We start from the raw sequence: 70,118 nt of genomic DNA, 5'->3' as shown, positions 1-70,118 counted from the left end.
ACAGAACAGTTATGAATTATCAGAACATTAACAATCAAGTGATCTTATTAACTTTTAAAGAATGGAAATGTTTCAAAATATTTTAAATGATGTAAAATAAGAAAGTCAGGAGGGAAAATACATTAAAGTATTACTCTACTTTCTTAATAAAAAATCTGGATAATTTACTCACCCACATGTCATCCAAAATGTTGATGTCTTTTTTTGTTAAGTCAATAAGAAATTAAGTTTTTTAGGGAAAACACTCCATGCTTTTTCTCAATTTTAAAGACTTTACTGGACCTCAATAGTTTACAGATTAAATGCAGTTTAAAATTTGCTATTTTGATGCAGCTTTAAAGGGCTCTAAATGATCCCAACCAAGGCATAAGGATCTTATCTAGCAAACCATCATAATTTTTATTGAGAAAAATAAAAAATAAGTACTATAAATCCATAACTTCTCATCTTGCACTAGCCTTGTGTCCCACCAGCGCAATCTGGCGTAATGCTTAAGCATGTTGAAAGGTCACACGTGATGCATGCAAAACTACCGCCACAGTGTTTACAAGCGTGGAGACCCTTATGCAACAAACATATATTTCTCAATATATTACATGACAATATATTTAATGTGTCTCCATATATTGTGAAATTTACAAAGTAATATATATCATGATATATTATATAAAAATATATTATATATATGTAAGTGATATATTGCAATATATTATACAATACTGCAATTATTGCCGTTTTCATATATTGATTAAATACATCTCATTATACTATTTAATATATCCCATAATATATTGGAAATATATGAAGTAATATATTGATGCATATATTCTAAATGCATGTAATATATTGAAGTATATATTGGCAATATATGTAGTAATATGTTGATAAATATACTCTTAATGCATGTAATATATTGCAGTATATATTGGCAATATATGGAGTAATATGTTGATAAATATACTCTTAATGCATGTAATATATTGCAGTATATATTGGCAATATATGGAGTAATATGTTGATAAATATACTCTTAATGCATGTAATATATTGCAGTATATATTGGCAATATATGGAGTAATATGTTGATAAATATACTCTTAATGCATGTAATATATTGCAGTATATATTGGCAATATATGGAGTAATATGTTGATAAATATACTCTTAATGCATGTAATATATTGCAGTATATATTGGCAATATATGGAGTAATATGTTGATAAATATACTCTTAATGCATGTAATATATTGCAGTATATATTGGCAATATATGGAGTAATATGTTGATAAATATACTCTTAATGCATGTAATATATTGCAGTATATATTGGCAATATATGGAGTAATATGTTGATAAATATACTCTTAATGCATGTAATATATTGCAGTATATATTGGCAATATATGGAGTAATATGTTGATAAATATACTCTTAATGCATGTAATATATTGCAGTATATATTGGCAATATATGGAGTAATATGTTGATAAATATACTCTTAATGCATGTAATATATTGCAGTATATATTGGCAATATATGGAGTAATATGTTGATAAATATAATCTTAATGCATGTAATATATTGCAGTATATATTGGCAATATATGGAGTAATATGTTGATAAATATACTCTTAATGTATGTAATATATTGCAGTATATATTGGCAATATATGGAGTAATATGTTGATAAATATAATCTTAATGTATGTAATATATTGCAGTATATATTGGCAATATATGGAGTAATATGTTGATAAATATAATCTTAATGTATGTAATATATTGCAGTATATATTGGCAATATATGGAGTAATATGTTGATAAATATACTCTTAATGCATGTAATATATTGCAGTATATATTGGCAATATATGGAGTAATATGTTGATAAATATACTCTTAATGCATGTAATATATTGCAGTATATATTGGCAATATATGGAGTAATATGTTGATAAATATACTCTTAATGCATGTAATATATTGCAGTATATATTGGCAATATATGGAGTAATATGTTGATAAATATACTCTTAATGCATGTAATATATTGCAGTATATATTGGCAATATATGGAGTAATATGTTGATAAATATACTCTTAATGCATGTAATATATTGCAGTATATATTGGCAATATATGGAGTAATATGTTGATAAATATACTCTTAATGCATGTAATATATTGCAGTATATATTGGCAATATATGGAGTAATATGTTGATGCATATATTCTTTATGTATGCAATATATTGCAGTATATTGTAAAATACATGAGTAATATGTTGATACATATACTCTTAATGTATGTAATATATTGCAGTATATATTGGCAATATATGGAGTAATATGTTGATAAATATACTCTTAATGTATGTAATATATTGCAGTATATATTGGCAATATATGGAGTAATATGTTGACAAATATACTCTTAATGTATGTAATATATTGCAGTATATATTGGCAATATATGGAGTAATATGTTGATAAATATAATCTTAATGTATGTAATATATTGCAGTATATATTGGCAATATATGGAGTAATATGTTGATAAATATACTCTTAATGTATGTAATATATTGCAGTATATATTGGCAATATATGGAGTAATATGTTGATAAATATAATCTTAATGTATGTAATATATTGCAGTATATATTGGCAATATATGGAGTAATATGTTAATAAATATAATCTTAATGTATGTAATATATTGCAGTATATATTGGCAATATATGGAGTAATATGTTGATAAATATACTCTTAATGCATGTAATATATTGCAGTATATATTGGCAATATATGGAGTAATATGTTGATAAATATACTCTTAATGCATGTAATATATTGCAGTATATATTGGCAATATATGGAGTAATATGTTGATAAATATACTCTTAATGCATGTAATATATTGCAGTATATATTGGCAATATATGGAGTAATATGTTGATAAATATACTCTTAATGCATGTAATATATTGCAGTATATATTGGCAATATATGGAGTAATATGTTGATAAATATACTCTTAATGCATGTAATATATTGCAGTATATATTGGCAATATATGGAGTAATATGTTGATGCATATATTCTTTATGTATGCAATATATTGCAGTATATTGTAAAATACATGAGTAATATGTTGATACATATATTCTATATATATGTAATTTATTGCAGTATATTGATAAATATAAATAATTGTCGCTTTTAATATATTGCACGTGAATATAATATATGTGTTTATATATCTCAAAATATGCAATATTATATTTACAAATATCCACCATATTGTATTCCGATTGATATGCAAAAATGTATTAACAATATATGTACAGATATAGTGTCACATGTATGTTTACTATATTGTAGAATATATTTTAAATAATATGTAAAATTATATAGAAATATATACATAAAAATATGTACACACATTTATACCACATATTAACACAGACTAATGGATAATCTATCAAAAGCCACCTTTATTTTCTTTTAATCAGGCACACATACTAAAACTAATTTGAGGTAGAGAGCTAAACAGACCTATTACAACCACAAGAGATTTTGCACATGGTCAGACAATGTGGTTTGCTTTACATTACATAAATGTCTTGCATTACATTAACATAAATTACATTTTAAAAGAGTGACATAAAACAGAAAATATACAAAATATAAATGAAAGCAATTTAAATTACAAAGGTCTATTTATTTCAAACTTTCAGCAGTGCCGTTATACAGTTAAAAATACAATATAAACAAAATGCACAGACAATAATAGATATAAACAAACTTTCAAGGAGCTTTGGCAATGTGAAAAAGCAAAGACATAAATTACCAAAAGAACAGGCCTTTATCCTGGCTAGGAGTCCATCTTGGCTCTTCACTGGTTTAAATTACTTATATACCCATGCTTTTGCACTTCACCTGGTGTCTTAGCTCGCATATTCTACTGTTGATGGATTTTCTAACATCAGCTTTGGCCGTGGAAACTGGTTTAAAACAGCATCTGTGGAACAAAACAACAACGATTACTCTCTCCCTTCTCACTCCTTCCCCTCTGGTTCACAAAAATCTCTCCTGGAAGAGATGCAATCAAAACTGGAAAGCACCACCTCTGAAAACTATGTACCTTGTAAAGCTTGAAGTTTTTCCTGGGTTGAGAGCATGCCAACGATCAGTCTCCTTCTCAAGTTTTACTGGTGGTTAGCAAACAACTTTTAGGTGCATTACCGCCACCTACTGATTAGGAGTATGAGTTAGGACTATAGGTCAGGACCAGAGATGTATAAAGTACTAGGGACCCAGACTTGAGTAAAAGTACAAGTGCTCTATCAAAAAAGTGACTTGAGTAGAAGTTGAAGTGCTCTTTAAGCACAGCACTTAAGTGGAAGTACTAAAGTATTAAACATGTTTTGTACTTAAGTATTGCAAGTAGTTTATTTTAAAATATACTACTCAAGTACTGAAAGTAAAAGTACAAGTATTGTGTAATGTAGTTATTAAAGAAAACAGTCAAAAGTTTGAATATAATATTGTTTATATTATTTCAAATGTTTTAGCTAAAGGACACTCACAATTCCTTTGGCTGTAGCAGGAGTACAAAGACAGGACTGTTCAGATAATTTAGATTAATTTAACCAAATAATTAAATATTAGTCGATATAATGGTAATAGGTACAGTAAAGGTACAAGGTGTTTCAATGAACTTAAGTTTCCTTCTTTCACGCACACTCGCCCTTTCTCACGCATTCTCTCTCTCTCTGTCTTTCTCGCGCACTTTGGTTCTCTATTTGCTTCACTTTGTCCACAACCCCGGCTCATATTTGGGAGTGAGAGGGAGGGAGGGGTCCGCCCTTCACTATCTCCGATTGGTTTAGAACACGATCTGTGTGTGTTTCTAATGTGTATCACCGCTCTGGCAGTGATAATGTGGGTTTGGAATGATTCGTAACATTTGAGTGTAACGAGTAACTATGCAGCACATAAAAAATGTATCGGAGTAAAAGTATTAAACTCATCGAAAATATGTACTGAAGTAAAAGTGGAAGTAGGAGAAAAAATATATACTTCAGTAGAGTACAGATACTGTCTTTTAGTACTTAAGTACAGTAGTGAAGTAGTTCTACTTCGTTACTATACATCTCTGGTCAGGACCTATCAGCCTCATTGTTGCTAGTCACAGGTATGTGTCCTTGTCCTCTCCTCGCGCCTGAATCTCAGCTTCCTACTCAAGCATTATGCTCCATCGCCTTTGGCACGCATTCTGGTTGAAGCAGTCGGTGCTGAGTAGAGTACTGACAAATGTAGAAAATGAAAGAAAGGTCTCTGCTGTTTCAATAAAACTGTTATTTGTGTAATGCAGATTTTTGTCTTTAATATTTTCTTTAGGCTATATGCCATGCATATTCATGAATATGCTGTAGTTGTTTATTTGGAAAGAAAAAAAAATGTTAAATCATATATACATACATACATACATACATACATACATACATACATACATACATAGCACATCCATATATTCATGGGCATTGCTAGATATAAAGCTCTACTGGGGCACAGGCCCCCCATTTTTTGCTGACTTTTTTGAAAGCCTGCTGTGTGCAAGAAGTGTGCAACACTTCTATACAATGTCCTTTGCTCAACCCACTATTCTACAGTTCAACAGTTACTGCAAAAGATACATATATACAAGTATAATCTTCGTTATACCTAACATTATTACACATTTCTTGAAACTATGCCTCATATTCTCAAAACAGTAAAGACAATTCCATAAAGTCTCACACAATACTCCAAACATCATATTTTCAGGTCAAAATGAAGCTCTACACTCAAAACCATTCACTCTTACTGAAATACCAAACTTTTCCCTCAGACAACACACACAAGCTTTCAAAAACACACACACTACAATATAGTATTACACACTTGTGCAATCAATTCAAAACAATATATCCAAAACTGGTAAGTTGCTTGTGGTTCTCCCCCTCAAAAACCTTTTCACATGACCAAAAAGACACAATCAATGTATGCATTTTTATTCATTCATGTGCTATACACAGCACAACTGTAAATTGTAATATTTCGCCTCAACATCCCGTCTTAGTTCTGGGTCAGGCCAGAGAATCTCATCCACATCACAGGCTATATTGGTCCTAGCCAAACAGCAAGGGTAAAATCCTCTTGCCTGATCCACCCCTTGCATTCATCTGCTGATATGTCTATCTGTATGGAAGGCAATTTGATGCATTTCTTTATTCCAGTAGCATAGTCCAACAGTGTATGCACACTAAAGTTACTGTATAGAGCAGTCTTACTGTAAGTACACCTATCTGTTTTCCTCCCTGAAGGCTCTGAAGATGGAGGCATAAGTAAAGCGACTCAAATTAGGCTTTACTCGTTGCTCAGCCTCCCTCATAGTCATACCATGGACCAGGACATGGTCAACTAGAGTGGCTTGTATTTCACCTTGAAATTGCTTGTCACCTTGCCCTTCATCTCCTTCCTCCTCTTTCACCACGTCCTCCTCCTCTTCCTCCTCCTCCACTATGTCCTCTTCCTCCTCCTTCACCACGTCCTCCTCCTTTCCCTCCTCCTCTCCCTCCTCCTATTCCTCTCCCTCCTCCTCCTCGACCTATTTCTTCATCATGTCCCCTCCCTCCTCCTTTACCATGTCCTCTTCCTCCTCCTTCACCACGTCCTCCTTCTTTCCCTACTCTTCTGCCTCTTCCTCTCCCTCCTCCTCTTCCTACTCCTCCTCGACCTATTTCTTCATCATGTCCTCTCCCTCCTCCTTTACCATGTCCTCTTTCTCCTCCTTCACCATGTCCTTCTTCTTTCCCTCCTCCTCTTCCTCCTCCTCTTCCTCGACCTATTCCTTCATTTCTCTGTGGATCCATTGTTTCAAAGCTCAATGAACAGATTCAGGCCCTTTTATGTATCTATTGAAGGATCTGATTGCTGTGTGTTCAATTTTGACTTTTAGTGTTTCCAGCTTGGTAATTGTTTGCTAAGCTGTGCTGACTTGAGTGAACAGTATTGAATGCTAGTGCTTTCCATATGACCAGATGGTGTAAGCACTGAGAAATGTAAGGATTTGTGTGTAGAGTTTTGAAGTAACAGTTCACCAAAACTGACTCATGTGTTAACCAAGGTGAAAAAGTAGTACACTTCCATAGTGTATTTTAAGTGCTTTATTTTCGCACACTAATTTTGTACTTAAGAAGTACTAAAGACAAATTTTTAGTATATTAAGATGTTCTTAAGATCATCTTAGTGTACTTCACTGTGCTATTTTGAGACACCATAAATATGAACTAAAATGTGCTAAAAATGTATTTAAAAAATGTATTTATGTACCACTTGTAGTAAACTTGAACCCATCTTTGTATAAAAGTTGTGTTCAAGATTAATACAAGTGTTAACTAAATAAGTTTTTTTATACAGAGATAGTATGTTAAAAGTGCATGTTAGTTCATATTCATGGTGCCTCAAAATAGCACAGTGAAGTACACTTAGATAATCTTAAGAACATCTTACATCTGTCTCAGCAACAATTCAATTCTACAGACTTGACGAGGTTTTCCTGAGATTTTTCCTCTAATGTTTCAGACCTGATCGGGTGAGGATGTAGTTTGTCTTACCTCCTTAAAACTCATCATCTCTCTTGTCTGCTTCGCTTTCCCTGCTTTGCACAAAACATGTTCATCTAAAGAAGCCAATAATGATCGAGTCAAAATAAGATTATTATTATTATTTAGAAACTTACTTTAGTTTGGTCATGTTTTCATAAGCTAAGTCACTCGCGTGGCATCACCTTTTGAATGCGGTTGTGTGCAATGCGGATGAGCGCAAGACGTGCGCGGACATGGATACGTGCGTGCACGAGTCAATGCGACTGCTTCGTTACAAGCGTAAATTGGGTAACTACATTGCATATAGATCCGTTTTTGCCGCGATTATCTTTGTAAAGGAATACACTATTTAACTGCTAAAATTTAAACTTGAGATTTACACCGGGGCACAAAAGATTTACACTGGGGCATGTGTCCTGGTTAAAGGGGTCTAGCGATGCCCCTGCATATATTGCAGTATATTAAATCATATAAAGACAAACTATTACATGGAAAAACATAGTGCCCTTTTTGGTCTTGGTTACAATATATTTTGTATCAATATATACATGTATGGTCTATTCATATACTGCAATATAATGGAAAATATACATATTAAATCCTATATATGGGAATATACTGCCTAATATATTACATGATATTTTCTATGCATATATTACAATATATTGGGAAATATAAATATTAAATCCGATATATGGTAATATATTGCCTAATATATTACATGATATTTTCCAATATACTGCAGTATATGTTTGTTGCATAAGGGGAAAGAGGAACGTTCAGACGTTGTTGTATGTGGAATGATAACAATTAATGTCTTTATGTTAGTTTGTTGTTTAAAATGGTCTGCAAGTGTGTGTTTCACATTTGTGATGCATGACCTTTCGACATGCCTATGCATTACATGACGTCAAGTTGTCGCATCACACGGCTAGTGCAAGATGAGAAGTTGTGGATTAAAAGTGCATTTTTTTTCCTTGCCGAAAGTTGTGATTTTTGCTGGTTAAGACCCTTATGCATCAGTTTGGATAGTTTAGAGAAGGGCTGCACGATAAATCACATGCGATAGTCATGCGCATCTCATCACCTGCTTTCAGATGGAGCAGCTTTTACTAGACAGAGACGTAGTTCACTGACAAGCAGGGCCATATCGCATACATATTATTAATGCAAATTTTGCCATGATTGTCAGTGATCTATGGCTTTGTGTAGTACATGCTGCTTTACTTACAAGATGCGAAATGACAATCACATGCGATTTATCATGCAGCCCTAGTTTAGAGCCCTTTGAAGCTGTATGCACCCTTTTAAACTGCATTTACACTGTAAACTGTTGAGGTCCATTAAAGTCCACTATATGGAGAAACATTCTGGAATGTGTTACTCAAAAAAACAAAAAAAATGAATTTCTTCTTGACTGAACAAAGAAACACATAAACGTTTTGGATGACTTAGGGGTAAGTAAATTATCAGGATTTTGTATTAAAGGAGTAGTCCACTTTAAAGATGGGGCCCATTGACTTACTTTTTTTTCCTATTATGAAAAGTCAATGGACCCCATCTTTAAAGTGGACTACTCCTTTAAGAAAGTGGACTAATCCTTTACTGTATTTTCCCTCCTGACTTTCTTTTTTTGCATCATTTTAAAAGTGGATTAATTCTTTAACATAAGCATATTGGATGAAATGCCAGCTGTACGTTTGTATTTCAATTAACAGCACATCATTAACAATGTAGGAAACTTTAATTCCTTTTAATTCAACTACACTGGATAGTGGAAGTGTCTAAACAAAATTCCATTTAAAGTCCGTAAGTTTTCTAAGAAGAGTGGAAACCTGTGGATTCACTGTAGTGTTCTTTTTCCCTTTCTTCATCTTTGATCCATGTTCCAGGTTGATGTAGAGAAATCATCTGCAAAGCAGAACACAAACAAGAACAATTATTATTATGTTGATAAAACATTTTTAATAAGTCTTCTTATTTTACACAGTAATTAAAAAACAACAAATAAATCTGTATTAATAATTGTGCAATTTAATTGAATTATTTGGTTTAAACAGAAGTAATGGGGGAAGATCAATGTTCTGTTAAAAACAACAAATCACTGGTCAAAATGGAAATGTGACATTGCAAGCATAAAGGTGACATTGTTTTGTAAAGGTGTAAAATCAAGTTGCAGGCATAAGAAAAAGGTTTGGCAACATTGAACTGTTAATCTTAAGCGTAATTCATGTCTTGTAAAACTTTATATTTAGGCTAAATAAATATGAACTGTATTCATCTGACCTCAGTTTTTCTGCATTTACACGTTTGGCATGGATTTTTGGGCTGAAATACTGCAAAAAGCATTGCAAGTGTGCAAACAGTGGCATTCTTTCAAAAATACAGTTTTATGAACGGTAAACACAAATGAATCACACAGAATCTGTCTTAGTGTGTAAAATAAACCAGTTTTCATAAAACAATTTCCTGAAATACCTCAATATCTACTGGGCTACCGAATACTGAGACAACTACTGCCGTTATTCAACCAATCATAAAAGAGAAAACAACGAGTCACACCTTTCCACACGCGCTAGCAAGCTCAAATGAGTGAGAGAATTATGACAAAACTGTTAATGTCAGGTTATTTCAGGAAATAGTTTTACCCTCTGTTAGGGTGGCCATTCGTGCTAGTTCCGCCGGACACGTCCCGAACATGTTTTCGGGTTCGTTCTCCGTAAGTCGTGTTGGTCGACCGCATACGTCATCAAGGTTTAATATTTTGGGTTTAATTTCAGAAAAGCAATCTTAAAAGAAATAAATCTTAATTTTCTAATGTATTTTAACTGAAATGTGAGGACCTTTGTGACGTATGCATTCGAGCAACGCGACTTCCGGAGAAAGCACCCAAAAACATGTTCGGGACGTGTCCGGCGGAACTTTCACAAATGGCCACCCTACCCTCTGTATGCAACAAGTCATTTACACATTTAAAAGTGGTTTATTTTACACACCGAGACAGATTCTGTGCAATTAATTTGTATTTGTCGTTCATAAAATTGTGTTTGCAAACTTGCAATGCTTTTGGCAGTATTTCAGCACAAAAACCATGCCAAAAGTGTAAGCGGAGAAAAACTGAGGTCAGATGAATACAGTTCATACTTACTTATTTAATGTAAATATGAAGTTTCAGTTTTACGCTTTGCATCTTGATGCAGACCTTCACAATATGTAAAAAAAAAGTAATTTTAACATATGAATGGGAAATGTGTATCTAACCTCTGAACAAACCCAAGGGTGCATGCCACCGCTTCCAGATCCGGGAGGTTAAAATTGTAGAATGAGGCAATCAGCGTTGCAAGACCAGAGACAAATGGCGCTTTTCCATTGCATAGTACCCCACGGTTTAGTTTAGTTTGGGTCGGGTCAGTTTACTTTTGGGAGCTTTTCCATTGGGTGCAGTACGTAGTACCCGATACTTTTTTTTGTACCACCTCGGTTGGGGTTCCAAGCGACCCGAGCTGATACCAAACGTGACGCGAAAACACTGTAGATCACTGATTGGTCTGAGAGAATCGTCACGTCATCGCTATAATGTAAATATTAGCTTTAGCTTACTGCTAGCTTGCGCTGTCTCAAGCAAACATGTTGTTATCTGTGTTCTGCTATAAGTTTCCAAACACCCTTTTAGCGATGAAAAACATCCGCAGGTTGAGAATCCAGGACACCATAACAGTTTTTTCCAGACTTGCAGTTTGTGGCGGCACATTCGCGACGTGCACGTCCGCATTATATATGCTTATGCAACTTGAATGAGGCTCAGCGGAGCGCTGTCGACTGACGCCACGGGTCGGGTGTTTGAACAGAAACTGTCATATGAGATAGAGGTAGTTATAAACGCGATGTGCAAACATCTATTTGTGGTGGCCAATTTTAATTTTGTGGCAGACTGAGAAATAAATGAATGTATGGGAATGTACAACAACGCTCTCACGTGTATGATGTCACAGCAGTACGCAGCGTAAATATAACGACACGCCTATAATCCCTCCCACTCCGAAGTGATACTAAACTCGATGGAAAAGCTAACCACGCCAAAGTGAGGTGAGCTGACCCGACCCAAACTAAACTAAACCGTGGGGTACTATGCAATGGAAAAGCGCCAAAAGTTGCGCTGCTCTCCTTCACACACAACCTGACCGTCCATGCTCAACATCCAGCGCTGGTTGCTTAGAGATGGACCTGAAATCGACCAAAACAAAACAGATAAAATATTTAAAATAAAATTTGTTTCTATTTTTGTGATGTTATTTAGCCATTTACAAATATAACTATTAAACATAACTTGAGCTCAACCGATGCAAATACAGATATTAGGTTAAAATGTGTATATTACAGGACAATACAAATATGCTACAGTATATTGTACTGGTACTGTATACAGTACCAGGCCAAAGTTTGGACATGGGAAGTAAGTTCAAACTTTTGAGTGGTACTGTATATAGAAGTATATTACATACATATACTATACATCACCAAATTTGAGTGATAATTGCAAAAATATGTTAATCAAACACTTTTAAATGACGTGACAAAGAAGTAATGGAGGTGGGGGTTACAATTTAACTCAACTTTAATATCTGAGATAAGTCTGACATCATTTCACTTATAATAACTTTAAAATACAAATAAAACTATATTTGTGATGAATCCAGGCTACAACCACAACGTTTTCATATCAAAGTAACTTAACTTGGTGTATATTTGAGAACAAGCTGAAATGTTTAGTTCTTTACGTGTATTACAAGCTAACTTAAGCTAAATCACAACGCACCGACAGACAGCAACATTGTGTTGTTTTAGGGCAATTCACATTATCATGTTTAGTCGTCTAAAACGAAAGAATTAACAGACAGATAAGTTACAAAAACATCTTTATCAACGTGTCGTGTGCTGTCTGTTAAGAGTCTAGCAAGTTAGCGTAACTTAACGCAGCTCCTAAAAATAGCCCACTCGTGCAAACCGTTCAGAAATGCAATCGAATAAAACAACAGTGTCTTACCGTGTCAATGCACATTCAGTCAATCTTCGTTTATCTTCATCACAGACACATTGTATTCTCTCCGTCTTCTTGTTGCATGCACAATCCTCTCATGTCTGCCGCTTCGTCGAGTAACTTTTAAATGTTCCGTGTACGTTTTCACATCACAGGCAGCTATAGATTAAAAGTTGAACGCGTTGTCTTCATATCGTCGTTGTTTATATGAATAACCAATCCTAACAAATAAAGGGCGTCCGAACTTCCGAAGCAATAGCTCTGCTTACATTCAAATATTGAGCGCGAAGGAAATCAATCCCACAATGCAATGCTTTTACAGTATTATTCTGTATTACGAATTTTGCATGCTGAAAACAGGACAATTCAGTACATTTACAGACATTCTGTAAATATTTTGTAAATATACAGTCTAACACTGTTTTTTGAAAATACAGTACAATACTGTTAGAAATTCGCTGTAAATTTACAGAAAAGTTTTACAGTGTAGGAAATGTTCAAGTCCATCACATCAGGACATCCCCCAGGATATGGGCTGCAGGGTGTCGCTGAGCCTGTAGAGGGCGCTGTGTTTAAACTGAACACACTGCTCATGTGAATCCGGAGCCTGTGGTGTTAATGCAGCCAGTTGCCTGGTGACGCTGAAGCTGTGCTTGGCTTTTTCCTGTGTAGTGTCAACCCAAAACAAGTTGGAAACAGATCAATCTTCGTCTGTGCATTGAAGATAACTCGCGTGCAGGTGTTTTTAACATCTGTAGACGGCTTGAAAGCGTTCGCGATGTGACACAGAGATCTTTCTCGGAGGATTATGGAAAATTATTTGTTCGTGAGAGTTGTGGGAAAGGGAAGCTATGGGGAGGTGAACCTGGTCAGACACAAATCAGACCGTAAACAGGTAAAGTGGTGCATGCATCTGTTCTCCACGCTGCAAACGCGTGCTTCTGCGAATCAGTAACGTTGGTTTATATATTTAACTATTTAACAGGCAAGCTGAACTAATGCCTTGTGTTTGCATCTTTAGTTAATAATAAATCTTTATTTGTTTGAGGTTTGCTTTTGTGCATTCACTTAGCAAGTTTGTTTTAGGGAGACCTTAAGTGGTTTTATGACCTGTGTAATGCGTATTATTGTTGTTATTAGGCCGGTATAACAATGTATTATGTATAATAGTTTTGAAATTAATTGCAGATTTTAAAGTTTTTCTTTCATTTCTAATTATAGACATGTCATACATCAAGCAGCACTGTAGAGCAGTCTGACATACTGTAATTCATCTACAATTTTAACCCATTAACTGCCACACCCCCTTTTGGAGTGGTGATGTGCATCAACGCCTATTATTGGTCTATTTTTTAAGGAGACACTGTTTAAAGTTTTTCAATGAAGTAATTATAAATAAAAAATTACTTATAGCTGTTTAAATGAATTTTAATAAATAAAAATAATGCAATAAAGCCAGACTATATTTTATATTAAAATAAAACTATAAAAAAATCTGCCCTAAATGCAAAAAAATAAAAATAAAGGCATTAGTCTAAACAAGTTTAATCCAAATTTTAAAGTTAAAATCACAAAAAAATATTTTTTTGTTAGTGGTTTTACCAACAAAGGCCACTAGGTGTCATTGGTTTGCTGCATCTTATTGTCACAAATTAATAAATAACAGTCATTGCATTATTATTATTATTGCAAAAAGATTTTGAAATATGACAATTACATTCTTTGAGGTTTTCAGTGATATAAATGCACATAACTTAGCACTTTGTGATTTTTTTCAACTCTTGAACATGATCCTAAACTGTAGATGAGCAGTTTTCGCTATATTTTGCTTTCATGCAAAGACAATTTATCTTATGTGGTGGTTGTGTGTTATCAGTATGTGATCAAGAAGCTGAACCTGAGAACATCATCCAGGCGTGAACGGCGAGCTGCAGAGCAGGAAGCCAAGCTCCTTTCACAGCTCAAACATCCCAACATCGTCAACTACCGGGAATCATGGGAAGGTGAGGACTGTCAGCTCTACATTGTGATGGGTTTCTGTGAAGGAGGAGATCTGTACCACAGACTCAAACAGCAGAAGGGAGAACTTCTGCCCGAAAGACAGGTGGTGGAGTGGTTCGTCCAAATTGCAATGGCCCTTCAGGTACGCCATTGATTTATCCGTCCACACATCCATCTATTTATCTACTCATCTATCCATGCATGCATTAATTTATGCATCCACACTTGCATGTATCCTCCATACATGCATCCATCCATGCATGCATCCATCCATCCAAGCTAGTTTCAGCCTCAGGCGTCTCGCCCACAGACCGTTGGCTGAACGTCTGATGCCAATGGGACACTTTTCTGGAAACACTTCAGCAGATTTCAAAGTCATCTTCTGATTGGTTGAATTATACAGGATTTCCGGGAGATGTGTGTAAACATAACACAAAACTAAACGTGCTTGGCCAATTTACGTTGCTTTACATGTTTGTCATATACCTTCTTGTGCCATTCAAAGCTGCTATTCTACGCAATCCATCCTAGCACTTATACTTGCATCCATCCACACATGCTTCCACGCACCCATTACTCTATCCACACATCCATCTATGCATTGATTCATTCATCCATCTATTTATCTATGCATCTATCAATCAATTCTATCCATTTATCCATGCATTGATCTATTATATTAGGAATGTTTTTTTACTGTCGACTGCTTTCAAGATTGAAAGTGATCGACAACTGATCAAGGTTTACATTTAAGTCTTTCAGCTAAATGTTGAAGCCCCATACAAACAGTTTCTTTTCTGTGATCTGTAGTATTTGCATGAAAAGCACATCCTGCATCGAGACCTAAAAACTCAGAATATCTTCTTGACCAAGACCAACATCATCAAAGTGGGTGATCTGGGCATTGCACGGGTTTTGGAGAGTCAGAATGATATGGCCAGCACTTTGATCGGCACACCTTACTACATGAGTCCAGAGCTTTTCTCCAACAAACCCTACAACTACAAGGTACGGTACAAACTTGTACGAACCCTGGTGAACTGCATTCGGCACAGAAATACTCTGTCATATCTCCAACTGCTTTATCGACACTTTTCCTATGTTTAGCTGATATCAGCTGAATCAATTTTGCATGTTAATTTGATTGTTGTGTGTTTGCAGTCAGATGTGTGGGCATTAGGTTGTTGTGTGTATGAGATGGCCACGCTAAAACACGCCTTCAACGCAAAGGACATGAACTCTCTAGCATATCGGATCGTAGAAGGGAAGGTACTGGATCATATTTATCCTTTTTTTTACTTACTAAATACATCATCTGTAAATATTTACCTACATAAGATCTAACGTTTTATACAATGCATACAACCTTGGTGCTCCTTACACATTGGTCAACCACAACCAATAAAGCTGTAGGAACACAAATGTTTATATTAATTTTCAGTTACCCCAGATGCCGGGTAAGTACGACCCACAGCTGGGAGAGTTGATCAAGCGCATGCTGTGCAAGAAACCAGAAGACAGGCCGGATGTCAAACATATCCTGAGACAGCCATACATCAAACATCAGATCTCCATGTTTCTAGAGGCCACAAAAGAGTATGTGCTTTTATACCGTACCTAAATGTGCATGTGTCCTAACTTATACAATTAAACTGCAGTAGATGAAAAAAAATCTTGTTACGTTTCCGATAGGAAAACTGCCAAATCACGGAAGAATGCTGTAAACAGCAAAGCAAACAACATGGGTTCGGATGCATCAGCCCAACCACACCATGAGCTACAGCTGCAATGTCTTAACTCTGAATCAAAGAGCCGAGATAAAAAGGTAATGTATAAAAATCCCATAATTCTGTGTTTGCAAGAGATTTTAAATGTCATGTTATTGCATTATGGATGTACTTGTATAAGATGCACAGGGGTCAAGCAAACTAAACCTCATTAATAACAATGACTTTCAAAAATTCATATTTCCCAGATTGAAGAAAACCACATGAACCGACAAAAACCCTGCAACGGTGCACCAGAAAATGCCTCTTCTAACACAGATTTGCCCCCCAAATCACCTAATCGGGACGTTTTTAACTCGACAGCTCAATCTATGGCGTCTATAAGCAACATAGACATAGATGTCCAAGAGCAAAAGAAGAGAAAAGCCAAATCGCCCAGCAGCCATAACATCAACAAACCTCCATCAATACACAAGAAAAGAGAGGAGAAACAAGATCCTGTTCTTCCTCGGACACAGCCTCCAAAACAAGTGTTGGGTATCGGAAAAGCAGGGGTGAAGACGACACCGAACGGATCGATATCACAAAGCTCTACCGCACCCAAACCTGCAGACCGAGCCAAGAGTCTAAAGGAGAGTCAAACTTCTGATGTTAACATGGACCTCAAGGAAGACACTATGAAACTACTGCAAGAGGCAGCGATACCTCACGAGCCATTCGAGCTGCATGGTGAAAAGATAAATGTGGAGAGTCGGAGAGCTTCGACGGCTGGTGATGGTCATCATAGGATGTGTGTTGTAAAGGAAGCTCCTGCTAGAAGCTCAACAGAGGAGAGTGAGGTACGTCTCTATCAGGAAACCTATCAAATGCTTCATTAACCTTGAACTCTTAGATCTAGGTTTGTGGACTTTAGTGTGTATAATGTCTGTGTAATGACTTAACAGGTGCTAAAAGAATTGTTCATAAGGTTCAATGTGCTTTTTTGTATCTCTTTGTATTTTACTTGTCTTTAAAGTCCTCATAAAATCAAAACTGATCATTTATATTTTATGGAATATTACAGTTTTTGTTATGAAAATTTTTCCCGTGTGGAATATTATTTAATAAAAAGTCTTGTGCCCTCATAAACTTTAATCAAATTCTGAAAATGTACTGGCGCTCTCTTGTGGCGATCATTCCCTGATGATGTCAGCTAGACGCCTTAGGCGGAGCATGAGTTAACTCCGCCCTCTCTAAATGTCAGTATAGACGTTTCAGCAGTAACAACATAAACAAGCGGCTGTCGCGGTCCGCACGTAACTTCCGGTAAACTCCGCTAAGAATAAATATCAACAAAGTTCTTTAAAAAGTAGTTTATTTATATAACAAGCAAAAAAACAACACATTGATTACCTAGGAAACCAAAACATTTGTTATTTTTGACGTGGCATTTGTTCAAGAGTTCAGTTTAGCAACTAGTCAGACCATTAAAAAAACGAAACCAGAAGTAAGGTTCGGATCCAGACGTGTATCATGTGCGTACGATGAAACCGTCTGTACTGTGAGTTCTATTTCTGGTTGAAACGGCTACTTTTCTATATCCAATCTATATGGACTACGGGCTCATCTGGGAACTAGACTGTCAATTTCGTCAACATTTCGTTTTCCCTTTTTAAGGAGAAATAAACTAGGCTTCCCATAGACTTCCATACAAAATAGCGGAACAAAGCAACGTTTGTTCACAGCCGGCAGGTGTAAATAACTTAAAAAATCACATGTTTAGTCTGCGTGATTTCTTAAGTTATTTACTTCTGCCGGCTGTGTATTAACGTTGCTTTGTTCCGTTATTTTGTATGGAAATCTATGGGAAGTCTAGTTTGTTTTCCCCTAAAAGTGGGCGTGAACCTCTATGACGTTGCACCGGTTGTGCGTATTCACAATGGAATACACAAACCATGCCCACTATCTTTCGTTTCACTCGGAATTACCCCACAATACGGAAGTAAAGACAATCGCAACTTCGTATTCACGAGGACTTTAAAGACAATAGTTAATATTCACTAATAAAAACAAATTTTAATTATCTAATAACTGATTTTTATTATCAAATAAAAAAAATATACCTATAGACATATAGGCACACACACAAATATTAAGATTAGGGGTGGGAAAAGATTAATCGTGATTAATCACATACAAAATAAAAGTTATTTTTTGCATTATATATGTGTGTGTACTGTGTGTAATTATTGTGTATATTTAACCACACACACATACATATATTCATGTCAGATTTTTTCATTTATATATCAATTTTTTAAATTTATATATATATAATTTTTTAAGTTTCATATATATATATATATATATATATATATATATATATATATATATATATACATACATACATACATACATACATACATACATACATACATACATACATACATACATACATACATACATACATACATACATATAGAATATATAAAAATATATATAAATAAATATATATCCAAACATAAATGTTTCTTAAATACAGACATACATGTGTGTGTATTTATATGTACATAATAATTACACACAGCACACACTCACAAATCACTTTTATTTTGAATACGATTAATCGCGATTAATCTTTTCCCAGCCCTAAAAGGCCAGTGGGAATCTAACTTTATGTGGTATTTAGTTTGTTTAAGAAGTTTAAGTACAAACTTGCTGTTGAGTAATTTCTGTGTGCATTGTGCACATTGCATACACATAGTTAGTAAATAAGACCAAGTGTGTTTACTATTAATTTTGACAGTTAGTATCGGTAATATACATATTTGACTATGCACATTTGCTTAATAGCATTATGAAATTAGCATTAGAATTATAGTGTTGCTAAAGAATTATACAAAGACTTGTTTAATGGCACTATAAATTTAACAGTGCAATTGCAAACCTACAGAGGTTTTTTTTTTTGAGTTGGTATAGCTTATGTAATCATTTAATAAAATATAAGAACATACAGTATGTATAACAACATAGGAAAAATGTGAAAAGCACTATAGAAATAAATCTGAATTGAATGTCTTTGAATATGCAGGGAAGTCTAGACTCCACAGAGAAATTACTCAAGCCTGTTCCTGTGATCTCATTGGTAAAACACTGCTTTTATTAATACACAAGCATATTATTTTGGTTTCTTCCTTAAACTTGTTATAAACCTATTGATGCTTTTCCCTAATAACTTTAAGGGGTGTTCCGATTCTGAGCCCACCTCACTTCTGTCAGATGAAAGCAAACCTGTTCTCCAGCCCTCTTCTTCTGAGCCGTCCATGTCACGACAGCGCAGACATAAGAAAATCAAGACCTCTGATGAGATTGTGAGTAATGTAAATGATAAATGAATGGTGCACTGTACTTTAAAATTATAAAAAATATCATCATATATGACAGTTTTAAAGGCTGTTTACACCTGCTATTAAGATTTGGCATTTGGTCGATCAGATCACAAGTGGACAATGCTAAAGACAGGTGTACACGGGTGTAAAACATTTTGAGCTTGTCCACTTTGACACTTTTGATCTAATGTGATGCACAAGCACAATGTTTTTCCATTGGACAAGACTTCTAGCGCTAACCTATGGTATTCATCTTTTATTGATCAAACTAAAGCGCCTGCTGTCCTCATCCTTTATTAGTTTCATTTTGTTTCATCAATTGCTCTGAAAAATCAGAGGAAGCTCTTACGTACAAAACACGTTTACTAACAACACAAGCAGCGGACTCTGAAATAATATAAGTTTGCGTCCATTTAAACCCATCATTTCTCAACATTTTTAGATGTGATTTAGGTGTCCACATATAGGAATATTCTCCTGATATTATTGCTATGTCTCTTTAGGTAAAAGCGGTACCCAGACCTTTGCCACTTCTTCCTGAAGTTGTACCATCAGTCAGCAGTCAACAGAAGAGTAACTCAGAAAAAAACAAACCTACTGGTCTCTCATCTTCCAGCAAGAACCCCCCAGAGGAACAGGTGACACGGGATGCAGCATTAGAAAGAATGTATATGTAGAGATCTGATGACATCACAATTCATCTCATTTCTGTGTTTTCACAATGTTGTGTCAAATAAAGCTTCACGTGTGAGTTTTAACACTACAGGTGTTAACACATATCATTTTCTTTTCAGAATCGTCCATTGTCCGCCAGAGAAAGAAGACGACTGAAGCAGCTGCAGGAGAACTCGAGACAACAAGGTTGGATATAAACAAATACTTTTTAAAGGTGCATTTAGGTAGAGAAGTATATTTATAAAACAATAAGAAAGATCATTCATATCATAATTAAGCAAACCAAATGATCTGGGTTTGTGATCTTTGGTTTTAAAAATCCACTTAAATGATGTCTGAGGCTGCGTCCAAAATCAGGGGTAGCATTAGAAGCATCAAGGCACATCCGAATCCAGTATTTGGTTTACTTCCACTCCTGAGATACCTTCATCCCACAATTCGGGGAATGTGATTGGTCGAGCCTGGCCGAGTTTCGAAAAAATGAAATGGCTGCCAAGAAAGCAACTTTTTACACCTTTTGATTGTGTTTCTAGCAAGAAATTAGTGTTGTCGTTTTTCAAATATGGGATTGTTTGGAAATACTTTGAACTTAATTCCGTTAGGCTGCCTATGAAGGCTGTCCGAATGCATTTCCTGGAGATGCCTTCATGCCGCCGAAGTCATTGCCTCATAAGGCAGCTGCCTTATGGTGCTTTTTCATTGCATAGTACCCCACGGTTTGGTTTGGGTCAGCTTGCTTTTGGGGTCTTTTTAACTGGGTGCAGTACATAGTACCCAATACTTCGGGTTGCAAGCGACCCAAACCAAAACATGATGAGAAAACACTGAAGATCACTGATTGGTCTGAGAGAATCGTCACTACCAGCGTCATCCCTATAATGTAAAATTAGCTTTACCTTCATTCTAGCTTGCGCTGTCTCGAGTAAACCTGTTATCATTTGTGCTTTGCCTTAAGTTCCCAAACTCCCTTTTAGTGATGAAAAACATTCACAGGATCAGAATCAGGAACATCATACCAGTTTTTTGCAGTTTGTGGCGGCACATTCGTGACACGCACGTCCGCATATATGCTTAAATGTAGCATTCCAACAATGCTCTCACTTGTATGATGTCACAACATTAGGCAGTGCAAATATAACGACACGCCTATAATCCCTCCCACTCCTAAACTCGATGGAAAAGCTAACCAAGCCAAACTGAGGTGAGCTGACCTGACCTATACCACGGTGTCCTATGCAATGGAAAAGGGCCATTAGATATTGGACGCAACCTGATTTTGGTTCTGTAGTGTTTAGGTCCAACTTGCCTCTGCACACCTGCTTGGACGTTTCTAGTATGCTTAGTAAGATCTTAATTGGTCTAAACACCCTTAACCTTTAAGAAGTATTCTGTCGGATCAAAGCAAGACATTTCTGCACGTGTCCATTAGAATGCATAAGGGGCTCTAGAGCTTCAAAGCAAGCAGATGAATTCTGCATACATGAATTCAGATGAAAGGAGATTTTGTACGGTCTCATTGTATATGACTCTTAGCTTGTATGCTTTCCTTTGAAGCAGCGTCTGCCGTCACAACAACACCCTGTGATGTCCCCTCATTAGACTGTGGGCAGACAGACCAACAGGACTGCCCAAGACCTGCCAGCACCAGGGAAACAAAAAAGGTGTGGGTATCATATACTACACACCTAAAACTGACATACTGTTAAAAGCAAGCACTTTGTTACATTATATTAATATGAAAAATGAGTTCTACCTGACCTGTAGTGGTTGTCTATGTGTATCAGGAGAGGAAGACCTCATGTAGACAATCTGATGAAGATGAGTGTAGTTCCTCCACCAGCTCCACAGAACGTTCAGAAGGAGACTACAGAGAACGGTAAAACTATATTAACCTAGTCATTTCGAGTATGCTAATTGTTTAATTTGAATGTATGAAGTGTTTTTTATGAATGTGTATTTCACAGAAAGTGTGAGACCAGTGAGATGCAAGACTTAGTCCAAATGATGACCCAGACATTACACATGGATATCAGAGATGGATCATTTGAGTCAAATGGGCCGAGATGCAACTCTACACAAATGCCTGAGTTCAGACTCAACAGGAAGTACAGGGACACACTGATGCTTCATGGGAGGGCCAAAGATGGACGAGGAGATTACCAGATTGGTGACTTTCCGTTAGGTAGTAACTAACCTCACATTTATGCACTATTTAATGTGCATTCAGTAACCTTGAGTTACTATTAAAAGTCCACCGTGTAGATTTTTAGCGGCATTTAGTGGTGAGATTGTAAATTGCAACCAATGGCTCAGTCCACAGCTCACCACTCCCTTTCGAAACGCATAGAGAAGCTACGGTAGCCAATAGTGATGCGCGGGTCAGTGGGTTTTCCAACGCGTGGTCCCGCTTTTATGAAATTATTTTGCCCGTACCACTGTATCTATTTTTACAACTCGCGACCATTAACTCTTTCCCCGCCATTGATGAGTTATCTCATCAATTAAGAGAAAACATTTGCATGAAAAAAACGTGTTATTAATGAGTTTTTATGGATATCTGTAATACCGCGATTATCCACTAGATAGCCAATTACTCAATTTATAAAAAACTGAAGTCAAAAATTATTTACTAATTTTAAACTCTGTGTATGTTTTGAAAATCATTCTGAATTTGATCTCTAACAAAAATGCAATTATTTCAGCTTTTTGCTAAAAAAATATTTTTGAAGAAAAATACCCATATTTAAGAGTTTATAAGCAGAGAAAACAATACAGATAGGATGAAACCTTTTTTTCCTGTTTTGTTTGTTTGTTTGTTTATTGTTTGTTTGAAAGCAGAGGGTCTGTTCTTTCATTTTGGTGGGCAACTTTTCAAAAAAGGCTGGTGAGGAATGAGTTAAATAGACAATAGACATTAAATATTTAAGCCTAAAAAGGCTGGGAAACAGCCATTAGATTACATTGCCATGTAAACTGGCAACAGCATAAGCTTATGAACCATAGTAACCAGCATGGTCATATTAAAAACAAGATTTTAACCTTCAAGAGGTTAAAGATAAACATTTTTAACATTTACAAAGCAGCATTTGTATTAATCTCTATAAAAGAACTATAAATACCTCTACATTAGATTTAGCAGCTTGAATTTCTTTTTTTATAATAATGTAAATTCCCGACCTTAATTTCCCCACACCTAAACTTCAATCTATACTTTTATTTCTCTGTTTGTTTGTTTGGTTGTTGTGCCTGACAGCAGGAGCTTGGCGCTTTAGTGACATGAGCCCAAAGGTTTGGGGACATCACACAAGTTACGTTGCTATGTAGGCACATGTATTGTATTATATATATATATTCCCAAATATTTTATATAGGCTATAGGGAATTGCATCCATACATGTTTTTTGATTTCATTTTTATTGACCCGCCCCGCAAATAAAGTGAGAATTTCTTTACCCGCCCCGCGGGTTACCTGTGCATCACTAGTAGCCACCATAGGACAAACACGTCATTGTCTGAGACAACGAAGCGACAAAATGCGCACTGTAGTGCAGTTTATCCATGTTGGGCTACTGTAGAAAAATTGTAGGGCAAAATGGCGAATTTTCATGTAAGAGAACCCGTGGTGTATGTAGAATAAACAGATCATTTTAAGGTAATAAAAACAACACAGTTCATTATATAAGTTCTTTATACACCACTGATAATAATATAGTTATCACTAATTCTTGAAACTTTGGCAAAAACATGTCCCACTAAGAAAAGTGCTAATTCTGTTGGAAATTAATAACATTTTCATGAAGAAAAAGAATCAATTTTATAATCAGGGGTCCTTTGCACATATGTAAGGTTCCTTTTATAGGTTTATTTTTTTTATTAATTTAATGATTATATGCTGGCCCATTGCCTACAAAATCAGCTGTCCTCGGATAAGAGATAATATTTTCAACTTGATTAAAAAAGCCAAAAGTATAATTGAATTGAATAATATAATTACCACATGAAAGAGTACATTGTAATATGTATTAAAAACTACAAACAGTGAGTTTTGAACAATATTTACTATTATTTTGTGATTGCTCAAAATGTGTCCCACATATTCGTCACCACCATCAGATATTTATAAAAAAACAATAAAATCAGACAACTACAGGGTCAACTGCATTCCTGAGGACCCCATTTTCAAACCTTCAGCTCTACTGCATGCTTCAAGATCACTCAAGCTCCTGTATGTTTGCCATTTTCTCTTAAACTTGTTCATATTTTTGAACACTGCTACTGTGACAACCATAACATGTCAACACCGTCATGTTTGTAAAAAAATATTAGATTAGATTATGAAATAAATTTATCATTTTTAAGAAGAGGTCTGAAGTTGCTAGCAACAGAGGGGAAACAAGATGGCTAATGTGAACAACTCATCTATTTTTTTATCTATATTAGGTTTTTGTTACCACCGTCAGATTTTCTGTCTTTTCTGTCAGGTTTGATGTATTTTAGGAAGTTATGATTTGATATTTGTTCATCACAGTGCTCAGGATTGTTATTTTTTGGACCAAATATTTACATAAAGTTTAAGCAAGAAGCCATTGACTTGAGGGGTATACATTTTGGAATAATGAGGCCAAAGTCACCACCATCAGATTATTGTCACCACCGTCAGACGGAGTTTTATTTGTTATAAATGAATATGCTTACAATATGTTTCTTCAGTGCTGTTGAGTACAAAAATATGTTTATTAAATAAAAAAATAATTACTTTTTCTATTTAGGGTCAAAGTAAATGTTGTATGAGTAATAACTGGAAAAACGCCTATTTTATGAAAAAAATACGAACAGGGGAGGTTGCACCAGTAAATTGCTGAACAGCCAAGACCTTGGTCTATAATGATATACCTTCAGATTTTGTAATTTAACTAACTTTTGTTTTCAAAATTTAAACCTGTTTTATCCAAATTCCCAAGAATCACTGTTATGTATATTTTATTGTATTTCTGTCAAGAGAATAGATCCTTCTAAAAGTTACACAGTGAACTTTTAAGTCATTTATCTCTGATCTGTATTGTTTTTTACTGACTAAGACATATCTGCACTTTCCCCAATTTTCTCTTTTTAGATGACAGCACAGGTCCAGCGAAGGTCAGGAGAGTGATTGAGGACTTGCGTACAGATGTGGTGAAAGGTCTCGGTGTGAAGTTGTTGGACAGACTCTTGGACATAATGCAGGAGGAAGATGAAGATAAGAGAGAGGCAAGTCTGACAGTAACTGTGCGGTTAGGGAGCAAGCGTTGTTTCATTCTCACTGATGTTGAAAAAAAAAATTTGTTTGGTGAAGTCTTTATGAGAATCAACATTTATTTTTGCATGACCATTTTCCTATCTCTCTCTGTAATTCATAACATTAAACCGACTGTGCATTAGCATAGTCCAGTTTATAAGGGAGGGCTTATTGGGTTTGATAATTATGACAATGTTTGCATGTTATACTGAGGTAAACATGTTTATGTTTAAAAACTGAAAAGCTTATGAATAATTGTATGCTAAAAAGTATTTTTCTATTTAGCATCTAATGCTGCAACAAATGGGTGAAGAGAAATACAAGATGTATGCGGTGAAAGTGCGTCAGCTGCAGTTCTTCGAGGACGTCGCATTTAAAGATTGAGCCAGATGCCGAGAGGAATCCTCTATTAAACACTGATATGCCAATAATGCTGGTGGACAGCAGACCGATTTGTGCTCTTACCAGAAAAACTCTGATGTCAACAATCACTGTTATTAATGTATTTGTTATACTTCGACACTAGTTATGCAATAAATCCGACATGTTATTATGCACCTTTCAAGTTCACAAAAGTATAAACTATTTAGGAAATATACGGTTTTCTATTGTAAATGTGAATCTATGCTGTGTAGATAGCAAAACTGATCTTAACGCAAAACAGTTTATGTTTATAGTTTTGTTTTCTATTTTCTGGACAAACTCTGTATATTTATATTATGAATAATGTGGATCAATAAGGAATGATTTATAATAAATGACATTTTTAGGAACTGCGTACTTTTCTTTTGCACCAACAAGGTTTCGGCCAAACAAAACAGATGCACCACTAAACAAATGTACCAAACACAAGCTGGGTGTTTTATTACATATTAAACATGTTCAAACAGTACATCAAATGAATGGGGTTTTATTTAGTTTAGGGGTGATCATATAATTGCAAGTACATTTAATGTCCAAAGTCATTTTTTTCTGTCTCTTATATAGAGTTACTTAGTAACAGAATTGACACTGACTAATTCAGTTACGACAGGAAATCATGACTTCTTTTAAACCATATAAGACACTTGACAGAAAATATGATATTGCTGTGGCCTGTAACATCTTGTGATCCATGACAATGAGTGCAAAATAATTAAAAACATAACCATTTGAAAAAAGCTGGAAAAAAATGCAGGAATTTCTATAATCGCCCATACGTTTTTGTATATTTTTTACCATATCTGAACTAAACTACATCTTTAAATCACTTATGTTTCTTCTTCTTAAGGTTCTCTTGAGGTTTCTCACGAATCTCTCCTGATGTCTCGGGAACAGCAGGCTGCCAGCTGAGAGGATTTCTCCTGTACATCGGCCAGGGAGGCAGTGTGAGCTGAAAAACAGATATGACATTATTACTCGACGTATATAAGAAATTGTGTTGATCAAGTTTAGGTCAAGTTTAAGTATGACATACCAAACAGGATACTGTAAATCCAGCCAACATAATGTAAACAGTCCACCCGAACTGCTGAAAGAGGTAGCCATAGATGAAACCGATCACCTGAAGGAAGAACAGATGGGTCAGGTCTGGTGTGGTAATGTGTGGTAATTTAATGACTGTGGTAGTTAAGGTGTTGCTTGCATTACTCACCGCTGACACCAGAATTACTCCTTGGAAAATCTGCTCTGCAAGTTTCTGTCCTTTATAGTCCTACAAATGATGAATGAGTAAATGCATAAAGATTTTTTGCACCCTGAAGACGACCATAAGTATTTATTCTGACACAAATAAGATCAAATGTACAATATGCGATGAATACTACAGTTACTGCAAAAATGTATGTAATACTTTATTATAAATGTGGTAAGGAAGAACGTTATACAAATTATTAAATTAATCATTGATTTAACGTGATTTGCCTTATTTGCTGTGTGCATTCTAAATGTATGTAAAATGTAAATCGCACGATTATACTGATGACGTAAACAAAATATTTATCTGTACTTTCTGTTATTTTATATTTGCAGGTCCATTGCTAATGCGTTAGCTGCTAACATATGTCAATTTCCGTTATGTCCCTAAAAACACCAAACTCAAAATATAATCACATGCATGCAATTTTTTAAACAACGTAAACCTTACCATGTGAGTCGGAATGGACTTAAACATTGAAAGCATCTTGAAATCGTATAACAAATCTCCTGGATGTTGCTTTCCAGTGGAAAGATGATTTCCTGTTTGAAATGTGTACGTAGAGATCCGCAGGACCCTTTTTTGGCTAGAGGGTATACAGCTACGACCAAATCCCGCAAGATGTTGGGTTTAGAGTTAGATTGGGGTTACAATTATGAAAAACAAGGTTCCTGGTTAGATATGATACAGCTACGGCTTTAATCCCGTGAACTGTTGGGTTTGGGTTATGCTTGGAGTACGATTAGCATAAAAACAGTGCAAGATTTACGAGATATTGGGCTTAGCTGTATCCCTTCTAGCCACAATCGCAGGACCATTCAGTAAATACTTCAAACTGACTAAAATGCGCCAAAAATGCGCAGAGCAGCGTTCTGTTGGAAAAAATCTAAAGTGATTAAATGTCATGTGTCAGCGCAAAGATGTGTTAAATGTCACGGTAACATATTAAATACTCCGCAAACTTTAAATACAATAATTAGGAAAAAAGAAATGAATCATTTTAGTCAGGCAGTGAGCTAGACGAATTTTCATGCCATTTATGGTCATGAGCGTGTTAAATGACGTCAACATCTGGCGCATTAATCAGATCTGTAACACATCTGAACAGATAAAGCTAAAGTGGATCATGCAGCTGTGTACCGTGCTTATAATATGTAGATCAGTGAATGCGTGTGTGTGCTGTGGCGTGTTTAGTCCAACAAGTAGAGCCACACTGAAGGCTAACTCGACTTGTTGATGTTGAGTTGGCGTTTTGGATGAGGAGCCAAAAGGAATCAAAGCGTTGTAAGGTATGCAAACTGCAAAATTTTGAGGCTTTCTCTCTGAATTTTTTTTTTTAAGCTAGCGTTAATGTAGCACTTATTCGTGGACTTTTTACTTGTGATTTATGTTTTAACAGTACCAGTATATTCGCGTGCATTTCATCGTGCATTTAAATACAATTTCTGAACGTTTTCTTGCACTTCAAAAATGTTGCTCGTTTTGTTTTCTTGTTTTCATTCAGAATTGCACAGTTCGTATTGAGATTCGGACCAAGTGCCATGACTGTACGGAGAGGTGAATATATAAGTTACCAGCATTACATCGGCTTATTACCTTTCGTTTATATAATGTATTAAAGTAATAGTATTTTAATGATAAATTGTCAATATTAAATTAATAATTACATTATAATTTGTTATCAAGCAGTATAGTATTATTACATTTATTGTATAATATATAATTTTATTTATTTATTATAATTAATTAAATATTTAAATTTGAAAACACATTTGTTTCTTTTAGCTTTTAATATGTGACATAAACCTTTTTATTTTTTATCATTAGTTGCAATTTTTGCAGATATGTATGTGTGCTGTTCTTTTAGTATGTGTTTTTAATGTGTTTATATTTTTTAGTATGTGGTTTTTATTTTATTGTAAAGCACATATTTAAGCACATTGTGTTGTTTTAATTGTGCTGTATAAATACAATTGCCATTGCCATATAAAAATATTATATAATAATTGTGTAATGATAATTAATATTGTAGTGCTGCCTCACGATTATTCGCGATAAAAGTTTTTGTTTACATAATATATGTGTGTGTACTGTGTATAATAATAACGTATATACAAATACACACACACACATGTATAATTTTAAGAAAAATATATTTATATAATAAATATTTTATATTATAATATACACATTCAAAAGTTTCTTAATTATGTACATGTGTGTATGTGTTTGTATTTATACATAATTAATATACACAGTACACCCACATAAATTATGTAAACAAAAACTTTTATTCTGCAAATGATTAGTCGCGACTAATCGTGAGGCAGCATTATATTAGTGTCATATTTGGTAATTACTGCTAGCATGTGTTGTTTATAATAATAAAATACTAATACAAATAACATTAGGTCAAGTTTTTAGCATATATTTATTTAAAATAATCAATAATAATTACAATAAAATAATATAATTTCATATTTCTCCTCTTCTTCAGTGAACGTGGTTATTCTGGTTCTGCTTGCCATCGCCTTTTTAATCATTGTGCATCGCAATCTGCTTAATCTCAATGATTTCCTCAAGCAGGAGAATCCAGGTACAAATATATTGATGTTGAAGGTTTTATTTGGATTCATATGATGTTCCTCTATGATTTCTGATATATTTCTGTGTGTACAGATACAGTGCCTGTGCCCTTTGAGGCTGATTTCCTATCTGATCATAAGGTCATGAGGACAGGAGATGAGATCCCGGTACTCATAACTGCTCCTGAAGAAAGATTGGGTGCTGCTATCACTGCAATGAACAGCATCCACCAAAACAGCAAAGCCAATGTAGTATTCAACATTGTGACACTAAATGAGTCTGTTGATCATCTCAGGTACACCTTACATATGATAATATAGGTAATGTGATATATTTTAAATGATTATTTATTGAATGTGTTAATTTTTTTTAGGACATGGCTCAGTAAGACTGATATAAAACACAAAATTATAGGATTTGATCCCAAGATCCTTGCGGAAAAGATATCTATTGACCCTCAGAGAGCGGAGGCAGTGAAACCGGTACACATTAATGCTCGCGTTTACTTAACTGCAATGCATCTTGTAAATAATGTATCGTAATAAAGATGAGTGTTTTTATTTAACTTCTTTTGTTGAAGTTGAACTTTGCCAGATTTTACATGCCATTGTTCTTGCCTAATGCCGAGAAGGCGATTTACCTGGATGATGACGTAATTGTACAAGGTGAAGAGTCAAGTATTGTCATTTTTGTTTAAAGTTTCTAAAGTTTTAAACAGGCTATGGCTAAAGCAGTTGTGTCCAGCTAAACCATTGGAAAATAATTCATGTTTTTTTATATTTGCAAGTAAGTGATTAACATCTCTTCTCTGTCTATGGTTCAGGGGATATTCAAGACCTTTTTGACACCAACATTAAGTCTGGACATGCGGCAGCTTTTTCTGAAGATTGTGATTCTGCATCGTCCAAGAGCCTCATCCGAGGAGCCGGAAATCAGGTGTGGATTGATTCACCGAATGCATTTCAGTTTTTATACTAGTTCGTATTTAAAGACATGCATTACATATCTTTACATATTTCTCTCAATGCAGAACAGCTATATTGGCTTTTTGGACTTTAAAAAAGAGGCGATCAGAAAGCTTGGAATGAGAGCGGGCACCTGCTCTTTTAATCCTGGTGTCATTGTGGCCAATTTAACCGAGTGGAAAGTGCAAAATATCACCAGTCAGCTTGAGTTCTGGATGGAGCGCAATGCTAAGTTAGTTATGCTTATACTTATGTTATGCAAAACCTTTGATAAATCTCCGTTTAAATCCTCTTTGGTTGGTTTAACTGTTGATTTGCTTTAGGGAGGATCTTTACAGCAAGACTCTGGCAGACAGCATCACGACCCCACCTATGCTCATTGTCTTCTACAAGCATCATTCAAGCATCGATCCCTTGTGGCACGTCCGACACCTTGGTAAGCTGTTGATGCTTGTAGTCTTCATTAAAGGCGGGGTGCATGATGCAAGCCAGTGTTGACATTTGAAATCATCTAAACAAACACGGCCCTACCCCAAGAGAATCTGGACCTTCTTTTGATAGACCCGCACCACACATACACAACCCAGGCAACGATGTTGTTTAGTAGACACGCCCCTTACTGCTGATTGGCTACAAATGTGTTTTGGTACTCGGCTCCCTTTTCCAAAGTGTTTTTCAAAAATTATGCACCACAGGAGAACTGGCTATGCGATTATTCAATGTCTCAGAGACCAGTAAGATTTATTTTTTGTTTTCAGGGGCGACCGGAGCAGGAAACCGATATTCTCTTAAGTTCGTGAAAAGTGCTAAACTTCTCCACTGGAACGGACATTTTAAACCATGGGGCAGGACCTCTTCTTTCTCTGAGATTTGGGAAAAATGGTACATTCCAGATCCCACAGGTAAATTTCACCCAATCCGGAGACACACTGAGGAGAAATAGCCTCAGAATTTGGACTTCATGAAAACTTGCCAAAATGTTTTAGAGATGAGATTTGTACGAGACATTTTTATAGGGTTTACAAGAAGAATCCCATTTTATGTTCTTTAGGTGTTGATCAAAGCTGGGACATAAATTAAAACAACAGTCAAGAGGCATCATTCAATATTAATACACTACCTCAATGCCTTTTTAAAACACTAATACATTCACTTTTTACATCATTTTGTCTGTCACATTCACAATTGTGATTTTAAAATGTGTGGTATCTTCCCAAATGTTTTTGGGTAAAATTGTGTATCATCACTTGCGCATTTTATTGTGCATTTCCATTATATTCGCAAGTATTTCAGAGAGGCCTTGAGACATTATTTGTACACCCCTCTGCGTCCGCACCACCTCCCCCTTGTTATACGTGGAGTTGTGTTTACATTTGTGCATGTTTTTTTATGAAGAGCTATGTAACTTCAGCATACTCTGTTGTCCAGTAGCTGAGGGCAAACGGTGCCAATTTGTACATAAAATGTTGTAACTATTCAATAAAGTTCAATACAGGTTTTTATACGCAATGGTAGAGTTTAAACTCTTTATTTTGTCAAAAAAAAAAAAATCTTGAGCATAATTGATTATGTATTAATACATATACACAAAAAGACCATTACACAGATATACAGATCCCAGGAAGCTGTCAAACAAAGTGTTGTTGTGGAATATCATTTCTCTTCAGTCCACGTTAATTTGTCAACACATGATGCCACTTTATACAAAGTCTGTGTTGAAATCATAGGCATCCTCTGTGCTGTTCAGTTGGATTGAAGTCAGGTCAGTGTTGATGGTGACAATCTTCACTGCTTTTTCAACAGGTTTTTTGCCTGCAAAAGATAAGAAATAAATCATTATGATTACCTTAGACAATTGTTAAAGAGATAATAAAGTTCAGTATTCTCAAAATGACAAACCTTTGCCTTTCTGTGTTGGTTTCTGGGTCTGTGTCTCTGGTGTTAAAGCAGGGGTTTCAACATCAGGCTAAAAGACAAAGTGTGAACTTCCAGTCAATATTTAAACATCAGTCATTTACTACATTGTGAAACATTACAGGAATGTTCTAGGTTCAAAACATGTATGCACATCTGTTATATGCAATTGTGTATGGTCATTCAATGTCTATTGAAAAAACTGCATTTAAACTTGTTAATCTGTTATTATAAGTGTATTGCTGTAAACATGTTTGTTTTTAATAAACTGAACTATTTTTATTCTTACTTCTAAGACTTGATTTATGTTATCAAAAAGTTTAACTTTAGCTAATGGACGGCTGTTGGATATCACATGCTATCGAAATTATCACGACTACAAGTTTCCAAGGTAAAAGTCGGTGTGTTTATGACGTCAGGTGCTTTCAAGTCACTTTTGTTGGTGCAAAAATGGCAATGTGCCTTCTTTTAATGAATTATGGGGACGGTTACACTACACTTTTTATTCCACAGAATTCTATTCATAGGCATGTGAATGCATCAGACCGGAAACGCAAGCTTGCGCAAAGACATTTTCGCTGCATATCAAGGTTCAAGTCTGATGAACTGTGACCTGCGAATTCTATGGCGTTTAATCAGACCCAAAAGTCGCGCGCACAACACTATTCGCGTGCGGACAAGCGTCCTCGCAACTGCGCAGAACACTATCCGCGCGCGGAAAAGCGTCCCCGCGAGCGTGCAGAATACAGTTCGCGCGCGGAAAAGCGTCCTTCTCGTATCTCGCGCTCGCGCGTGGTTTTTGTGCGCGCGACTTTTGGGTCTGATTAAACGCCATAGAATTCATATCACGTGGAGACATGTGACCAGTTGAAAACTGGTACGTTACAGCATGATCTTTTTCTCTACTGAAAAGCAAAGTTGGACAAAGTGCTCCTCCCCGCAACGTCCAAAAAATATTTGCATGCTCAAAGTTTTTTAGACGAAAACAAAGCAAGGTATATTAACTTTCTTATAGAAAATGAATGACAAAGAATGTGCATCAAAAGTGTGTTGCTTTATGTTTTTTATGAAACTTAACGTATTAACTTCTATATTGCAATGGTATCATATTTTGTGCAGACAATTGAATTAGTTGTACATAAATAAAGCTTGACAAGCATCAACAACAGACTTTGTATCCATTGATTCGGTCACATTCTCACTGACACGCCCCCAACTTGTAAACTCAGGGCAAGAAAACAAAGTTTCCCACTTGTATTTACGACTTTGTGGTGCCGTTCATGCACGTTTATCTATATGATTTTTTTTATTTCTAACAGAACATGTGCTAGTGATATGAAATACCTCCGTGTTGCTGACCGCATCCATCTCCTCCACATCTGTTGTTGTCGTCGTCACCGCTGCCGTCTGCTTCTCTGTAGGCATCTCACTGACTTTCAGCACACCAGCAGTTGGGCCTTTGGAGTTAAAACTTATACTGCTGGCTAAATTAGGGAATCGTACACCTGAGAACATATAGATTGTGTTTAACATCCACCACATTGAATATAAATCCCTTATTTCTGATATGTTTAATAAAAACAACCCTTTAAAGCCAAGCGCATACTACAGGACTCAAGCTGGTCATCTTTGATATACAGTCACAGACAGTATACTAGCATACACACTTTTAGTTGAGACACAGACTGCGATCAGTAGTAAATCTGACTTTAACATAATCCAATTGATACTCAAGTGTGTTGAGTACCATAGAGGAAGAGATATATGTATAAACAATGTAGAAAGGAAGTTGCATACATCTGGGATAGCAGGGAGTGAGCAAATTTCATTTTTTGGGTGAACTATGTTAAGTGATTCCTTAAGGGTAAGTAATGGGTTAAAACGGCATTTCCTGAATAGGATTGTTGACCCAAGAACATGCCTTGCTAAGTTAAATCAGGATTTGCGCACTTCCCCTCGACTAAAAACAGGAGGAGCTGTTGCGAGCCCGAGTCGTGCAGTGTGAGCTTGGCCTGAGACGATCCAACCCAAGACGTACTTTTGATAACATCTTCATTGCCTCTTCTCACTTTGTCCATATTTAGACCCGATTGCAGGTCTGTCACAATGGCATCAGAGAGGTACGAAGGGAGACCCTGTCGCTCTGGTACTCTGCAGTGATAACTCAGTTTAGCCCTAAAGGAAAAACATCACACGTGAACTTAGTAAGAGATACCATACAGGTCAAAACTTGAATCTAAATTTATGATAAATATCATCTTACCCCGTCCAGTCACCGAGGAACGTCGTTGCTGCCAGCTCTGTGTTTGGTATGCCACCTTTCTGCAGGAAGCCTCGTTTTTTGGCAAAGGTGGTTAGGAACTCCAATGAGTTTCGGTAGTCTGGGACGTTATACTGCAACATTATCTAAAAAAAAAAAAAAAAAAAAATCAAGCTTGGCGTGTCAACACAAATCACACAACACGAGGTCAACGATGCTGAATCTTAAAGTCGCCATGAAACGGAAGTAGCGATTGCCTTATTTTCCCCGTGGTGACGTATATCCGAATGAAACGGCTTTTGAGATGAAATAAGGCAGGGCTGGATTTGAATTTGTCCATCGAGATCTGATTGGATCGTTTGAAGTTGGGTCGTGTTGCTAATTGCTAATCACTGCGATCTTCTCCCGGACCCCGCCCACCTGCCATACTTTTGACCGGAAGTGAAGAGAGATCGTTTTGAGGAGGGGAGGAGATTTGCATTTTTGATTAAAGATTATGAGCACACACGAATTTTTAAAAAATAATGAAGCTCACAGATAAGTCATTTGTTAATAATACCACACTATTAAAAATACATATATAGTTTTTCATTTCAATTTCATTGCGACTTTAAGTCATGTTGGAATATGCAGAATTGCAAATGAGATTTGAGAGCCGCAGGCCAGAATTCATAACTATGACGATGCATGTTTTAATATTACATAATGTTAATTTCAATATTACATGTTGCTGATTGCACTGTTTGAGTAAAGTGTTGACTGCATCCAGTGGACTCTTCTCATTCTCTTCCACCTCCAGGCTCCTGAGGGCCATCACATCTCCAGGGTTAGATGGGGCCGCCACTATCCCCGGGCTGTCAATCATCTTCACTTTCTTTGAAATATGCACTTCCTGCATACATCTGTAAGGATGAGAGTGCAGTTTAGGGTGGTGCTATGGTGCCTCTGCAGTAGTAATGCATTGTGGGATTTGAAGTTCAGTGTTGGATTGATTGAAGACTTCATATTGTGGTCAGATCAATACGGTTCATCATGCTTCAAAGTATTTTTTAGATTTGGAAATATTAAAGCAAAAAAAAATTACCTAGTCAATCCTCTTTGTACGCCAACATTACACGCTCTGATTTCTTTTAAACTGTTAATAATGCTGCTTTTTCCTACATTAGGAAAACCTGGAGAGGATGGAGGGCAGATAGTTCAGTTCGAATGTTTCCTCACAAAAAACACAAGTGTGGGAAAAATTATAATAAATGATATCAGAGTTGGATTATTTTGTGTCATCAAGGATTTATGTTGTCATCAAGTCTCATCATTTCTCATTTATCACAAAATGGTGACTGTGGTTCACATGTAAATTTCTTACCGACAACACCAACTTTGAGCATTTTCTCCTCATCTTTTATAGCAGCCATATCACCAAGTGTCTGAAGAAGAGAACTGCTTCCGAAACAAACGGCTGCTCGGCTGTGATCCACACTAATAGCCACACTTTGTTTTTTCTGTTGCTGGAAAATGGTACACAAGATAAAAATATTCAAAATATTGAGCTTAAAAACAAGCAGTGTTAATGTTCAACCATTCCCCATCAAATTTCACAGACAGGATCACACATGAGAAGTTTAAGGTGAAAGTCGCACAAGTGGTTTTATGTTAAAGAGATCCTCTATCAAAATAACCCTGTGATTTACTGACCCTTAAGCAATCCGAGATACATATGTCCAGATAAACACATTTGAAATTATTTTAGTAAATGTCACTAATTTACTCCAAGCTTTATAGTTGTAGAAAACAGAGGCCAGGGAACAACTAACTTTGAAGCCAAAAAGTTTTTTTGATCCTTCACAGAAGTAATCCACATGACTCCAATGGGTTAATAAAGGTCTTCTGCGGGTAATCATTGCGATTTTGTAAGAAAATTTTTTTTCAAACTTTGTTAACTGTATATTAACTAGCTTCTGGTAACGACCCATCTTGGTGTCACGCGATTCACACGTTTTAGCATAGTGAGCGCTGGTTGCCATGGGTAAGGGTTGTGCCGATAGACGATAGTATTGTGTATCAATATTGCCGATAGCGGGCTTTTATGTCGATAGTTGGCAATAGTTATTTTTATTATCATCATAGTTTCACATTAACATGCGTATTGTGTGGTTTTTACTCACATGAGAGGGTTTGTGGGCTTCACTTTAAAGGGATAGTTCAGACAAAAATTATATTAAACCCATGATTAACTCACCTCCAACCTGTCAGAGTTGCATATGTCCATTTTTCAGACAAACACATTTTAGGATATTTTAGAAAATGTTTTAGATCTTTCAGTTGATTAAATGTAATTTTACGGGGTCCACCCATAGTCCACGACCTTCAAGTCCAAAAAAAGTGCGTCCATCCTTCATAAATTAAATCCAAACGGCTCCAGGATGATAAACAAAGGTCTTCTGAGGGTAATCCGCGCTGTGTTTTTGTAGAAATATCCATATTTAAAACTTTTTTAACGAAAATAAATACCTTCCGGTAGCGCCGCCATCTTAGTCGCGTCCGCATTCAGGATGAGAGCTTACGCAGCTTACGGAGGTTACTCTGCTGCTGCTCTGTGCCCCCGCCCTCCGAATTTGTCATACGTCACTAAGAAAAGTGCGTACACTACGCTAATACTCTCTCCTGAATACGGAGGAGTCTAAGATGGCGGCGCTACCGGAAGGTATTTATTTTCGTTAATAAAGTTTTAAATATGGATATTTCTACAACAACACCGAGCGAATTACCCTCAGAAGACGTTTGTTTATCATCCTGGAGCCGTTTGGATTTAATCTATTAAAACCTTGGAGCTGTGTGGATTACTTCTATGAAGGATGAATGCACATTATGGGCTTCAAAGTCAGAAGTTGTTCCCTGATTCCCCTTTTCTACCATTATAAAACTTGAAAAAGCAAGGACATTTAGTAAAATAATGTTTTTCGTTTGAAAGGAGTATCCCTTTAACTGTGATAAAAGTATTTAGTTGAGAAGGCCACACACAACATACCACAGTTCTGTCCTGCACTTGTGTTGCTGCCTTAAAGACAAATGTTGGACATTCGGCTTCAAGATATCGGAGCCATTTCTCCAGGTTCTCTTTAGGAACAAGATCTACAAAGGAAAAGCGTTTGTTTAGTAACTAGTGACCACAATAGCCGTGTTTACATGGAACCAAAACTGTTTGTAATCGGATTGATGGCTCAATAAGACTGAAACACCATAAACAATCTGACAAAAACTGAAATTTGAATCGTATTGAAAGGGGTTTTCTGATCAACAGGGGGAAATTAAGCATGTACACCTGATAATCGTACTATTTTCTCAATCAGATCAAAAAAAAAACTTTGGGCACATGCACAGTGGAATTGTGCTTATGTTCACGTTACCCCTTTTTTACGCATCACACAATACTCGTTGCAAAACCATGCAATAGAAAATCATTGGTAATTTGGGGCACATGCTGTAAATTCTGTTCGTGTTATGAAGTTTATAAACTAAGTTCAGGAGCAGCATGGTCATGTGATCCCGGTGCGAAGAGGTGCCTATAAATAGCAGTCCCTCATCTCTGTCCTGTGACAGTTTTTGCAGCATCCCTCCTCTACCCCATCACCTCACTCTCATCTAGTTTCATTTCCCAGTTAAAGGGGGGGGGGTTCTTGGTTTGGACTAAAATTCAGAGCCCTCCCTCGGACAGCGCGGCAAAATGTTTTCTCTCATTCCCTATTGATTACATGTTAATGCAAACTCGTGAACTTTACAAAAAGCAATAAAATAGCATTGTGCTTTTTGAAAATGATCACTGATAATCACATGACTGAAGCTCAAAGGCAACACTGAAAGGTCCGCACCTATTTTGTTCAATATGAACAAGAGCTTTTTCTTTCCCTCGTGTTTTAAGATGGCTTCCTCCAGCTGAGGGCAACGGCAACCCAGAGGATCCCTGGCATCCAAAACCTCCACAATCACATCTGAAGCTTCAATCACCTATGGAGCATTTCAATGTAATATATGATCATCCTTTCAGGTGTTATGCTTTAGATTATCACAGTAAACATGTAAAAACTATTTATTTTATACAATATGGAAGTGCTTGAAATATTAATCCATCTCCTACTAAATGTAAATCTGTTGGCTTGCCTTGTTCAGCTCACTGCATCTGAAAGTTTTGCTGTTTTTCTCTTTAGCTGCTGCGGCTTTTGCTACTTTAGCCTTCTCCACCTACAATACAAACGTAAAACAAACAAGTTATATGCGATACAGAGGTCAATGAGTTACTTTTATACTAATATATTGCCACCTTTCTTACCTTCTTAGCTTTCTTGGCTGCAGGTCCGTCTTCAGCACTGGCTGCTTCTTTGTCCTTTTTTCTCTTTCTTTCTTCTTGTTTAATGACCTTGTTTTGCTGTTTCTGTGCTTCAAGCTAAAAAAAAATAATAAAACAAATGTAATCATTAGGCATCAGTTTATTGTCTCTAAAAGGATAGTGTCAGGGACATTAAAAAACCGATGATAGCCTGCATTATAATATCATTTTAATAGCAAAGATAGTTTGGTTTTATTACGGTGTATGGTGCTGCACTACAGTACAAAATCATACCTCCTGTTTTCTCTGTTCAGCTTCTCGAAGCACCTCTTCTTTAAAAGGAGCACTGTTGGGTACTCCAACATCCTTTTTAGGCTTTCGGCTAATCCCTTTCTTCTTTGCTTCTTTCCGTAACTTGCGGTTATGCTCCCGAACCTTGACATGAAAAAAAAACGTACACACTGCCAATCTAATCTAAAACAACTTTATACAGCACTTGATGCGAAAGCAGAACTTTTAAACGACAGTACAAGTCAAACTAAGCACAACATTATTCAGTAAACTATTTTATTTTACATCACATCCTCTGCTGGCTGCTTTATGATCAAAAAATATTGGTTTCAGCCCAAAGTTATTTGATAAAATCACTGCCAGCCAATGGTTGTTTGTTAAAATCTGTATTGGACAAACGTTGTTTGTTAAAATTGGTATCGCATCAGCCAAAAGATGCTTGTTAAAATCGGTATCGGCCTAAAGTTACTTGTTAAAATCGGTATCGGCTAGTGGTAGACCGATATATCAGGACGATATTTGCGGGTTTTATGCGTATCGGCCGATATGTGGCTGCCAGTTCGCCAATTTTTTCCGCCATTATTTACAGACAGAGTGCTGGAAGCCGCAAGCGATTGCAAGTCATGTAACTAAAAACAACCAACCTTTCCATGACAACATCAAAAAATGGTTCCATAGCACCCTCACCTGTTTGTTAAATATAGTTTTTTTAAGTTCTATACATGTTACTTTTTTAAAATTGAGACTTGTAACATTTGGCATCATCATTGTGTCATTTTTATGATGTTAATTGAGTGAGCAAAAGCAGTATCGGCTCCAAATATCGGCTCAAGAAAATCGGCATCGGATGTATCGGTCATCGGCTAAGGCTGATGAAACAAAAATCGGTATCGGCACTGAAAAATCCATATCGGTCGATCCCTTAGTATTGGCCCCAAAACTGTTTTAAATCACTTCCAGCCACTAAATGTATGTTACAATAGTTATAAGCCAATGTCTTGGTAATATTGGTATGAGCCAAATGTTGTTTGTTAAACTGGTATCGACAAAAAAAAAAAATATATATGTTGGTTAAAATTATCGGTTGTTTGTAAAAAAAAAAAAAAAAGTATCGACCAAAACCAAAAACTGTTTTAAATCACTTCCAGCCACTTAATGTATGTTGCAATAGTTATTAGCCAATATTTTGGTAATATTTGTATGAGTCAAATGTTGTTTGTTAAATTGGTATTGACAAAAAAAAACATGTTGGTTTAAATTATCGGACAAGCGTTGCTGGTTTAAATCGGTATTATCAGACAAACGTTGCTGGTTAAAATCTGTATTTTGGACAAGCGTTACTGGTTAAAATCGTATTATCGGACAACCGTTGCTGGTTAAATTGGGAGGAAAAACATGTTTGTTAAAATCGGTATTGGCCAAAACTCGTTTGTTAAAATCGGCATCGGGCTAAAATTGTTTGTTAAAATCGGTATTGGCCAAAACTTGCTTGTTAAAATCAATACTGGCCAACACTTGCTTGTTAAAATCGGTATTGGGCAAAACTTGTTTGTTAAAATCGGCATCGGGCTAAAATTGTTTGTTAAAATTGGTACTGGCTAAAACTTTGTTGAAATTGGTTAAAAAAATTACTACCAGCCAAGAAATCTATGTTAAAATTGCTAGTTGTTTGGTAATATCGGAATTGGCCAATAGTTGTTCAGTGATATTGCTATCGGCCAATAGTTGTCCGGTAAATAAAATTACATTAGCACATCCCCAATATGAAAAAACAAATTACATAAAACAGACAAATTTGAAGATCATGTATTTGTTTAAAAGTCATTAGTATTATGGTAGGCTGTTAACGTATAGTGAGTAACGTTACTTAATAGAGAATGCTAAACAGGCACATTCATACATGTCAAGTGTAAAAAATGCCAGCTTTCTTCTAACTCATAAATTGAAATTAACATGTTACATGCATAAACATTTATAATCTCTTACCTTCTTCTGTATTTTGAAGCGTTTGGCGCATGACACGCGTTTGCTCGCCTTCTTCAACTCTACACAACAGACACGTGTGACGCAGGTTATAGTCTTTACCCATATTTACTGAAATATTTTAGTTTATCTTGACGTTATAACAAAAAGACGCACAAATGTGTACACCTTCTTCATATTACGATGATTAAAATATAATTTAGCTATCATATACTCACTCGGTCTCTTCATGTCTGTGCAGCACGCGCTCTTCCCTCAGTCACCCAGTGCGGCACGTGGGTCTCCTCCTCACTTCCGCTTCCGTTTTCGCGCCGCAAAGGGTTAATTTTTTCCTCAATACAATCAATCAGCCCCTGTGCTGAATGTGTGTCAGTCCTCAGACAGTTCAGCTGATCGGACACTGACGGTAAGGACCGCCGCGTGTCGTTACCGCTCGCCGTTCAGGCTATAATAAAGCCCGTGCATCATCACGCGGGGCGTTGCATGGCCCATTTCGAGCCGGTGTGTGCGTACGTGCGTGTCTTTGTTTTTATGTGCTGATGCATGTGTCATCAGATTTCACCGTGCAGACACATAACTGTCCCATCACAGTCTTCGTCACCATCATCATCATCATGAAGTAAAACTGCACTGGCATACACAGGAAATCATAACAGTACTGTCTGACTGGCTATATATTGATTATCAGACATGATAACACAAACATCTGATTATATCATACATCATTTTCTGCATATCGTTCATGTAAGCTGGATGCTACTGTAATTACAACGTTTCAAAGCTCACGTGTATGCAGGATAAAGAGGATTTCTATTGATATGTTCAATATCTCTTGATCACCATGTTTCTGGTGTTTTCTTCTTTCTGTACATTAAGAAATTTTACCTTTCTCCCATCAATGGTACGTGAATGTCCCATGTATCCACTAGTTCTGTCAGTAAACAAGTATTATAGTGCTGTACTGTAAGATTAACTATATAGATGCTTCCATAGGATTGTCACGGTAACGAGTCTGGACAGAACTTAACTTCTGGTCTCTGTTTGTTTAATGGTCTAGCTAGAGGTTAAACTGAACAAATATAACTTAGTTTTGGTAAACTATTCTCTGCAAGCATGTGAAAAATAAGTCATGAAATTTGGCTCCCTTTGTGATGTCAGAAGGGGATAATACCGCCCCCTATTCGGCACTATCCAACCATGGCACTGCTATTTAGTGCAGAGATCAACTTATTTCCATTTTAAAGGACACAACCAAAAGCAGCACATTTTTGCTCACACCCACAAAGTGGCAATTTTAACATGCTATAATAAATAATCTATATGATATTTTGAACTAGAACTTCACATATGTACTCTGGGGACACCAAAGATTTATTTGACATCTTTAAAAAATCTTACGAAATGTCCCCTTTAAATTAAACCATTTAGATGTTACAACGCAAAGCACATTTTAGGTTAAATAAAAATAAACTTTTTACAGTTTATTGTAATTTTATCTCCTGTACGCAGCTTTATCGGCGTGATGGCTTATGCCAAGTTTTTACAATTAGTCATAATTATTGTAGTACCTTGTGGGTAAAATTGTGATAATTTTTATAAAGTGTTGTAAATATTTCTACAACAGCATGTTTAATGTTTCCCCAGAAAGTATCTATTGGTTTACTGAATATTAACCCTTTGGTCAGTCATCCAATCCTCTTGATTATTTGTGTAAAGGGCTTTTGCGATGGGCTCGAAGCGACGGAGAGCCACGTCTCCGTCCAGCAGTGTGAGTGGAGGAGATTTTGAGGACAGCCAAAGCACATCCATACCTTCAACTAGCAGGAAGAGAAGAAGAATCACAAATATTCCCACCGTTGACCCCGTGAGTTCAGTGTGGGATCCACATCCGCATTCAATTTCACAGCAGTTGTGCTGTATGCAGTTAAACTACATTTACTTGCATGCATTTGACAGCTTTATAAAACTTTTAGTTGTTAGTATAAAATCCAATGTGTGCGTATTTTGTTTCCTCGCAGATTGCTGTGTGTCACGAGTTGTACAACACTATCAGAGACTATAAGGATGATCAGGGCAGAATGCTTTGTGAACTTTTTATCAGAGCACCAAAAAGAAGGTAAATGTTTTTTTTCTTGTGCATTATTATTGCAGACTTAACATACCTCATAACGGTTTACTATTGTTGTGTAACACATGAACAGGAACCAGCCAGATTACTATGATGTGGTGTCTCAGCCCATAGACATGATGAAGATCCAGCAGAAGCTGAAGATGGAGGAGTATGATGATGTTGAACAGCTCACGGCCGATTTCCAGCTCCTTTTCAACAATGCCAAGAGTTATTACAAAGTATGGCATTACTGCACCACAAACAGCTCACACTTTTACAATAGACAAAATTTGGCTCACTATTTTTATGTGCTTTTATCAAATATTTGTTTCTATATGATGAAATACGATATTGATATTTTTAAAATTGTTTTTATTCTGACATTTAAATAATTATATTAAATAATTACATTGTCACTAAAAACCACATTTTCATGTGCAGCCAGAGACTCCAGAATTCAGGGCGGCGTGTAAACTTTGGGATCTGTATATCCGTACCAAAAACGAGTTTGTGCAGCGGGGGGACTATGACGATGATGAAGACGATGGGGAAGATGCGCAGGAAATCCCTTCAGGCTCCACAGAGGAGGAGGTCAGAAAGCTTATCTCCTACTTACAGGCTTTTGTTAAATTTACATTTAATCCAGAAGACACACTTTGGTGTTTTATATAATTGCACTTTACTCTAGTTTGTTGTATTTTTACAGTCTGTCTCAAGTCTTAAGGAAGTACTCGGGCAGCTCCTGGAAGCTGCGCTGACATACACAGAACATGGACGTCTCATCAGCGAGCTCTTCCAGAGACTTCCCTCTAAAGTGGTATTTTTTACGGCCTAGTACATTTAGATTTATGAATCGGACAGATGCTATTATCAAAAGTGAATTTAAAATATACATTCCTGGTAATTGAATTAAATATCCCCCCCCCTCATTTTTAGCAATATCCAGATTATTATGCTATCATTAAGGAGCCGATAGATCTGAAGACCATTGCACAGAGAATACAGGTATATTTTATCACTTACACCACTTATTTTTCAATATTGCCATATTTACCCTGAGGTTTCTCTTTCTGCACAGATGGGCTTCTACAAAAGTGTAAACCATATGGCAAAAGACATTGAGCTGTTAGCCAAAAATGCCAAAACCTACAATGAACCCGGATCACAAGTATTTAAAGTAATGCATTATAATGTATTTCAATATTATTTAAATCATTTTTATATCTGGATTCTTTAGCAATTGGTAAGATTTGTTAAAATATAAAATGATTAATTTTCAGGATGCAAATACTATCAAAAAGATCTTTGCACAGAAGAAGATGGAGCTTGAACATGCTGAACCGGTTAAAACCAGCATCAGAATCAGGTATATTACTTTATTTCAAGTCATGAAAGTGAAATACGTGATTTGAGTGTAAATTCATTAGTATGTTCAGCACTGTGCACAAGCCAACATGCCAGAATTAGATTAGTTGTTTTTGCAATGTTATAGTGATGGTATATAATTGTTTCTCAGTCTCTTTAATAGAATACATCCAGAAAATACAAGAAATACTAAAAACTGTATAAAAATGTGTCAAGTTTTTAGGGTAAACTCCCCTTCCACTGAGCAATAGCAGGAAACTACATGATCTCTTAAACCTAAATAAAATTAAATCCTAATTTCTCATTTTAAAGAAATTAGTCTTTTTACTTCATTCTGCTTAAAAATGCTCAAGATGTGTTTGCTGCCAAGAGAGGTCACAAACATTGACGATACCTAAAGAAGACATTTAGTCATGAAAATTAAAAAAAAAAAATTTTTTTGTACATTTCCTGTATTTTCTGTATTTTAATAAAATAGATTGAAAAATAAATATGGATGGACATTAAAACTTATATATGCTGGTGTTTGTACACAGGAACAGAAGGTTTGCACAGGGAGATCGTCTCTCTTCTATCACGACAGCTCTTCAGTACGGTTCAGAGAGTGAGGAAGACACCATACTGACTGGTATCTCACGTGTTATGATGTCTATAGAATTTTGAGCCAATCACATGAGACGTAAATGTCATGTGACGTATCAGTCTATGTTAAAAACACCTTACATCAGACAGTCTATTTTACACTGCTAAATAAATTGTACCATATAAATGTTTTTACAATTTATGCATTACTTTGTTAAAGCAACACTATGTAGTTTTTTTTACCTTTAAATAATGTTAAAAAAATTATTTCAGTGATAGAACAACTTTTAACTGGACAAATTGTACTGTTGCTGCAATCTGAGCAGCCTCCTAGCTGCTACAAGCACACTCTGAAAGTGGCGGTGGAGGGTAGGAAACACAGCCCCGCCCCTCCCCCTGCCTGCAGAAGAGTGTCTGATACCAGGCACTATTGCGCTTTTCAACCACATGGGGGAGCTGTAAGTCATTTTTACATGGAAACTACATAGTGTTGCTTTAAAACATGGCTACTTTTGAATCTCTGTGAATTGGCATTGCCAGAATGAAGTTATGTCAACTTACTGTGATTTAGTTCAAACTAAGCAGGTTTAATTCATTGATGTCCCGCAGGCTCTGTTCATTACGATGAGGGTGAATCTGAAGCGGAGAGCAGTCTTTCCAGCATGGACATGAGCAACCCCATCTTTCAGATGTATGAGGCCGTGCGGGGTGTCAGGAACAGTCAGGGGCAACTCTTAGCCGAGCCCTTTCATCAGCTGCCCTCCAGGAAAGACTACCCTGACTACTTCCAGCAAATTAGCCATCCAATATCCCTCCACCAGATAAGGTACAAAGACAGCAGGCACTGCAAACCTTTAGTTTTGAACATATGCTGTTTGAAAATGTCAGTAACTGATTCAATAATTTATTGGAAAGATACAGCAACAAACCATGAGTCTGATTGCTAAATTCATCCCAAATTCTTGATTTTATGAACAGTGACCCTGTCTGTGAAATCTGTGACCCTGTCTGTGAAATCCGTGACCCTGTCTGTGAAATCCTAAAGTCTCATAATCTAATAATGAGATTAGGAGCAACAAAGTTTGATTTCAATCATTGATTTCAATTTCAAGCATTTAATCTTTATTTTTAGGAGTAAGATGAGAAACAATGAGTATGAAAGTGTGGAACAGATAGATGTGGATCTTAACCGGATGTTTGAGAACGCAAAGCGCTACAACGTCCCGAACTCTCAAATCTACAAGCGCGTCCTAAAGTTGCAGCAAATATTGCAGGTAATACAGCCGTGTTTATGTCACATTCTGTGCTAGGTTTGATATTTCAGTCAGTGGTTTTTTGGGTTGTCTGTACTTTAACTTTTTCCGCGCCTGTGTTTAAAAAAAAGTTGCTAGCCAGCGCCGGCAGTTTAATGCCCTCCAGAAAATGTTCTTCTTTAAATATATAAAAATACAATATTTTAAATGAAAGTACAGACCCTCTGCTTTTAAACAAAATAACACTTTCTTTATTAGTTTCTTTTTTTATCACCTCTCAAATATGGGTAGGTTTCTTCAATTATTCCAGATTTTGAGATAATTGCATTTTGGTAAAGGACTTAGAGTTCAGAATCAAAACGATGATCAAAAAAATAGTTTTTACTGTTTTTGGGTCAGTGGATGCATTAGTGTTTTATATGTTGGGTAAGAGTGCCATCTAGTGGATAATAGCGGAAATATGGCCTGCTGTAAAAAATTGGTCATTGGCATGGAAGCGTTTACTCTTGGCAGGGAAAGAGTTAAAGGCAGAGTCACAATTTCTGAAAAACGCTTTGGAAAAGGGAGTCGGGCCGACTACCAATACACACTTGTAGCCAATCAGCAGTAAGGGGCGTGCCTTCTAACCAACATTGTTTCCTGGGTTGCATATGTGTGGGGCGGGTCTATCAAAAGAAGGTCCAGATTCTATTGGGGTAGGGGCGTGATTGTTTAGGTGATTTCAAATATCAACACTGGCTTTCAAACATTGTGCACTCCGCCTTTAATGTGTCTCAAGAAAACAGGCACAGATACAATAGTTGATATCTTGGTGTGTGCATGCGTATGTTTTCAGATGAAGAAAAGAGAACTGATGAGGAGAGATGATGAAGATGACAGCATGCTTTCATCCACACTTTCTGATGGAGGCAGCATCAAGCGCAAAAGGTACACTTATTTACTACAATGAGCACTTACTGAAGGCTAAAGATCTACAGCTTTATTCAACTATTAGTAGTTCATCTCCATGGCTCTTGTCTGGGTCTACTAAAATACGTAACCCTACCACAGAACTAATCATAAGGGTATATTTTTTGAAACTGAGATTTATGCACATCTAAAATAAATAATCTTTCTATTGATATATGGCTTGTTAGGATAGGAAAATATTTGGAAATACAACTATTTGAAAATCTGGAATATGCGGGTGCAAAAAAATACAAATATTGAGAAAATCGCCCATATAGTTGTCAAAATGAAGTCCATATAATATATATGTGTGTGTGTGTGTGTGTGTGTGTGTGTGTGTGTGCGTGTGTGTGTGTGTGTGTGTGTGTGTGTGTGTGTGTGTGTGTGTGTGTGTGTGTGTGTACAAAATATCTTCAATATCCTAATATTTTTTGGCATTAAAAATTAACAAATGTATTGTAAGCTATTGCTATCAATATACCTGTGCGACTTATGACTGGTTTTGTGGTCCAGGGTCATATATTTAAGCATTTTTTACATTCACATGACAGCCACAAGAAGAACACAAAGAAGAACCGCATGAAGGCTCTGTACGCCGCTGTGGCGGAGGCCCGGGAGATGGGCACGGGACGGAGACTATGTGACCTCTTCATGGTGAAGCCCTCAAAGAAAGACTACCCAGATTACTACAAGATCATACTGGAGCCAATGGACCTGAGGAGCGTAGACCACAACATCCGCTCCGACAGGTATCCCAGCGAGGACTCCATGATAGAGGACATGAAGCTGATGTTTCGCAATGCACGTCACTACAATGAAGAAGGATCACAAGTGAGTCGACAGTAGGGTTCTTGTGAGGGCATTTGAGGAGTTATAAAGTAATGGAGTATGATAGGCTTTATCAGCAGTAAAATAAGTGTTATAAATACAGACTGCTCCAATTTGATTGTCATCCGGTTTGACTCTAGGTTTACAACGATGCCAACATTCTTGAGAAGATTTTGAGAGAAAAACGAAGGGAACTCGGACCCCCGCCCGATGATGATGACATCATTTCACCCAAGCTGAAAATCAGTATGTTTTAAAAAAAAAAGTTATATTTAAAAAATAGCAGTGTGTAGGTTAATGCTGATATACTTTTATTTGTAAATACTTAATATAGTAAGCCCTGCCCACAAATCACACGATTGGTTGAACCATTGGTTGAAATTTTTCTTCTTGACATGTGATGTTAGTAAGCATCTTAACATTGAAAATATGACTTTACCTACTTATCTTAAACTGTGACTAGCCATGTATTCCACTGTCATTCCAGGGAAAAGTGGCGTCTCTCCTAAAAAGTCCAAGTACCTGACGCCTTTGCAGCAGAAACTCAACGAGCTCTATGAAGCCGTGAAAAACTACACCGACAAGCGCGGACGTCGCCTCAGCACAATCTTCCTTCGTCTTCCGTCCCGTGCCGAACTTCCCGACTACTACGTTGCCATCAAGAGACCTATAGACATGGAGAAGGTCAAGGGTCACATGCTGTCCAACAAGTACCAGGATGTTGACGCACTTGTGGAAGACTTGGTCCTGATGTTCAACAATGCTTGCACCTACAACGAGCCTGAATCGCTGATCTACAAAGACGCACTGGTGCTTCACAAAGTGCTTTTGGAGACCAGGAGAGACTTGGAGGGTGGCGAAGATGCTCACGTCCCGGATGTCGCGCGACTTATTCAGGAACTCGTACGCAACCTTTTTGTGTCGGTGCTTGGGCACCAAGACGATGAAGGTCGCTGCTATAGCGACTCGCTGGCGGAGATTCCAGCAGTTGATCCTAATAATCCTGATAAGACTCCGTTGAACTTCGAGATCGTCAGAGCAAACGTCGACAAGGGACGCTATAGAAGACTAGACGTGTTTCAGGATAACATGTTTGAAGTCTTGGAGAAAGCCAGACGCCTACATAGGTAATGCTCTGTGTAATGATGTCGAAATCCAAAAATTTGGTTTTGCACAATGTAATACATTATTTTCTGTGCGCCAGGACGGATTCAGAGATCTTTGAGGACTCTGTGGAGCTCCAGCAGTTCTTCATCCGGATCAGAGACGAGCTGTGCAAGAACGGAGAGATTCTTCTGTCGCCTGCCCTCAGCTACACAACCAAACATCTGCACAGCGATGTGGAGAAGGAGAAGAAAGAGAAGCTGCCGAAAGAGAATGAAGAGGATAAACTCAAGAGAGAAGAGGAGAAGAAAGGTATTCATCATGTATTCAGCAGACACTGCATTTTGTAGATGCTTTTATATGGTATACATTTTATCAGTATGTGTGCTCTCTGGGATCGAACCAATGATCCTTTGCGGTGCTAACACAACCTTGCTCTACCAAGTTGGCTACATGAAGACTTTTATTTAAACATTCAAACATTTTTCATTCTGGTTTTATGTCCACTGGGAATTGAACCCATGAAAGCAATGTAGGATACTTTAGATATCAAATGATTGGTTGATGGCAGGTATAACCTTGATTGATCCACAGAGGCTGAAAAGAGTGAAGATTCGTCAAGTGGTGGATGGCAGGGAGTCCTGCAGCGTAACTTCAGCCAGGATTGCAGCTTTAAGGATAGCATGTATCATGTGGGAGATTATGTGTATGTGGAGCCAACAGAACCAAACCTGCAACCGCACATCGTCTGCATAGAGCGCCTCTGGCAGGATGATGCAGGTATTGCATTCTTTATAAATAATGGATTATAGTTCATCCAAATAAGAAAATTCCCTCATGTCATCCCAGATTTATATGACTTTCGTTCTTCTAAATAATGTTGTCATGTTATCTTCTTACAGTATATCCATCATTACAGTAATCCAAGTGACTCCAATGTGTTAATATATGCCTTAAAGGGGACATTTCACAAGACTTTTTAAAGATGTAAAATACATCTTTGGTGTCCCCAGAGTGTTTCTGCGAATTTTTAGCTCAAAATATAATCTAGATAATTTATTATAGCATGTTAAAATTGCCACTTTGCAGGTGTGGGTTTTTGGGTGTTTCCTTTTAAATGCAAATGAGCTGGTCTCTGCATTAAATGGCAGTGCTGTGGTTGGACAGTGCAGATTGAGGGGTGGTATTATTATAATAAAATCCTCTTCTGACATCACAAGAGGAGCCACATTTTAATGACCTATTTTTCACATGCTTGCAGAGAATGGTTTACCAAAACTTAGTTACTGGGTTGATTTTTTACACATTTTCTAGGTTGATAAAAGCAGTGGGGCACTTAATTATAGCACTTAAACATGGAAAAAGTCAGATTTTCATGATATGAGATTTAACATGCCACCATATTTGAACTTAGCACACTGATATGTGTGTTGGATGGATATGCAACATATTAATCACTAAATAAGCTCAAAATATCAATTATTTTCTCTAACAAATGTATTGCTTCGCTTACATAGAAACGTGAACACATTTTATACGGCCATATTATTTCAGAAGGATATAAAAACATTGTGTGCCATCAAATATTAAACTGAATCAATTGAAAATACTGTACATTTATAGTATTATTTATCTCAGGTTTTTTTTACTTTTTTGTTAGCCGAAAACCCTTGACATAAATTATTTACTTGAAGTAACCCCAAGAATTTAAGTAAATATTTAAATAATTTCAAACTCAAAAACATTTATTTTTATTGCCACATAAAACATGATCTGTCAAATTAACATGAGTTCTCAGTTTTCTGATATACTTTAGGGTTGTGTAATGGTCACATGATAAACAAATAAAATATATAATTAGTACATTTTAAAATTATTTACATTTTATTATTTAATTGTAATTTATAAATTTTTTCAGCAACTTACGAATATTCTGCAATTCCCCTGCCAACCACCATGGGTTTATCTGTGAATAATTGATAACTCTTTACCCGCCAGTGTTTTTTAAAAAAGTGGCCAGTTAGCGGCAGCAATTTTTATGATTTTCACAAAAGTTTAATGCCTTAAAGAAAATGTTCTTCAATAATATATAAACATACAATATATTAAAAAAAGAACACACCCTCTGTTTTCAAACAAACAATCACCCCTCTCAAATTATTACCTCTCAAATATTTGTAGGTTTCTTCAAAAATACCAAATTTTGCATTTTTGTGAGGGACTTTTGTTAGTGATCAGATTCAGAACGATGATCAAAACATACAAGGAGTTTAACTGCTTTTGAATCAATGGATGCTTAAGTGTTTTATAAGTTTGGTAAGAGCGTCACCTAGTGAATAATAGCGGAAATAGAGAATGCTGTAAAAACACATCAGGAAAGCGTTATTGGCAGGGAAGCGTTTTCTCCTAATTGACGATATAACATGTTTATACAGGGAAAGAGTTAAATATCTGCACGTAATTCTTAAAACACCAGATCAGATTAGGCCTTGACTAAGAATAGTTATTTTAAATATTATAAACTATATCAGCTGTTCCATATTAAAGATGTAAAAGAAATTAAAAACATTTTTTTTGCATATTGCCCCAAGTCCTTGTTAATGATGTAAATACTGTTCCTTTTTTTCCTAAAGATTGCAGTAATAGAGGTGTTGATAGCTCTTGATATCTAATTTTTAATGTAAGAACAGAACATGCAGTAATAATGTTTTTGTTTTTCATTAATAAGGAGAGAAGTGGCTTTACGGCTGCTGGTTTTACAGACCCAATGAAACATTTCACCTGGCCACACGGAAATTTCTGGAGAAAGAAGTTTTCAAAAGCGACTATTACAACAAAATTCCTGTCAATAAAATATTGGGCAAATGCGTTGTCATGTTTGTGAAGGTAATGTCAAGATTCCCAAATAAACCAAACATTTGATGTGTGCCACTACTGAACTACATTACACTTTTTTTTTGGTTTCAGGAGTATTTCAAACTTCAGCCCGACAGCTTCAGACCTGAAGATGTTTTCGTTTGCGAGTCTCGCTATTCTGCGAAGACCAAGTCCTTCAAAAAGATCAAGATGTGGACGATGCCCCTAAGTTCTGTGAAGTTTGTTCCCCGTGAAGTGCCGTTACCCGTGGTCCGCGTGGCCTCGATGTTTGCCCCTAAACAGGACAGCGAGAAGCTTCCTGAGATGCCAGATGATGGCAAAGCTGCACCTTCTGTCATAGATAAAGTACGAGAATTAGCAAAAATTGTTTTTATGAACTTCAGATGTATGTTACTGAGAGATGCTGTCTCGATCTGTTTCTTTAGGAGAGGGAAGATGTTCCCATGGAGGTCAGTAATGGAGAGCCGGGTTGCCAGTATTACGAGCAGCTCTGCTACAATGACATGTGTTTGAAAGTGGGAGACTGTGTCTACATCCGCTCTCATGGGCTCGTACGCAACCGCGTGGGCAGGTAAAGCAAAGACCAAATACTTAACGTTTTAAAAGTCATATTTGATGTATCTCCACATGGACTGCTTATTAAAAGTGTCCTCTGAAACAGATTAGAGAAGATGTGGGTGCGAGATGGAGCAGCCTACTTTTTCGGGCCCATCTTTATCCACCCTGAAGAGACCGAACATGAGCCAACTAAGATGTTTTACAAGAAGGAAGTGTTCCTCAGCAACCTGGAGGAATCCTGCCCTATGACTTGTATAACAGGTAACCAAACTCACATTAAAAGGAAGTCGCATCATTCACATTGGCTGTGTCCGATTAGCCTAGCCCCTATACTTCGGCCTTTAAAGGGACAATCCACTTTTTTTTTGAAAAATGCTAATTTTCCAGAGTTAAACATTTGATTTTACCGTTTTGGAATCCATTCAGCTGATCTCCGGGTCTGGCGGTACCACTTTTAGCATAGCTTAGCATAATCCATTGAATCTGATTAGACCATTAGCATCACGCTCAAAAATAACCAAAGAGTTTCGACATTTTTCCTATTTAAAACTTGACTCTTCTGTAGTTAGCAAAGTCCTTGATTATTACGCCAGATTGAGAGTATAGTTCCTAGCCATATTGGCCTAGAAAGTCACAACTTTTAATTTTCTGTCGGTCTTAGTACACAATGTAAGTGCCATTTTGTGTCGAAACGCGGGAGTTCATTAACACACGCCATTTGGCCACATCAGTTGTACACTCATTATGGTGGTGCATTATGGGATTGAATAAGTACAGTCGATAAGGTCCACTATAATCTTGGACACCACTACAAAATGGCTGTCCCCTCAAATAGTGCACTATTTAAGGGTATAGGGAGCTTTTTTTGTATAACTGAGTGATTTGGAAGACTGATGTGACTGGCACTGGCTAATGACTAAATTAAATCCTCAGTGTCCTCTCTGTTTTCATCAGGGAAGTGTACAGTGTCTTCTTTTAAAGATTTCCTGTCATGCCGGCCTACCGAAATGCCAGAGGAAGACGTGCTGTTGTGTGAGAGCCGCTACATTGAAAGTGAGAAGCAAATGAAGAAGTTCAAAGGGCTGAAGCGCTTCTCTCTGTCTGCCAAAGTAGTCGAGGATGAGATCTACTACTTCAGGTAATAATCTTAAAAAAATAAAATCATCTACCCAAAATTAGATGTTCAACGCACATCTTTGGTTATGTCCATCAGAAAGCTCATCGTCCCGCAGAAGGAGCCGTCTCCACTGCTGGACAAGAAGATCGAGGAGTTGGAGGCCAAGTTTGCCGACATGACGGATGAAGAGTTGGAGGACTTGGGTGATGATGATGGAGACGGTTCAGATGCTCACTGCATGCCTCGGCATCACACCCCACTGACCAGTGATATGGAGCTGCTGCATTACGCCCCTCCTCAGGTCTTGGAACTTATTTTGTATAATGGCCAGTTAGATTTTGGAAAGCTCTTTTCTTTTATGTACATTAGTGGTCAGTGATACTCAGGAATCTCACTCTTTGCCACAGTCCACACCAAAGTCAATAAAGGGGTTGTCGAAGAAAGAAGGGGCGAAGAGGAAGATCAACATGAGCGGTTACATCCTCTTCAGCAGCGAGATGAGAGCCGTCATTAAGGCCCAGCATCCTGACTTCTCTTTTGGGGAGCTCAGTCGACTGGTGGGCACTGAATGGAGAAACCTGGAGGCTACTAAGAAAGCAGAGTATGAAGGTGAAGCCACACAATATATTTTATTTACAATATATATGGTCAAATGAGAAAATAATGGTGACATCTAAATTTGGTGTTTTTTTCAAACGGACATACTATTGTTTTCAAAGCTTTGCCATCATAAATAGATATCATTTATTATATCTCTGGTTCCTCTCCTAATATAATACATGCATTTAAATATAATATATTGTGCATGTGATTTTTGGCCAGTATTGTGTATTTTAACCCATATGGAAACTGATGCATGACATACAAGGTCTTCAGGTTCACTGTCCGACAATTGTTTTGTCTTTACCGTCTAGAGCGGGCAGCTAAGGTAGCGGAGCAGCAGGAACGAGAACGGACGGCGCATCAGCTGAACCCGAGAGCAGGTACCCCAATAGGGGCGCTCATGGGGGTGGTACCTCCCCCGATCCCCATGGGGATGCTTAGCCACAGCATGACACCTATGGCAGGTAACCCCTCTCAGGTGTGGTGGACACCTTAGTGCCACACAGAGCTGCAATAAGAAGTCTAACTGCTAGCACTCTTATCATCAACACACTTTTCATCAACTTCATTACGTCTGCAATGCTGCCATGTTTGTGTCTATGAGCTAATATCTATTATCTAAACATATATGATTTTAACCCATTTTAAAACTTGCATGTACTGGTACTATCATGAAACTTTATGCCCCGTATCGCACTGATTTGCAGCTGGTGCTGTATTACTGTGTGTGATACATTTGTATCAGCCCTGAACCAGGATCCAGACATTTGGATATGGGTATATACACAATATGCTGGGTTTTATGTTTTTAATATAATTGAAAAATCAAGGATTTTTAAGCATACTGTGCATGAATTCATTCTTCTATTTAGCTGCATGATATACCAATGCATGTGTATGTTGTGTCACCACTTTCCTCCTCTTCATTCAAAGGCATGATGGGTAGCTACCATGCTGCTTTTTAAGCACATGTTAATGGCATGATTAACATGACTGACATGCCTCCACATCCCATATGGGTACCTGCCCTTTCACCTTTTATGGGGTATGCCTGGCATGCCTTATCTGTGTAAGAGCAACCTCACAGCCATACGCACCACTCGCAGTTGCTTCCTGTCTGCCTCTCAAATCCAGAAAAGAGGGGCTACCTGGACCATAGGATCAGGGGCTCACCAGAACAACCGGTCTGCCCTGGCCAATAACAAAAAAAAATTAATGGGGACAAGTCATTAAGGAATAAGTATGATTTAAAATGATTCGTAAATGATACCGGTATTTTTTAGTAAAATGTAACTTTAGATGATTGGTCTTCTCACTGGAATGCTCTGCTATTGTTGTTGTTAAAGTGGGCTGGTTTCCCGGACAGGGCTTATCCTAGTCCCAGACTAAAATGCATGTTTTAATTTCAAAACATCTTGTACTGAAATATTTTATCATATATCAGTACCATTGTTTTGTCTCAAGATGTACACCTGCATTGTTTTTGTAAGGTTTGTTTGTAAAAACTACTTACATGTCCTAAAATAACTTAGGCCTAGTCATGGATTAATCTAAACCCTGTCCGGGAAACTGCCCCATAAGCTATTTTAGCCATGAAGAATTGGAATGGTATCAATGCATATATTAAAAGTGTCTTTGTCACAGTATATACTGGTGCATTTTTCACAGGTATAAATGGAATGGCACCGGGTTCAACCGGAAACACTTATGGGACTCAGGTAATGCAATTAAGTATCATACTGTATGTTCAATAGGTTTGATTTCATTCCTTTTATTACAATGCTTATAGGGATACTTGACCCAAAAATGAAAATTCTGTCATCATTTTCTAATCCTCACATCATATTTTAAACCTGTATGAATTTCTTTTTCTGATGAACACAAAAGAAGATATTTTAGTAAATGATGGTAAGCACAAAAGTGATTTTATCCTATGATGGATTTCAATGGGTGCCGTCAACTGTATGCTTACCATCATTTATCAAAATATCTTCATCATCATTTATTACAATACTTCCAGGATTTGTTTTCCTACTATGGAAGTCAATGATTACAATCAGCTGTGTGCTTACCATCATTTCTCAAAATATCTTCTTTTGTGTTCAACAGAATAAAGAAACTCATACAGGTTTAGATCAACATGAGGATGAGGAAATGACAGAAATTTCATTTTTGGGTGAACTCAGTGTCTTTGAATTTCAATTTATGGTGCGGCTTTACAGAATAAAGGCCAAAATATGGATATGGCCATTGTGGAATATTATATGAATATGATATTCCAAAAGAATTTAAGACAGGATCAAGCGCAAACACAAGAGGAGTGATTCAGACATATGCAAATATGAGCATGCTTGTAACACTGCTTGTTTGATCACATTAGTGGATCAGTTATAGTCTAGCCCCATTCATTCCTTAGGATCCAAACAGGGATGAATTTACAGTAAAAGCCAACAAACACTTCCTTGTTTTCCCTTTTTAAAGACTGTAACATGAGTAGTTACACAAGTATGGTGGCACAAAATAAAACGTGGCTTTTTTAGCGGATATAAATGAGAACTATATTGTATTGCGAAAGAGCACTTAGTTTGCAGCACTTTGACCTTGGCGCGCAGTAAAATCAACAACTTCTGACCACTACCCCTCTTGCTAAAACTTTGGTTAATATTACTGCGCTCAAGGTTGAAGTGCTGCCAATTAAGTGCTCTTCCACCATAGTTCTCATTTATATCCACTAAAAAAGCCACGTTTTATTTTGTGCGACCATACTTACTTGTGTAACTACTCATGTAACAGTCTTTAAATAGGGAAAACATGGAAGTGTTTGGTGGCTTCTAAATGCATCCCTGTTTGGATCCCAAGGACTGAATGGGGCTAGGCTTAATGCTAACACATTCACAACGCACTATTACAAAGATTAAGTGCACATATTGAAAAAAGATAAGTATGTTTTAATTCGTCTAAGCTGAGGTAAGAACATTGTAAATATTGAAGTAAAATATTGAAAACGGTGGTGTTTTCCTTTAAAGACAATTTTTCCTATATTTTGATTTTTTTTGCACCCTCAGATTCCAGATTTTCAAATAAATTTATCTCGGAAAAATATTGTCATATCCTAACAAACCACACACCAAATGAAAGCTTATGAAGCTGAAAACCCTTATGACTGGTATTGTGGTCCAGGGTCACATATTTAGAATGGTGGACACTTTAGGACCTTTTCAAAAGAAACGAAGACCGTTATAACATTCAAGCATATTATATTTTCTCTTCACTGAAATAGAGTTTTTTTTTGTAGATGGGTGTAATGAACTCAGGCCAACAGAATCCCCCACCCTACCCGGGACAGGTCGGTCAGGCCGCTCTGCAGCAGCCCTCCACCCCTATATTTGTAGCTCCTCCACCCAAACCCCAACGCCTCTTACATTCAGATGCATATCTGCGGTATATAGAGGGTCTGAGCGCTGAGTCCACTACTGTGAGCAAATGGGACCAAACACTGTCTGGTGAGTGCAACAGTATTTTCTAGGGATGCACCGATACTGGTATCGGGTATCGGCCTCGATACCACATTTTCTAAAGTACTCTTACTTGTTAAAAGTCCACCGATACCAGGGATCGATACCACGGTCTGAGAAATGTCTATGTTTGAGCGGCGTGTAAGGGGTTAATGCCTCTTATGTTGTCTAAAGAGGCAGAGTTTATAACAAACTGGAAAACTAGTCCCTTGTTTTTTTGTTAAATTATATGACTAAAGCTGTTACCTGTAAATTTAAATCATGTTTTTTATTAAGTACTCGGTATCGGCAAGTACTGAAATGCAAGTACTCGTACTCGTATTCCAAAAAAGTGGTATCGGTGCATCCCTAGTATTTTCATATGCATACAATGTGAGTTTAGTAAAGGAAGATACTGATTGCAGATCATTTCAAAACATATAGCCAACAAGTAAATTTGACTACTATATTATGTGGTACAGTCTGTTATAAGCCAATTTTTGAAAAGTCAATTTTCGTGATTTAATGTTTTCTATATAAAATACATTATTAAAAAAATCTAAGTGAAATAAATCAATCTTTCAATCAAAAATATAGATGTAAAATGTCTTGTATTTGTATTTTATTGTAATAATAAATTTGTGTCATCTTAGCTCGCAGGAAAGACGTGCGGCTCACAAAAGAGCAAGAGAGCCGTCTTCCCTCCCACTGGCTGAAGAGTAAGGGAGCTCATAAGACTATGGCCGACGCTCTCTGGCGATTAAGGGACCTAATGCTCCGAGACACACTAAACATTCAACAAACATATAACATTCAAAACATCTAAACCATTCCTTCTCATTCAAGGGAATGAGTCGATCCTTAATGGGATAGTTCACCCAAAAATGTTGTCATTATTTATTCACCCTCATGTTGTTGTAAACCTGTATGAGTTTCTTTATTCTGTTGAATACAAAAGAAGATATTTTGATAAATGACTTATTTATCAAAATACCTTCTTTTGTATTTAAGAAAAGAAAGTAACTCATACAACAACATTAAGGTTGAGTAAATGATGACAAAATTTTCATTTTTGGGTGAACTATCACTTTAAATTTTAATGTTGTGATAAATTTACGTTATATATAGTGTTTTGTAAGTTACGTATACATATAGTCTGTTGGCTTAATTAGTGTTTATGCTGTTTTGGTTTTTTCTTGATAGCACTTTGAATTGTCTGGTTTTATATGTTGGCTATTAATTGCTCTTAGCACTTTCATAAAATGAAGAACTTTTAAGTGTTGATGTTATTGTTTGTGCATTGTAATTTGTGACAGAACGATGTTAAATGTTTTACAAAAGAATGTAGTTGGGCTTTTTTTGTTTAAAAAAAAAAACGTATGGCTATTTTTCATATTATTGTTCCAGTTGTACTAGTTAAAAGCCATTTTGGAGTGGACCATCTGTCTAATGTTTCAATAAACTAACATTGACATGACATAACATGTTTTTAGTGTGTCTTGTAAAATATCCCAACAGTTAAGTGTTTCTAAACAGATTGTGTTGTAAGATGGCATTTTTGAAAAGAAATACAGTACTAACATTTTACTACAATTACTGTTTATTACAACAACAACAAAAAACTATTTACAGAATACAAGTCATTTTAAATGCAAATTCAGATCCTCCATTTTGGGTTCAGTCTGGGGAGTCCAGTGCTGTTCTTTACCAGGAGATCGAGGTGTTTGCCTGAATGCTGTAAAGAAAAAAACATGAAACACTGTTACTGCTACTGTTATACCAGTGAAGAGTTAAATCACCATCATATTTACATCTGTAACTTTCATGACAAACTTAAATATAATGTTGATAGTGAGATGTGCAAGTGTTTTAATAACTAGAGGTACATACTTCAGTACTGAAAGTCCTCTTCATTGACATGGGTGGACGAGGTTGCAAAGGTCTGAAGGGCGTGAACTTTCCCAGAAGTGGAAGAGACACTGCAAACCAATCAGATTCAAGACATAAAAACTTGCACACAATGCATTGAGGTTATATGATATCTAATAAATTGAAGTTTATGAAACTCACTTTTAGGGGCACCTATAAGTGAAGATCCAGCAGGGGGCACACGGGTAAGAAAAGGTTCAAATTGAATCTTTTCCCCTCTGGGGACCCTCGTGTTTGATGTCAACTGCACAAACATAATAGTTACTATTTACAGTTTTTCCTAAAGCTGCAAAGTAACTATGTTGGTTAAAAATGAAACCATAATCTGGCTATAAAGGGTTATTTTTTATTTCACAGTGGAAGGAAAAACAAAATGTCCTTAATTAACTTTAACAGTGCCTGTGAAACATACAAAGATTGATCCACATGCACAACTCAATAGATTGAATCAGACAGAAAGTTGAATAACATTAATAAAACCTTTTATACCTTTTGCTCAGGCTTTCTTGTTATATTTTTGGGTGGTGGAAAGCAATCCAAGAGTGGAAGAGACACTGCAAACCAATCAGATTCAAGACATAAGGACATAGAAACTTCCACACAATGCAGGTAAAGTGATATCTAACAAATTGAAGTTTATAAAACTCACCTTTAGAGGCACCTATAAGTGAAGATCCAGCAGGGGGCACACGGGTAAGAATAGGTACATATTCAATCTTTTCCCCTCTGATGACCCTTGTGGTGTGTGATGTCAACTGCAAACACAATAGTTATTAATTACAATTTCCCTTAAAGCTGCAAAGTAATGTTGGTTAAAAATAAACAAAAATTGGGCTTTCAAATATTTTTTGATAACTATGCCAATTTCTTAATTTCACAGTGGAAGAAGAAAAATTAATTTCCTTAATAAACTGAATCAGACAGAATGTTGAATAACATAAACAAAAACCTTATATACCTTTTTCTCAAGCTTCCTTCTTATATTGTTGGACGGTGGGAAGCAATCCAAGAGTTGAAGAGACACTGCAAACCAATCAGATTTTAAACAATGTAATGAATTAGCAGCACGTGCACCTCTAAATTCTAAAGAGGCCATGAAAACTTACAAGATGCATTGAGTTACTAAGATGTGTAACAAAGTATGGATTAAAACTGTAGCTAAGAGATATGAAATACTGTATGTCTTGTATGAGGAGCTCACTTACCCTTGGATGCATCCAGACCGGTTACTGAAGGAGGCCCGGTTGGAGGCGCACGCATGCGGTCAAATTGAGCCTTTGGGACACCGCGACCCCTGTTGACCGTCGTGAGAGATGGCAACTGCAAAAGCACAATCGACAATGTCACTGTACACGATTTCACTTAAAAAACATTTTATTAACAATGTCTCTGTCCTAAAAAGTCTTTAATTGTTAACTTTACCATTAAAATGCTTTAAACCTTATTTAAACAACTTGTACAGTGATTGTAATACCTAAAACATCTTTAACTGCATAAATTAAACTATATTTACAACTCGTTTCAATAACTTAAAGTGAAGCAGATACTATTAGTCAAATTAAAATATCCACACCCACCTTTTGGTCGGGCTCCACATTTGGGACAGGAGGAGGACCCATCAATTTGCCATCTTTCTCAGCTAAATCACAAAAAGTCAGTATCAAATGTAATGTTTGATTAAAGCAACTCATACACACACAAAATTAACAAAATCTCTTTACCTGGTTGTCTGAGAATGGGGAAAATCCTCACCCCCTGACAAATGAGCGGCGGACCATCCGAAAATGGTCTAGCAGACTTCCGAAAGTGATTCATTTTTAAGCCAAAAATTAGCCAAAAAAGTCAGAAATTACCAATCAAAACCACAAACTACACTGTAAAAAATTTCACTGTTAAATTACAGTAATATACTGGCAGCTAGATTTGCCAGCATATAGTTGTAATTTTACAGATTACCTACTGTAATTTACAACAACAGTTTTTTACTGTACAAATATTACGAGACAGTACTGTAAAAAAAAGGGAGCTGCACAGTATAATACTGTCAGATGTTTGGATGCATTATACTGTTATTTTAGGGTTCCTGCTGTTATTTATACTGTAGAATGTGATTTTTCTAGCATTGTTAAAATGTAATTTTAAAATAAACACTTAAAATTGCTTGCAAAAAAATTCTCAAACAAAGGATGATGATAAAACACTGTTTTTATTAAATATAACAAAATTCAGTGCATTCTTAAATGTCAGTTTCTGCCTCACTAATGAGACTGGGCTGAATAAAACATAATGCTGTGATGTCACATAAATATCACAACACTGCAGAATACAATGTGAAAGCCACTCAAAGTCCATGAAGTTTTTGATGAGGGTGGTCACATGGGGATTAACAGTTGCTGCGTTTTTCTGGACAAGCTTTCCTGTCTTCTCGGACACCTTCACCTGCCTGGCTTTTGTTCACCTCTTAGGGTTCACACCAATTAAGCATCTACAAAGTACAATGAGAAAAGTAAAGATTAATTGCAATGAAGACAGATAAAACCAACTGCATTCACAGTAGCCTATAAATATTCTGGTTGTTGCCATTCTGGCAGTAATGAGAGAGAAATACTTTATTCAAAAACATGTAGCATGATAACAAATTTGGCCAAAACCCAGTGTTATGTCTATATTCACATGCTAGCTTAAACTTCGACTTACTATTTAAAAGACCTAATGCAATTAAAGTCAATTTACAAAAAAGAAAGAGACACTAATTTAACGCAATGTGACATTCTTGAACAGCTAGTAGAGGATTTACCTTTGAACAAACTCCAGTGTCCTCGCAGCTTCATCTTGCCTTCACAGATGATGTTGTTTTCACTGCTGATCATCCAACCTCCAAATGTGACTTCATCACCAGCAACTGATGCAGACAACAATTACAGTTAATGTCCCAAAAAACTATAAGATATTATACTTCTACAAATCCATTACTTAGAAAAGCTAATGATATTAATTACAGAAAGAGATTTTTTAGACAGACTGAAAGACTTTTCTATAGGCCTACTGTTTTATTGTTCTATACTCCATACCTTAGTGTTACACTTACCCAGCAGTATCAGCCTTGGACTAGCCATTTTCAATATTTTACTATGTTCTTACCTCAACTTAGACGAATTAATACAGCCCTATCTTTTTTCAATGCGTGCACTTCATCTTTTACAGTGCCTCGTGAATGTAGCATTTAGCCTAGCCCCAATCATTCCAATGGCTCCAAACAAAAGTTTTATTTTGTGCCAAACTTACTTGTGTAACTACTCATGTAACAGTCTTTAAATAGGGAAAACATGGAAGTGTTTGGTGGCTTCTAAATTCATCCCTGTTTGGAGCCATAGGAATGAATGGGACTAGGCTAAATGTTAACACATTCACGAGGCGCTGTACAAAGATTAAAAGTGCACACATTGAAAAAAGATACAAACAAATGGTGAAACAGAGCCCAATCCCTCATGTAGATTTTAAAAAAATATCAATAGATAATCGCACATCAGTCAGACATTTGATTAGATTGCAAATTAACATTAGCATCTTTATTTGTATTTAACCTATATAGCTAGTTGCCAATTCGTTTAACAATCTGCCCTAAATATGTCAAAATCAAATAAATCGTTTTTAGAAATATTTCAAAAATAAGCAAATATATATAACATTTTCAAAAACAATCACCCACAAAGCAGGGGCTGGAGGGCTACGGCGTTCAAAACAGTATACAAAATGTCAAAAATATATGTAAATCGAAGGTGCTCTTTGGGAAATAAGCTAAATTTCAAAAACAACAAAAGGAAACCAAGGCACTCTTCTAAATTATAAAACCGCTTTAATAAAGGTGCTAGTTCATAATGGAACTTAAAAATACCACCAACATGTTTCGGCCTACATCTAGGCCTTCATCAGGGCACGTGCCCTGATGAAGGCCTAGATGTAGGCCGAAACATGTTGGTGGTATTTTTAAGTTCCATTATGAACTAGCGCCTTTATTAAAGCGGTTTTATAATTTAGAAGAGTGCCTTTGTTTCCTTTTGTTGTTTTTGATATATAACATTTTGTCAATTATTTCACTTAGAAACACAGACTCTGTTCAGTTTGTGCTTACCTTGATATACAGGCGAGGAGTAAAAAATAAGTGAATTCGTCGTCCGTCTCAGTGCTGGTAGGGTCACAATCGGAGTGAAAATGGATAGACAGTCTTTAATTCTGCTTCCTTCTCGTATAATAAAATGCAGAAAAACAGTGTAGTTAAATCAGTTTTACTCATGGTTGCAGATGAGCTCGTCACATGTCTGACATGCCTGACCAAACCAAAAAATACTGTATTATCCCGTAAGACTGAACAGGAGCTTGCTGTTATTATTTTGTTTGTCATATTAATGTTTATTTACAGTATTCAACTGTATTTATGAGAAACGGTAAATTACTGTCCAAAATTCCCCGTTTTTTTACAGCAATTTTTTACAGTGTACTCGCGAGTCGTGAAACTGTGCTGATAAGTTTGAATGATGCAATTAGTTAATGAAGCTAATTCCTAAAAAATGCCGTAACCATGGTTACAGCTGCTTCATTTTTTTCTCTCAGAATAAACCTTAAAAATAATAACCTGAATAAATTATTAAAAATAAGTAAGATTATGATAAGTATTATTATTAAAATAAACGTATTTAATCAAATAAATAATAGTTATTTATGTAATTAATAAAAAAATTCTCAAGATTCTCAAAAAGTAGTTTTGATCATTTGATTTTAATGGTAATTTTCGATCATTCTTTCTTCTATTTTAAAGTGAATTGGTCAAGCCTTTGAAAACAACAGGAGGAGAAGATTACATCTTTTTGACAATGGACTGTAAATAGCAATTTAATGTGACACCTACATGAATCCCTACTGAAAAATCCAGCTAAGACCAGCATAAGCTGGTAGCTGGTTTTAGCTGGTCCTCCCAGCCTGACAAAGCTGGTCATGCTGGTGGGCCAGCTGGTCTTCCAGCCTGACCAGCTAAGTCCAGCTAGACTAGCTTAAAAAGTGACCAAAACACAGCTAGACCAGCTTGCTACACCAGCAAATCCAGCTTTCTACACCAGCAAAACCAGCTAAAACCAAGCTGGGAGACCAGCTAAAACCAGCTCACCAGCATGCTGGTCTTAGCTGGATTTAGCAAATATAAAGCATGTAGGCTTTTTTAAGCATGTTTTACATAGAGCTGGAATGTCTGGATCACTTTAAGGAAGTTCTAAAACTTTAAAGAAAAAATATGTATGAATACATACATATTGCATATATAAGTTTTCTGATATACAGAATTTATTTTTTCTGTTGCAGATTAAATTTCACCAGTGGTCAATGTTCAAAGTTACCCAGTGATAAAAGCCACTTTTAACATGTTAAGATTACGTTAAATATATAGCGCAAATTGATACAAAATGAAATAATTAGTCGTATTCCACTGAAAGTCATATTATTATTTATTTTAAAAAAAAATCTAAATCAAAACGGTATTTCGTTCATATGTGTGTGACACACTCGTTTGTATGTATGTATGTATTTAGGTTAGTAAACTTTTTAAAATCATACGACTTTTTAAAAGCCAAGAGCGGCAGTCAGAGGAAACCCAATGGCGATAAGCTTATTCAACATCTTGCGACGCTGCGAGAACTGACAGCCCGATGACGTCAACGTACCGCGGGAGCGAGTCGAGAAATAACACTAGAAGTCTAATTTCGAATCGCTCTCGCGGTACTTCGATGTCACCCTGCTGTTGGTTCTTGCAGCGCCGCATGAAGTCGAACACGCTAATCAACTCGATCGACTGCTTTGGTCTGACGTAATCATTTCCACTTTCTGTTCGAAGTCATGTCCGTTAATGTGAGTCAATTGTTGAAAAAAATGCATTTAACTAGTTTTAAAAACGCAAACGAGTTATATATACTCTGCATATTTTTAGATTCAGCAAACATACTAAAGGACTAGCTAATGCTAAAGCTAATAAAAACAAAGTCATGCAGAACTCAGTCGAGTCTCTCGTAAATATTGCTGGAGTCCTACAGGGGAGAGAATAAGTGGTGAGAGTTTTATTTAAACTACTTATGCATATAAATCTGAGAAACCTGAGATCTTCTGTATGTCCATACACTTGAAAGTTCATATAAAGGTTTTTTTATTATAAATAAGGCCTTACAGTGAATTGATTATCATGTATTTCTTCTGGATTTAGATCAGGACTCTTTGCTATGGATCTCAACTAGTTGGTGGAGTTCTAGCGAGCAAGAACACTCAGTCTTCATTGGGCAAAATTCTCCTGCTGTTCTCTGCTCAGTTGAGTCAATGCAGAACCACACTGAGACTCTTTGATGATCTGTCTATGTTGGCATACTCCACAAGCTATAGGTTAGGAGCCCCGGTGAGGTCACCAAACACCTGCTAAATGTAATGTTGTAATTTTGAGGGAGAATTTGGTGTATGGCAGTGGTGTCCGCTCCTGGAGGGCCGGTGTCTCTGCAGAGTTTTATTCCAACCCTAATCAAACACACCTGATCCAGCTAATCAAGGTCTTACTAGGCAGACTATATACTTTGAGGCAGGTGTGCTGTGGGAAGTTTTAGCTTAACTCTGCAGGACACAGGCCCTCCAGGACCGACTTTGGACACCCCTGGTGTATGGTCATAAACGTCTGTGTTTCTCAGGAGGAGGACTCTTTGGTGTGGTGGATGAGTGTATTGACAATTGTAGCCGATCAGCTGTATTACTCTTGTGTGCATGTAGCCTGGGCAGCAGATGCAGAGCGCATCAAAACCAAATCTGACAAGTGGTGGGTGCTAATCTTTAATTAATATCCAAACATGATTAGAAATACAAAACAAGAACCATGAACAAATACAAAGCATGACACAAACACCACATAAGACTACAATAAAATCATTGACAAAGAAACATGCAAATACAAGGGTATTTATACACATACTACTCAAGGGAAACAAGAAACACCTGGAGATAATTAGGGTGGGGAAACATGACAAGACCGAACCTTCATGGTGTTTGTTGCGAGGGAACAGAATAAAGGGACAGTAAATAGGATTTACCCCATCTAGTGGTGAAATTGTATTTTGCATTCAAACGAATAGTGCTCTCTAGCGCCTCGCTTTTCCAAATGCGTGTTGCAAATACGGTAGCCATTATGTACTCACTGATCTCCTTATCCGTTTCAGCTGGTTCACGTGTTCTGATCAAAAACACGTTGCGGTAGGCTAGTGCTTTTTGTCCCTCTCTGCTTTTATAGTTTTTCAATATAGCGAAAAGACATGAAAGCCATCAATGTAGCCTGTTTAATGTAAATAAAGAGAAGAAATTCTAAGCTTACAAAGAAAAGTCAGATCATCGGCAGAAGTCATTTGACACAAATGAGGACGTATTAATGAATTAAGACATACATTTTGACTAATAAAATACTTAAAAAACTACACACTGTCCCTTTAAGCAATGTACAGAAGAGATTATTCTGTATTTAACTATACAACTGATTTCATCACCACAGCACTAAAAGAGCTTCTTGCTGTCATCCTTCCAGAGGATCAGAAGTGTAAACTCATTTCCCAAGCGTATGATGGAGCCAGTATGATGAGAGGTCTACTACTGCAGGTGTTTAACTATTTAACTATAGCTAAAGAGGGGGGAGTACTTGGGGTTCAGGCTAAAATTCAGAGCCCTCCCCTCAGAGGGCACGCCAAATATGCTTTATCCCATTCCATATCGATTACATGTTAATGCGAACCTGTGAATTTGTGTGTAAATGCAAGAAGAGTAAGACTAAAATAAATGTTTTGATTAAGAAAAGTGTCCTGCATGTTAATCTAGAACCAAATTTAAAGGAACAGTATGTAGGATTGTGGCCAAAACTGGTACTGCAATCACCCAACTAGTGGCCAATACACAAAATGAACACATGAATATCAGTTGAGGGCTGACCACTGTTTTCAGTGATATAAGTGTTTGAAATGAAAATGATTTCTAAATGTTTAGTGACATATCAGGGCCATTTTATGATTAATTGATATAACATACTGTTCCTTTAAACTTAAAATTGAAAACATTAAATAAAACTACTAGAACACTGAAAAACAAAGTTTTTCCCATCCCTATCTCTATGTTTTACCTTCAAATATAAAGCATACAATTATCTTTATTTTTTGCATTTCAGTGTGGGTCCATATCCCAATATTGCTCTAAATATCTTTACCATTGATAAATTTATAATATTTTAGATAAAATGCACATTTAAGTCATATGCACAGGATCACTCAGTCCTGTTACCCAACACATTCCCCCCTCTGAAAATCTAGGAATATTTCACAAAACATTTTTAAGAGGAAGTGACATCATTTGGATCTTTTGAAGGTCATGTGAAGATCAAAAGTAACTTTTCTCATTTTCTTTTCTGTATATTTTATTATATTGATGCTATGACTGTGAATGTCAATCTTAACAGTCAGTCATGTTACTTATATTATTTCTTTGATGTTATCGGATTATTTCAAAATAAAACATTTTGGTAAATCACTAGAATTTGCTCAGTGTCTTCATGCTATTAGCACATATTTAATGCAGCTATATTTGATGTATTTGCTAAATCTTTGCAAAAAACTGTCCAGTTAATTTTAGTCATGTTAATCTTCTTCAGCTGTTTATGGGGAACAATACTGAAGAAATCTTTTCTGAGACTGTCACTTTCCTAAAGATGCTCATCACCATCATGACCACAGCAGAAGCCGAGTGGTGCTTCTCTTATGTTTACAAAAGATTGTGTTGCAAGAAGAAATACAGTACTAATCTATTGATCTTAACACTATTTATTTAACACAAAAAGAACTATTTACAAAATACAGTTTTGTACAAAACACATATTTTTTGCACAGAATCATATTTCCTTTTTCACCTAACAATATTTTTCTAATGCACAAAGTAATTTTTAATTCAGATCCTCCATTTTGGGTTCAGTCTGGGGAGTCCAGTGCTGTTTTCCAGGAGATTGAGGTGTTTGCCTGAATGCTGTAAAAAAAATAACATTAAACACTGTTACTGCTACTGTTATACCAGTGAAGAGTTAAATCACCATCATATTTACATCTGAAACTTTCATGACAAACTTAAATATAATGTTGATAGTGAGATGTGCAAGTGTTTTAATAACTAGAGGTACATACTTCAGTACTGAAAGTCCTCTTCATTGACATGGGTGGACGAGGTTGCAAAGGTCTGAAGGGCGTGAACTTTCCCAGAAGTGGAAGAGACACTGCAAACCAATCAGATTCAAGACATAAAAACTTGCACACAATGCGTTGAGGTAATCGGATATCTAACAAATTGAAGTTTATGAAACTGACCTTTAGGGGCACCTATAAGTGAAGATCCAGCAGGGGGCACACGGGTAAGAAAAGGTTCAAATTGAATCTTTTCCCCTCTGGTGACCCTCGTGTTTGATGTCAACTGCACAAACATAATAGTTATTATTTAAAAAATTTCCTAAAGCTGCAAAGTAACTATGTTGGTTAAAAATGAAACCATAATCTGGCTATAAAGGGTTATTTTTAT

The 70,118-nt window shown here is 36.4% G+C and overlaps 6 protein-coding genes and 2 long non-coding RNA genes across 13 annotated transcripts in view; 3 read left to right on the top strand and 5 right to left on the bottom strand.

Moving 5' to 3' along the window:
- Positions 1 to 13,335: 13,335 nt before the first annotated feature.
- Positions 13,336 to 26,513, top strand: nek4 (NIMA-related kinase 4). Of its 3 annotated transcripts, none has more exons than XM_065241758.1 (16): positions 13,336 to 13,589; positions 14,571 to 14,837; positions 15,506 to 15,703; positions 15,857 to 15,964; positions 16,137 to 16,291; positions 16,388 to 16,520; positions 16,671 to 17,261; positions 19,493 to 19,546; positions 19,644 to 19,772; positions 20,294 to 20,428; positions 20,585 to 20,651; positions 22,023 to 22,126; positions 22,250 to 22,341; positions 22,430 to 22,647; positions 25,579 to 25,712; positions 26,026 to 26,513. In XM_065241758.1, exons 1-16 carry the CDS (start codon positions 13,503 to 13,505, stop codon positions 26,122 to 26,124), a joined length of 2,571 nt encoding a protein of 856 aa, XP_065097830.1. In that variant the 5' UTR covers positions 13,336 to 13,502; the 3' UTR covers positions 26,125 to 26,513. The 3 variants fall into 3 exon arrangements, with proteins under 3 accessions (XP_065097830.1, XP_065097831.1, XP_065097829.1); XM_065241759.1 differs by having other exon boundaries at positions 22,020 to 22,126; positions 22,430 to 22,632; XM_065241757.1 differs by having other exon boundaries at positions 22,020 to 22,126.
- Positions 26,514 to 26,580: 67 nt separating this feature from the next.
- On the bottom strand, positions 26,581 to 28,016 carry spcs1 (signal peptidase complex subunit 1). The gene is made up of 4 exons (XM_065241762.2): positions 27,866 to 28,016; positions 27,374 to 27,433; positions 27,197 to 27,283; positions 26,581 to 27,112 (listed from the first exon to the last, which is right to left on the bottom strand). The coding sequence occupies exons 1-4, from the start codon at positions 27,899 to 27,901 to the stop codon at positions 26,987 to 26,989; spliced, it is 309 nt and encodes a 102-aa protein (XP_065097834.1). The 5' UTR covers positions 27,902 to 28,016; the 3' UTR covers positions 26,581 to 26,986.
- A 571-nt stretch (positions 28,017 to 28,587) lies between these two features.
- On the top strand, positions 28,588 to 32,475 carry glt8d1 (glycosyltransferase 8 domain containing 1). Its single transcript, XM_065241761.2, has 10 exons — positions 28,588 to 28,704; positions 28,920 to 28,972; positions 29,913 to 30,011; positions 30,095 to 30,296; positions 30,375 to 30,483; positions 30,582 to 30,666; positions 30,825 to 30,937; positions 31,032 to 31,198; positions 31,290 to 31,402; positions 31,725 to 32,475. The coding sequence occupies exons 2-10, from the start codon at positions 28,957 to 28,959 to the stop codon at positions 31,907 to 31,909; spliced, it is 1,089 nt and encodes a 362-aa protein (XP_065097833.1). The 5' UTR covers positions 28,588 to 28,704; positions 28,920 to 28,956; the 3' UTR covers positions 31,910 to 32,475.
- Positions 32,476 to 32,478: 3 nt separating this feature from the next.
- On the bottom strand, positions 32,479 to 42,033 carry gnl3 (G protein nucleolar 3). The gene is made up of 15 exons (XM_065241760.1): positions 41,954 to 42,033; positions 41,739 to 41,797; positions 39,756 to 39,896; positions 39,465 to 39,578; positions 39,296 to 39,376; positions 39,007 to 39,142; positions 38,166 to 38,269; positions 36,504 to 36,645; positions 36,225 to 36,312; positions 35,865 to 36,042; positions 35,144 to 35,286; positions 34,919 to 35,055; positions 34,225 to 34,385; positions 32,866 to 32,932; positions 32,479 to 32,778 (listed from the first exon to the last, which is right to left on the bottom strand). Exons 1-15 carry the CDS (start codon positions 41,964 to 41,966, stop codon positions 32,666 to 32,668), a joined length of 1,677 nt encoding a protein of 558 aa, XP_065097832.1. The 5' UTR covers positions 41,967 to 42,033; the 3' UTR covers positions 32,479 to 32,665.
- Positions 42,034 to 42,037: 4 nt separating this feature from the next.
- Positions 42,038 to 59,547, top strand: pbrm1 (polybromo 1). Of its 3 annotated transcripts, none has more exons than XM_065241755.2 (29): positions 42,038 to 42,141; positions 43,452 to 43,599; positions 43,754 to 43,851; positions 43,937 to 44,084; positions 44,287 to 44,436; positions 44,552 to 44,662; positions 44,782 to 44,850; positions 44,924 to 45,022; positions 45,126 to 45,211; positions 45,747 to 45,814; positions 46,402 to 46,618; positions 46,925 to 47,066; positions 47,881 to 47,972; positions 48,545 to 48,824; positions 48,962 to 49,067; positions 49,309 to 49,948; positions 50,026 to 50,237; positions 50,520 to 50,705; positions 52,654 to 52,811; positions 52,893 to 53,147; positions 53,228 to 53,373; positions 53,464 to 53,621; positions 54,315 to 54,498; positions 54,574 to 54,778; positions 54,885 to 55,086; positions 55,392 to 55,544; positions 56,749 to 56,798; positions 58,376 to 58,583; positions 59,228 to 59,547. In XM_065241755.2, exons 2-29 carry the CDS (start codon positions 43,462 to 43,464, stop codon positions 59,398 to 59,400), a joined length of 4,734 nt encoding a protein of 1,577 aa, XP_065097827.1. In that variant the 5' UTR covers positions 42,038 to 42,141; positions 43,452 to 43,461; the 3' UTR covers positions 59,401 to 59,547. The 3 variants fall into 3 exon arrangements, with proteins under 3 accessions (XP_065097827.1, XP_065097828.1, XP_065097826.1); XM_065241756.2 differs by having other exon boundaries at positions 45,747 to 45,838; positions 55,392 to 55,460; XM_065241754.2 differs by having other exon boundaries at positions 45,747 to 45,838.
- A 574-nt stretch (positions 59,548 to 60,121) lies between these two features.
- Positions 60,122 to 62,318, bottom strand: LOC135719362 (uncharacterized). Its single transcript, XM_065242052.1, has 9 exons — positions 62,225 to 62,318; positions 62,081 to 62,142; positions 61,709 to 61,823; positions 61,462 to 61,526; positions 61,153 to 61,258; positions 60,993 to 61,057; positions 60,645 to 60,747; positions 60,465 to 60,553; positions 60,122 to 60,309 (listed from the first exon to the last, which is right to left on the bottom strand). Exons 1-9 carry the CDS (start codon positions 62,316 to 62,318, stop codon positions 60,232 to 60,234), a joined length of 777 nt encoding a protein of 258 aa, XP_065098124.1. The 3' UTR covers positions 60,122 to 60,231.
- Positions 62,319 to 62,390: 72 nt separating this feature from the next.
- Positions 62,391 to 64,989, bottom strand: LOC135719452 (uncharacterized). 2 transcript variants are annotated; one of them, XR_012335003.1, is made up of 3 exons: positions 63,645 to 64,105; positions 63,301 to 63,405; positions 62,391 to 62,988 (listed from the first exon to the last, which is right to left on the bottom strand). It is a non-coding gene; the product is annotated as an uncharacterized lncRNA (long non-coding RNA). The 2 variants fall into 2 exon arrangements; XR_010521100.2 differs by lacking the exon at positions 63,645 to 64,105 and adding an exon at positions 64,636 to 64,989 and having other exon boundaries at positions 62,392 to 62,988.
- Positions 64,990 to 69,730: 4,741 nt separating this feature from the next.
- LOC135719451 (uncharacterized) overlaps positions 69,731 to 70,118 on the bottom strand; it is a 1,074-nt gene continuing 686 nt past the window's right edge. The window contains exons 4-5 of the long non-coding RNA XR_010521099.1: positions 69,911 to 70,013; positions 69,731 to 69,819 (exon numbers count right to left, since the gene is read on the bottom strand). This is a non-coding gene — a long non-coding RNA (uncharacterized lncRNA). The remainder of the gene's footprint in view (positions 69,820 to 69,910; positions 70,014 to 70,118) is intronic.

The sequence above is a fragment of the Paramisgurnus dabryanus genome, chromosome 14, assembly GCF_030506205.2.
Source record: "Paramisgurnus dabryanus chromosome 14, PD_genome_1.1, whole genome shotgun sequence".
NCBI classification, from domain to species: Eukaryota; Metazoa; Chordata; class Actinopteri; order Cypriniformes; family Cobitidae; genus Paramisgurnus; species Paramisgurnus dabryanus.
This window is presented reverse-complemented; position numbering and strand designations above follow the sequence as displayed.

What these genes read in the sequence shown, in the direction of transcription:
- nek4 (XM_065241757.1), top strand. Translation starts at nt 13,503, where the DNA reads ATGGAAAATTATTTGTTCGTGAGAGTTGTGGGAAAGGGAAGCTATGGG. An exon ending in ACAAATCAGACCGTAAACAG is followed by an intron (nt 13,590 to 14,570) that starts GTAAAGTGGTGC and finishes GTGTGTTATCAG; the next exon opens with TATGTGATCAAGAAGCTGAA. An exon ending in GCACCAGGGAAACAAAAAAG is followed by an intron (nt 22,127 to 22,249) that starts GTGTGGGTATCA and finishes TATGTGTATCAG; the next exon opens with GAGAGGAAGACCTCATGTAG.
- spcs1 (XM_065241762.2), bottom strand. Translation starts at nt 27,901, where the DNA reads ATGCTTTCAATGTTTAAGTCCATTCCGACTCACATG. An exon ending in AGTCCATTCCGACTCACATG is followed by an intron (nt 27,434 to 27,865) that starts GTAAGGTTTACG and finishes CATCATTTGTAG; the next exon opens with GACTATAAAGGACAGAAACT. An exon ending in GATTTACAGTATCCTGTTTG is followed by an intron (nt 27,113 to 27,196) that starts GTATGTCATACT and finishes TCTGTTTTTCAG; the next exon opens with CTCACACTGCCTCCCTGGCC.
- glt8d1 (XM_065241761.2), top strand. An exon ending in TCCGAGGAGCCGGAAATCAG is followed by an intron (nt 30,938 to 31,031) that starts GTGTGGATTGAT and finishes CTCTCAATGCAG; the next exon opens with AACAGCTATATTGGCTTTTT. An exon ending in TGGATGGAGCGCAATGCTAA is followed by an intron (nt 31,199 to 31,289) that starts GTTAGTTATGCT and finishes GATTTGCTTTAG; the next exon opens with GGAGGATCTTTACAGCAAGA.
- gnl3 (XM_065241760.1), bottom strand. An exon ending in GCTCAAAGTTGGTGTTGTCG is followed by an intron (nt 36,313 to 36,503) that starts GTAAGAAATTTA and finishes CATCCTCTCCAG; the next exon opens with GTTTTCCTAATGTAGGAAAA. An exon ending in TTCCTCGGTGACTGGACGGG is followed by an intron (nt 35,056 to 35,143) that starts GTAAGATGATAT and finishes TTTTTCCTTTAG; the next exon opens with GGCTAAACTGAGTTATCACT.
- pbrm1 (XM_065241754.2), top strand. Translation starts at nt 43,462, where the DNA reads ATGGGCTCGAAGCGACGGAGAGCCACGTCTCCGTCCAGCAGTGTGAGT. An exon ending in GAGAGAAGAGGAGAAGAAAG is followed by an intron (nt 50,238 to 50,519) that starts GTATTCATCATG and finishes ATTGATCCACAG; the next exon opens with AGGCTGAAAAGAGTGAAGAT. An exon ending in GCGTTGTCATGTTTGTGAAG is followed by an intron (nt 52,812 to 52,892) that starts GTAATGTCAAGA and finishes TTTTGGTTTCAG; the next exon opens with GAGTATTTCAAACTTCAGCC.
- LOC135719362 (XM_065242052.1), bottom strand. Translation starts at nt 62,318, where the DNA reads ATGAATCACTTTCGGAAGTCTGCTAGACCATTTTCGGATGGTCCGCCG. An exon ending in CCCCATTCTCAGACAACCAG is followed by an intron (nt 62,143 to 62,224) that starts GTAAAGAGATTT and finishes TTTGTGATTTAG; the next exon opens with CTGAGAAAGATGGCAAATTG. An exon ending in GAAGGAAGCTTGAGAAAAAG is followed by an intron (nt 61,259 to 61,461) that starts GTATATAAGGTT and finishes TTGTGTTTGCAG; the next exon opens with TTGACATCACACACCACAAG.